The sequence below is a fragment of the Lissotriton vulgaris genome, chromosome 5, assembly GCF_964263255.1.
Source record: "Lissotriton vulgaris chromosome 5, aLisVul1.2, whole genome shotgun sequence".
NCBI lineage: Eukaryota > Metazoa > Chordata > Amphibia > Caudata > Salamandridae > Lissotriton > Lissotriton vulgaris.
This window is the reverse complement of record NC_141693.1, coordinates 700912148-700984236: the sequence shown is the minus strand read 5'-3', so window position 1 is coordinate 700984236 and position 72089 is coordinate 700912148. Positions and strand designations below refer to the sequence as shown.

At 49.4% G+C, this 72089-nt stretch overlaps 1 protein-coding gene across 1 annotated transcript; it reads left to right on the top strand.

The window, feature by feature from the left end:
* Window positions 1-34683: 34683 nt before the first annotated feature.
* Window positions 34684-36837, top strand: LOC147711414 (neurogenin-3-like). Its single transcript, XM_086920164.1, has 2 exons — window positions 34684-34810; window positions 35848-36837. Exon 2 carries the CDS (start codon window positions 35849-35851, stop codon window positions 36428-36430), a length of 582 nt encoding a protein of 193 aa, XP_086776290.1. The 5' UTR covers window positions 34684-34810; window position 35848; the 3' UTR covers window positions 36431-36837.
* The last annotated feature ends 35252 nt before the right edge of the window (window positions 36838-72089 follow it).

Genomic DNA, 72089 nt, shown 5'->3' with positions numbered 1-72089 from the left:
GAAGTTCTACACGACAGGATGGACAAATTTGAGGTCGCATGGCTTCCTTTCTGTACATTTATGAAGTGGGATAGGCTATTGGAAACATACCCCAGCCAATACCCAGAGCTGATTCAAAAAGCTGGGCTTCACATCATTGAATCCAGTTCAAACAATACATTGAATGTAGGAAAATCCCTCATGAACATATGACTATTTTGAAGTCAATGTGTTTGTACATATTGTATAAACAGTGACTATGAAGTGTGCCAGTTTGTGAATGACAAGGTTTTCTTCCGATATTATTGTTTTTCAAAAAATAAAAATAAAGTGGGGGCACAAAATTGCATCTCCAGAGATAGCTTGGTGTCCAAAGAAATGCCCAAACTTTGCACTGACTTGACCAAAAGGGGAGACATTCAGGCATATGTGTCTCCTGTGGCAAAGAGCAGCTTCGTTTTAAGCACAGGTACCTTTAAAAGGTTTTTGACCAACCACAGCTGTGTAAATGTTAGTCAACTGGCTCCTGGCAAATTTCTATTACCAAAAACGAGCTGGGCTCCACTTGCATATATCTAACAACCAACACGCTCAAAATGGGGAACGTCCTTTACAACGGAACTTTTACAACGAAGTACCGTTACTACGCAGGTTTAACAACGAAAGACATTACAACGACTTTTGCTGGAGGGCGCTCTAGGATGGGTAATAGTTTAATTTACTATCCAACACCTTTCCTATTATCCACGGGGACTGGAGTTGGATTAGTAAATTAAACTATTCACTATCTAGCGCCCCCCAACGCAAGTTGTTGTAATGACTTGCGTTTAAAAAACTTGCGTCGTAACGGTACAGGTTGTAAAAGCATGCGTTGTACCGTCATACATCCCTCAAAATATACATCTCTGGAAATAAAACATGCAGTTAGAACTAGATAAGCAGTGGCCGTTGAGTTTCTGAATGGACTTAGAGAGAGCTGCTTGCTCGACCTCCAAAATGTCTAGAAAGTCAATCCTAGAAAACTGGTAAGTGAACATCTATTTGCACACTTGCTATCTCACAGTCAAGTCAAGTCAAGTCAGCGAATTTGTATAGCGCACTACATACCCAGAGGGTCTCAAGGCGCTTAGGGAGGGGAGAAGGATTACTTGCCAAATATCCAAGTTTTAAGTTGCTTTCTAAATGCTAGGTGGTTCTGGGTAAGACGAAGGTAGGTGGGGAGTGAGTTCCAAGTTTTAGCTGCCAGGTATGAGAAGGATCTGCCTCCCATGGTGGTCTTGTTGATGCGGGGTACAGTGGCGAGGGCTTGGCTGGAAGAACGTAGTTGGCGGGAGGGGGTGTAGAAGGACAGTCGTGAGTTGAGGCATTCTGGTCCGATGTCGTAGAGAGATTTGTGTGCGTGGGTTAGCAGTCGGAAAGTGATCCTCTTGTTGACGGGTAGCCAGTGGAGGTCTTTCAGGTGGCTAGAGATGTGTTCGTTACGCGGGATGTCTAATATGATCCTGGCTGAGGCGTTTTGGATTCGTTGGAGTTTCTTCAGGAGTTTAGCGGTAGTACCTGCGTAGAGGGTGTTTCCGTAGTCCAGTCGGCTCGTGATCAGAGCATGGGTGACTGTTTTTCTGGTTTCGGTGGGGATCCAGCGAAATGTTTTTTTGAGCATGCGAAGAATGTTGAAGCAGGATGAGGATACGGCGTTGACTTGTCTGTTCATTGAGAGTGAAGAGTCCAGGATAACGCCTAGGTTCCGTGCGTGGTCTGTCGGGGTGGGTGCTTTTCCAAGGGCTTCCGGCCACCATGAGTCGTCCCATGCGGAGGGGGATGTACCTAAGATGAGGACTTCTGTTTTATCTGAGTTCAGTTTCAGACGGCTTTGTTTCATCCATTCGGCAACTTCTTTCATTCCTTCGTGTAGGTTTGTTTTGGCGGTGCTGGGGTCATTGGTGAGGGAAAGGATCAGTTGAGTGTCATCCGCGTAGGAGATGATGTTGAGGTTGTGTTGGCGAGCGATGGCCGCAAGGGGGCTCATGTATACGTTGAAGAGGGTGGGACTGAGTGAGGATCCTTGTGGTACGCCACAGATGACTTCAGTGGCCTCGGACTTGAATGGTGGAAGGCGGACTCTCTGGGTTCTTCCGGTGAGGAACGAGGTGATCCATTCAAGTGCTTTTCCTTGAATTCCGATGTTTCTGAGGCGTTGTAAAAGGGTGCTGTGGCAGACTGTGTCGAAGGCTGCAGAGAGGTCGAGGAGGATGAGGGCGACTGTGTCTCCATTGTCCAGTAGAGTTCGAATGTCGTCTGTTGCTGCGATGAGGGCGGTCTCAGTGCTGTGTTTCGCACGGAAGCCAGATTGTGAGGGGTCGAGGGATTTGTTGGCTTCGAGGAAAGCGGCGAGTTGGTTGTTGACAGCTTTCTCGATGACTTTGGCTGGGAAAGGAAGGAGCGATATGGGGCGGTAATTTTTGAGTTCGGTGGGGTCCGCTGTGGGTTTTTTCAGAAGGGCGGTGAGTTCAGCGTGTTTCCAGCTTTCCGGGAAGGTGGCGGAGTTGAAGGAGCAGTTGATGACGTCTCGGAGGTGCGGTGCTATGATGGAGTCTGCTTTGTTGAAGATGTGGTGAGGACATGGGTCTGTGGGGGATCCTGAGTTGATAGAGTTCATCAGGCGGATGGTGTCCTCAGTGGAGATTGGGTTCCAGTCGTTAAGGGTGTTCGAGGGGGGAGAATGTTCAGTATATGGTCAGGTGGGTTGGTCTCCGGGTTGGTTGTCGAAGCTGTTGTGGATGTCCGCAATTTTGTTGTGGAAGAATAAAGCCAGGGAGTCGCAGAGGGCTTGAGAAGGGGTGATGTCGTTGGAGTTGGCTGTGGGGTTGGTGAATTCCTTGACGATGTTGAAAAGTTCCTTGCTGTTGTGGGCGTTGTTGTCTAGTCGATCTTTGAATGCTGTTTTCTTGGCCCTTCGGATTAGTTGGTGGTGTATGCGAGTGGCGTTTTTGAAGGCGTCCTTGGTGCTAGTGGTTGGGTCTTTCTTCCAGGCCTTTTCAAGGGAGCGGCAGAGTTTCTTGGACTTCTTAAGATCGTCGTTGAACCATGAGGCTTTCTTGCTGCCATGTTTGCGTTGACGATTTTTCAGTGGTGCTAGGATGTCGGCGGTGTTGGATAACCATAGGGTGAAGTTGGCGGCGGCTTGGTTTGGGTTAGAAGAGTGGGCTGGGGTGTTTAGAAGGAGCGATGAGGAGATCTGGTCGATGGTGATTTTGTTCCAGTTTCTTTGCAGAGTTGGTTGGAGGTGGTTGGTGGGTTTCGGCTTGTTGTAGGTGAAGTGAACGCAGCTGTGGTCAGTCCAGAGGAGATCCGTAGTGTGGCTGAAGGAGACATGATTGCTGGAGGTGAAGATGGGGTCGAGTGTGTGACCTGCGATGTGGGTGGGGGAAGTGACCAGTTGTTTAAGTCCGAGGTTGGTGAGGTTGTCCAAGAGGGTGGTGGTGTTGCGGTCGTTGTTCTTTTCAAGGTGAAAGTTGAGGTCTCCCAGGAGGATGTAATCTTTGGAGGGGAGCGCGTGTGGGGTGATGAAGTCCGTGATGTCTTCACTGAATTTAGCGCGGGGTCCTGGTGGTCTGTAAAGGAGGGTGCCTCTAAGTGTGGTCTTGGGGTCGATGTGGATCTGGAAGTGAAGGTGTTCAGAGTTGGCGAGGTTGACGTCAGAGCTGGTTGAGATGTGGATTGATTTTTTATGGACGATAGCGATTCCTCCTCCTGTGTGGCCGGTACGGTCCTTGCGTATGATCTTATAGTCTTCAGGGATGGCAATGGTGATGTCTGGGGTGGAGGAAGCGTTCATCCATGTTTCTGTAAGGAAGGCGATGTCTGGAGAGATGGTGTCTAGTAGATTCCAGAGGTCAATGGCATGCCTGTGGACCGAGCGGGTGTTGAGCAGGATGCATTGTAGGTGGTTGGGGTCGGGAATCTGTGGTGTGGTCATAGCGGAGAAGTTGTCGGTGCCGATGAATTTGCAGGAGTAGCACGAGAAAGGTCCATGGGTGTGACCGGGGGCGGCTTGGACGCAGTTGGGGGCGCGACCGGGGTTAAGGGCTAGGAGGGTGGCGGCATCGTAGGTAATGCGGGAGGGCTGGGCAGCGCGAGGAGCAGGGGGTCTGGCGCTGGGCGCGGTCCAGGCGCAGACGGGCGTAGACGGGCTTACCTTTGGCGCACCTTCGGCGCAGATTGGGCGCGGTCGCTGCGCGTGAACGCTGCGCGCGGGAGCAACTGTCATATATGGATAGTGGAGGGGGAGGGGCGAGGGCGTCTCAGCTGGGAGGCGGGTCGGGCACACGAGGAGCACAACAACAAACAAAATGGAGGCGGAGGGGGGAGCAGGGCGGAGCGCTATTGGCTAACGCGCAAACTATGTGATAAACAGCAAGCACAATGAAATACTTCGAGCGCTAAGGAGGCAAAGCGTTACACAGCAGGCGAAATAAAATGCAGCTTAAAAGTCAATGTGAGCAAAGCAGCGCTACGATACCACGTGTCTGCCAGGGACACTGGGAGCGACCACTCGGACCGTGAGGAGGAGCGAGTCACAGCGTCTAGAGGGCGAGGAGCGCTATATGAAGTCAGTGGGAGGGCGTCTCAGCTGGGAGGCGGGTCAGGCACACGAGGAGCACAACAACAAACAAAATGGAGGCGGAGGGGGGAGCAGGGCGTAGCGCTATTGGCTAACGCGCAAACTATGTGATAAACAGCAAGCACAATGAAATACTTCGAGCGCTAAGGAGGCAAAGCGTTACACAGCAGGCGAAATAAAATGCAGCTTAAAAGTCAATGTGAGCAAAGCAGCGCTACGATACCACGTGTCTGCCAGGGACACTGGGAGCGACCACTCGGACCGTGAGGAGGAGCGAGGGTGTATTCTTGCACTATTAACAGCCACCGTTCAAATAAAAAGTCTGTCAAGTCACAGTTGTGTGATCTCCAAATTCTTCTTGATTCAATTATTCAGTGTCCAACAAGTTACTAGCTTCCTCTTTTTTTATTCTAGTAGGGTAGCCTCGGAACTTCATCAGGGCTAGGAGCAATAGAGACCTCTTTGTAACCTCGGTATGTTTACTGACACTGATCTAGAATAACACCACCACCCTAACCGAAAAAGTGTGTGTGAGGGGAAAAAATACAGCGATTGACAGGTGTGTGCAAAGTCCATGAGAATGTACACCATGGAGAACATGAATAGCCATTTTTATAAATTAAAGTAAAAAACAAAGGATGCAAGTAAATGGCAGGCGTGCATGTAAGAACTGTGCCTACCTTAGATACGTCATATTTGTAGTGTCCATAAAAGTTTGTAGTTACAATGCTGTCATCGGCATTCTGCAATGGATAAAAAACATTCTCAATTCAAGCGATAAACTGGGTAATTTAGAGCAGTTTTTATTAGGAGAGCAAGGGATCTTTCCTATCCTAAGGACACATGGGAAACCAATTTCAGAACAATCCATGAAGTGAGTTTTGCTACTATCGGGTAGGCTAAGGTGAGTTTAAAGCAAATCCGAACCCAGAGTGAGGCCCTTGGAAAACACAAGAGAAGCCTACACAGCAGGTGGAAAACAGGGCAACAAAAGTGACCATTCTGTGACGTGTGGGTTATTTAGTGTAGGAATACAGTGATAACCGTAGTGAAGGCATTAAAATGTGAAAGAGCGCTCATTATGACAATGACAATTTAACATCAGTACATCTAATCTAAGCAAGACTGTGATGCCCTAATAGTACAGGACTGGCCTGTATGTACCATGTCAACTATGATTACAATGACATAATATCACCATTATCTGATAAGCCAGGCTACACTTCTAAAACAAATGAATCAGTGTGGTATCTAAATGCCCTACCAGAAAATCACTCGTAATTGCCCAGTGTGTGCCAGTTATCACATGCTCCAGCACTTAGAAGGAATATGGTGCGTCATCATTTCTGCAACTTCTTTATTGAGTTCCTGCAAGGGCTTGAGGTAGAGCTTGCCCCCTGTTCAAGAGGTCTCAGAAACCAGCAAAGACTTCAAGTTCTTCAGCCATCAATACTGGGGACTATGTGTTTTGTGTTGCAACAGAAGAAAAAGAAACCCAACGCCATCTATGATCCAGTTGCCGACTCCGTGCTCTTAAGGCACTACAGAGGGTACCGCCGCATGCCTCACCGCAACCCTGGTTTCACCGACGATGCCTCCCGACGCTGCCATCCAGCCGCTGCTTGCACCACAACCTGTGGCAAAGCACTTTGCACCACCTTGCTTCACACCGCCACCTTGGAATCGCAGATGACGATGCTTCACGTTGACATTGACGCTGCTACATGCACCGTGGTTCAAGGGCACACTCGTAAGTTACATGACGCACCGTCCTCATCCCGCACCGCAGCCTTGGCCTACCAACGCCGGCGCCATCGACTCCCGTTTGTCAGTCGACTACAGCGCTTCAGCAACAACTACACCGCTGCTTCCACCGTGACCTGCCGGCAGTGCAACAAGCACGGCATCACCTCGCATCGCAGGCCTGGTCTCACTGATGCAGCTGGACGACTGTCACAAGCCGCTGCTGCACCACACGCCGCACTGCTACACTGCAGCCCCGACGCCTGCCAACGCTGGTGCTCCGGACTTCAACCGCAAGGAATTTGATCTGCAACGCATGTAACTTCAAGGCCCGACAACTCCTCCACGACCTCCGGAACTGACGCCTGTGGATGCCGGCCCTTTGGGGCTCATCCAAAGGTCGCCGATGCCCTACATTTTTTAAGGTCCTATTTTGCGAGTCCGCGACGCCGCGGTCAGCCAGAACTGTTTGGATTTGTTGTTCACGATGCCGTGATAGCCTCAGACTGAGCTACGAAATTTGAGGAACTGAATTTCAAGTCTTTTATGGTTACTGAAGATTTCTAAGAACTGTATGGTAGATTTTTATTGTTTATGGTCTTGTTTTGGATATATACAAATATTGGATATTTTTCTAAACTGGTTTGCTGTACTTTTGTGGTATATTCACTGCATTACTGTTGGTTATGATAGAGCGCTTACAGCACTATAAATTGTATGGGTGCACTATACTCATGGTTTAAACGCACTCAAATTAAATAAATTGTGTGTCTTGTAAAGCGCACTGCTACCCGCACCGCAGGCCTCGTAGCGCTATAGACCGCTGGGGAACAGGTCCTGGCTTTCCCTGTGAGATAGTCCCTCCTGGGACTCTCCCAGGTGAAACCAGGCATCCCGGCGTTTGTGAGGGGCCGTTGTGGAGATGAAGCAAGCTTAATGCCCAGAGTTGCCGAGTGTGATCCCTGATTAGAGTAAAGACCCTAGTTATTTAGGATCATGGAAATGATAGACATATACTGAATAGTATATAACCTCTGTCCAGCCGGACAGGAATTTATTATTTAAATTTTTTAGTAGTTCAGGTGTTTCAACATTTATACAAAAGTGGGCACAGCCTGTGACCCACAGGAGACACGACAAAACACGTGACAAGAATTTATGTAAAAAGCGCACAAGGGGGTCTGTACTATTATTCAGTATAACAGACTAAGATTCATTTTAAGCAACCCACTGTTAAAGACATTTCTATTATTTCATAGCAACATATGGTGCTTCTAGAGTCGACGGCGTTTCGATGCAATTCAGAGATACATGCATCATCTTCAGGACAAAACCATTAAGTCATGTTTGTCTTGAAATTATATACATTGTCACATAACCACTGGTGGGGTTGAGCAAGATAGCAGTATTACAGTCAAAGGGCCGCGAGAAAAATAATTTGTATTTGGGGTCGGCCAGTACGGGAAAACTACTGGGTATCGGTAACGTTGTTTCCTAGGTCCGGAGTGCGGCGCTGCAGGGCTTCCACATGGGATATGTGGGAGGTCTTGCTCGATGGCAGGACGGATGGGGTTCTGGCGTTCTGGTGAGCGATCACCGCCAGAACGCCATCCGTCCTGCCATCGAGCAAGACCTCTCACATATCCCATGTGGAAGCCCTGCAGCGCCGCGCTCCCGACCTAGGAACCAACATTACCGATACCCGGTAGTTTTCCCGTACTGGCCGATGATGTTGAGGTTGTGTTGGCCTGCGATGGATGCGAGGGGGCACATGTAGATGTTGAAGAGGGTGGGGCTGAGCGATGATCCTTGTGGAACGCCGCATATGACTTCGGTGGCCTCTGATCTGAAAGGGGGGAGGCGGACTCGCTGTGTTCTTCCGGCGAGGAACGAGATGATCCAAGCTAATGCCTTATCCTGTATCCCGACGTCCCTGAGATGTTGTACAAGGGTGCGGTGGCAGACCGTGTGAAACGCTGCGGAGAGGTCCAGGAGGATGAGGGCCGCTGTTTCTCCGTTGTCGAGCAGGGTCCGGATGTCATCTGTGGCTGCAATGAGGGCGGTCTCGGTGCTGTGGTTGGCTCTGAAGCCGGATTGTGAGGGGTCGAGGGAATTGTTTGATTCAAGGAAGGCGGCGAGCTGACTGTTAACGGTCTTCTCTATGACTTTGGCGGGGAACGGAAGGAGTGAGATGGGGCGGTAGTTTTTAAGTTCGGTGGGGTCTGCTGTAGGTTTCTTCAGGAGGGCGCAGAGTTCGGCATGTTTCCAGCTTTCCGGGAAGGTAGGGGTGTCGAATGAGCAGTTGATGATGTCCCGAAGTTGGGGTGCGATGACGGAGTCGGCCTTGTTGAAGATGTAATGAGGACATGGGTCGGTTGGAGATCCGGAGTGGATGGAGTTCATCATGCGGATGGTGTCTTCAGTGCTGATCGGGGTCCAGGCGTGGAGGGTGTTGGTGGGGGGCTTCGGTTCGGTGGTGGGGGGAGTGGACTGGTCGCCGAAGCTGTTGTTTATGTCTGCTATCTTGCTGTGGAAGAATGAGGCTAGAGAGTCGCAGAGGTCTTGAGAGGGAGTGATGTAGTTGTTGCCGGCATTGGGATTGGTGAGCTCTTTGACAATGCTAAAGAGTTCCTTGCTGTTATGAGCGTTGTTGTCTAGTCGATCCTTGAACGCTGATTTCTTGGTGGTGCGGATTAGCTGGAGGTGTTTGCGGGTGGCGTTCTTGAGGGCGGTCATGTTGTCTGTGGTGGGGTTTCTTCGCCAGGTTTTCTCAGGGGTGCGGCAGTTCTTTTTGGAGTTCTTGAGGTCGTCGTTGAATCAGGAGGCTTTTTTGCTTTCTGTCTTGTTGGGATGGTTTTTCAAGGGTGCTAGTTCATCAGCGCAGTGGGTGATCCACTTTGCAAGATTGATGGCTGCTTGATTTGGGTCCGATGATGAGGCAAGGGGTTTTTGGTTCAGAGATGTGGTGAGCTGGTCGGTGGTAGTTTTGTTCCAGTTTCGGCGGGGGATTCCTTGTGGTTGGTGGTGGGTCGTGGTCTTTCTGAAGCTAAAGTGGACGCAGCTGTGGTCTGTCCAGTGGAGTCCCGTGACGTAATTAAAGGTGATGTGCTTGCTGGAGGAGAAGATTGGGTCAAGCGTGTGACCGGCGTAGTGGGTGGGGGTGTTCACCAGTTGTCTGAGTCCAAGATTGGCGAGGTTGTCCAGCAGGGTGGTGGTGTTGTTGTCATTGTTATTTTCCTGGTGGAAGTTGAGGTCCCCAAGGAGAATGTAGTCCTCGGAGGGGAGGGCGTGTGGGCTGACAAAGTCAGCAAAGTCTTCGCTGAATTGTGTGCGGGGTCCTGGGGGTCTGTATATGAGGGTGCCTCTGAGTGTGGTCTTGGGGTCGGTTTGGATTTGGAAGTGGAGGTGTTCAGTGGCTTTGGGGGTGTCGTCGGAGTTGGTCGAGATGCGGATGGTGTTCTTGTGGATAATGGCGATGCCGCCTCCTGTTTTGTTGATGCGGTCTCTTCGGATGATCTTGTATCCATCCGGGATGGCTGTGGCAATGTCGGGTGCTGATGAGGCGTTCATCCAGGTTTCCGTGAGAAAGGCGACGTCCGGCGCTGTGGTGTCGAGTAGGCTCCATAGTTCAATGGTGTATCTGTGGACCGAGCGGGTGTTGAGCAGGATGAACTTTAGGTGGTTGTTGTTGGAGTTCAGTTTGGTGTTTTTGATTTCAGCGTGGGTCCTGATGCAGCAAAACTTCCAGGAATGGCAAGTGAAGGGTCCATGGGTACTTCCTGGGGCGGCTCGGTGACAATCGATAAGGCGTCCGTGTTGAGTGCAGTGAGGGTTGCGGCGTCGTAAGTTCGGCGGGTGGGATGGTCTCTGGGTGGGCCAGGGGCTCTGGCGCCTGGCGCGGTCCAGGCGCGGACGGGTGTAGACGGGCTTGCCTTTGGCGCGCCATCGGCACGCATAGGGCGCGTCCGCTGTGCGTGAATGCTGTGCGTAAGTTCATCTGTCATAAGTGGAAAGTGGGGGGGCGGAGCGAGGGAGGAGCAGCTGGGAGGCGGGTGCGGGGTGGCGAGTGGGGAGGGGATCGGTGATGCTGGAGGGAGCGTGAGTGGGGCCGCAGGGGAGCAGCGGCAGGGATTGCGATGTACACAAAACTCAATTAAGCACAATAATAAAGCAGGCACAACAGTATCAGCAGGGGCACGGAGGATGATGAAAAAAATTCAGTGCAGCAGCAATACCAAATGAATGCAGCCTCACAACACAACAGTACAGCAGGGGCACGGAGGACGATAAAATAAAATCAATGCAGCAACAATACCAAATGAATGCAGCCTCAGAACTTATCTCCGGAGGGCAGCAGCAGCGATGGGGCGTGAGGAGCGACAGACACTGACCAGGTCAGGTCGGATCACAGCTCCCGGCTTATCGGACCTCTCCTTTTGGTTCCAGTGGGAGGGAGGAGCAGCTGGGAGGCGGGTGCGGGGTGGCGAGTGGGGAGGGGATCGGTGATGCTGGAGGGAGCGGGGGTGGGGCCGCGAAGGATGGTAGGACTTCGAAGGATAGGACTTGGGCTGCTACATTTAATAATGGGCATAGCAAAAGTAGAATTGATTATGTCCTTTGTAGCCTGAAATTCTGGCACACGATTGTTGACATGGTGGTTACCGACCGCATGGAAAGTGACCATAATCCCCTGTGTGTCACCCACGACTGGTGGGAGTGGGACTTACCTCATGCAGATTGGGTTGTGCTTTGGCCCCCAACTATTGTTCCTACCAATGATATGAGGCCTCTTAATTGGATAAACGTAGCCTCCAACCCAGAGGTTTTGAATAAAATAGCTGAGGAGGTTGATAGTGCTCTACTGGCCCTAGAAGATGTTAATGTTAATACTGATTTGAACTGTGTAACTCCAATTCATGAGAGCCTGTTTAAGTGTGTTAGAGCCCATTTTTTAGCGCATGTCAAAACTAAGAAATTACCTACCCCAAAATCACTAAGGTGGTATAATGAGGATTGTAGAAAAGCTAGTGCCGACTTGGGCAATGCTATTAGGGCTGGCCATCTGGATGCTGTCCGCCGTGGCAGACAGATGTATAAAAGAGCTATCCTTAAGGCCAAGAGACTACGGGATGAGCGTTGATGGCAGGAGCTTAAAGAAGCAAGCGACAAAAAGAATTCCAGATTATTATGTAATATTATTAAGTGGGGCAGAGGGGGCAAGTCTGAACAGCCTGAAAATTATGTCTCTCAAGAAGGGTGGATTGATTATTTCAGACCACACTATGCATGTAACCCTGTAGGAAATCAAGTGGAAGATTTAAGATTTGTTCTTTTTAAAGATGATGCTTTTAATAGTAATGATGTTTTAATTGTCCTTAATGCTGTGGCAGGAGGTAGGGCTCTGGGGCCCGATGGCGTCCCAGCTGATGTCTTTCGGTACGATAAGGCTCGTTGGGGTAGATACATACTATTGTTGGCAAATACTACAGCACAAGGTACCCCAGTCCCGGCCTCCTGGAAAGGGGCGGTGATAATTCCTGTGTACAAAAAGGGTGATAAGACACAACCTGGAAATTACAGACCTATCAGTCTGATAGATACAATTCAAAAAATAATTGGGAGGATGACCCTGATAAAGATTTTGGACTGGATCGAAGAGAAAAATGTACAGTCCCCCTTTCAAGCGGGTTCTCGTAAATACAACAGTACTATCAATCAAGTCTTTCGTTTTACTCTCCTCCATTGGAAGACTGTGACCCTGGGCAAAGGCAGTCTCTATGCTGCCTTTGTGGACCTGCGTGCAGCCTTTGACCTTGTTCCCCGCTCACATTTATAGATGATATTAAAGCAATTAGGTCTCTCTGCGGAGATTTTAACTATGTGGCTGCACAAGGCCAATTATGCAAAATATCCAATGGGGAGGCCATGGCAGGGTCACCGCCCAATTTCCGGTTGAGCGTGGTGTGAGGCAAGGCTGCACCATGGCCCCAGCTCTGTTCTCTTTGTACATTAATGGTATAGTTGTTTGTTTGTCACCAGTAAACACAGATGTCCCTTCGTTAGCTGAGGTTAAGGTTCCGATTTGAATGTTCGCAGATGACACGCTAATTACTTCCAAAACCCTAAGTGGCCTCCAGCGCGCCTTAGTAATTCATGAAGAGTTTTGTTCCGCGCGGGGCCTAGAAGTTAACGTGGCCAAAACTAAAATGTTGACTTTTAATCCGCATCCTACTTTTTAAGGGGAAAGTTTTTATGAACGGGAAACCGCTCGAACTGGTCAAGGCTTTTACCTACTTGGGTGTTCATTTGGGTAAGGATCTTAAATGGGAACACCATATATACACATCTGCTCTCAAACATCGCTAAATTGCAGGAGCTCTCAACTTGGAGCATAAAAAGTCATTGACTAAACCAATCCAGCCTGTTTTACAAGTCTACGAATCCAAAGCTGTTTGCTCCGTGCTCTATGGTGCAGAATTATGGGGCTTTGAGAAGTTGGCACCATTGGCACTCTCCCAAAAACACGTTTTTTCGTAACATTATTAGTCTCCCTCAGAGCACACCCCTAGTGCCACTAAGATATGATTTGGGCAGGAAAGCTATTGTTGATATCGCCAGGCTACGCCCTATTTTATATTGGCGTAGGCGCTGGTCGAAACCTGAGCTCTCCACATATGCCGCACGGTTTATAGATGTTATAAAATCAGACTCTTTCTATAAGATTCGCTGGCTTGGTCACCTAAGAAATAGTCTGGTAGCTCTGGGCATGCAAATGCTCTGGGATAGCCCTACGGAAGTCTCATTCCCGTCTAAGAAAATCTTGAAGGAAAAATATTGGGAACAGATTGCGTACCAGGCATGGAGCGACACTGATTCATCCACTATGGTGAGGGTCTTTTTAGGGGCAAAACTTGCGCCCAAATTTGAATCTTATTGGGACACTATTACTAATCCTGGGGTTAGGAAGCTCTATTTTCAACTTAGAGCTGGTTCTCTGCCCCTGAAGGCACTGACCTCTAGATGGTCTGATGCAAGTACTAACATCTGCCCGGCCTGGGGAACCATACAGGAAACTCTTGCACATCTTCTTTTTGTCAGCCCAGTCTATGCAACCCCGAGGTGTGTTTGGCTTACACCAATGTGCAAGTTACTGGGTACCAACAGAAGTTCTGTAGCTGAAAGGCTGATATGTACCAGCACCATGCCATTTATTTCAATGGCAGGAGCCAAATACTTGGGACGGGTATGGGTGCTAAGGCAGAATTCAATTTGAGGCCAATTGATTGTTTCTGAATAATGTATATAATTGATGTCTTTGGCCATGTATCGAATACCTGTAAATTGATTTTACTATTTTTTTGACTTTATATCAAATGATTCTATTTATTGAATTATATGAAATTGGATTTTCACTTCTTCCATTTGCTGCTTGCTTTTACATTTTTTATTCACTATTTAAATGATGCCATTTTTTAACCCGATTTTTAAAACGATTAGAACGTCTCTGGCGTCGGACCTACGACCCAGCTGCTAAAACTACTTACAGAATGGCATTAAAAAATTTCCATAATATTAAACAAAAAACCATGAGGGAATATTTTGCATGCAAAATTAAGGATGCGGACAACTCATCTAAGACGCTCTTTCAAATTGTGAAAGACTTCACTGACCCCGCTGCCCTCATGCACAAACCAGAGCATAGCCAAGTTCTATGCGATAACCTCTCTAATTTCTTCTATGATAAGATCAACCTTATCTATGCTTCTTTTAGGACAGTTTACAGCTCTGACGCTGAGGCTACATCCATGCCACAGACTATTCCTAAGGACATACGGTTAAATGTGTTTAAACCTATCACCCCGGACACCGCTCTTAATAAACTTAAGCTTTGCAAATCAGGCTCTCCCCTTGATCCCATGCCCGCTCACGTATTCTCCGCAGTGGCCCCAGCGATTCTCCCCCCGCTCCTATTGATCTGGAACTCTTCCCTCCTCTCAGGCCAGTTCCCGGAGACCTGGAAGCAGGCCATTCTTATCCCCCTTCTGAAAAAAACGGGGGCAGACCCTGCTGTTCTGAGCAATTTTCGCCCGATATCATTGCTACCCAAACCAGCAAAAATCCTGGAAAAAATAGTCCAAGAACAACTCACAGACTATTTTGAAAGCAATAATCTCCTGCATGACTCGCAATCCGGCTTTAGGACCCAGTATAGTACAGAGACAGCACTTTTGGAGGTGTCGGAGACCGTGCGGGAGGCGGTGGACAGGGGTCAGACAGCCATGCTAGTGCTTCTCGACCTGTCTGCGGCCTTCGACACGGTCTCCCACGACATCCTCCTGACAAGACTCCGCGAGTTGGGAATCTGTGACACCCCATTAGCCTGGATCACCTCGTTCCTAACGGATCGGACACAACAAGTATGGTGTCGCCCATTTTGGTCTAAAGAGAAAAAAACGCTGGGTTGCGGGGTGCCCCAAGGATCTACCCTCAGCCCTCTGTTTTTTAACGTGTACGTTGCCCCTCTCGCGAAACTGATTGAGTCATCCGGGGTGAGAGTGCTCTCTTACGCTGACGCTTACCGCTGATTTTCTCTTTTAAAGATCACTCGCCCACTGGTTTCACAAATTTTAGAACTTGTCTGGCCAATATCGTAGCCTGGATGACCCACAATACGTTAAAACTTAATACGGACAAAACCGAGGTGCTGTTTTTTAACCAAATGAATCCCATGTCGTCGACCACTTGGTGGCCGTCTGAACTCAACCCAGCACGATCCCCAGTCACAGTAGCCGGCAACTTGGGAGTTCAATTCGACACCGAACTCTCTTTTAAACCGCAGATCCAGAAAGTTACCTCAGCATGTTTTGGTAAGCTCCATATGTTAAAAAAAATTGCTCCCTTTCTCCCTACGGAATCATTGAAGACGGTGACACACGCTTTGATCACTTCGCACCTGGACTATGCGAACAGCCTATAAGTGGGACTTCCGGCCTATCTCCTGCTTCAACTGCAGATCGTGCAGAATGCTGCGGCTAGACTGATTTGTAAAGTCCCCTTTCGCCACTCCATCTCACCCTCCCTGAGGAAACTGCATTGGCTTCCGATCTCCCCTTGCGTCAAATTCAAGGCCCTGGTACTTGTTTTCAGGGCTCTGAATTGAAAGGGGCCTGGATATCTCAGACACAGACTGAAACTGGTCCACTCCTCCCTCAATCTCAGATCCAACCACCTCCGCCTCCTACTCCCCCCCAGATTCCGCTGGGTAAGAAAAGGTGGCAGAGCCTTTGCTGTAAATGCTTCAAAATTATGGAATACCCTCCCTATCAGCCTTCGTCTCATCGACTCTGAATCCCAGTTCAGGGGTAAACTAAAGACCCTCTTATTTTCCGACTGTTAGCTTTCTCATGCTGACTCTCTTGCATATCTGCAATCTCAGCGCCGTGACAACCCCGTTGGGGGTAGCCGTGCGCTTAACAAATGTCAATAAATAAATAAATAAATAAATAAACCCAGATTCATGTAATCTTGTCTGAACTATGGATAATTTGTCTTGCTTTTATGAGTTTTATCTCGAATAAAACTACTTTAACTGACTGAGGTACAATTCACATTGCCCTTAAATAGGCATAGAAACCCAGTCCTTATTACATCCGTTCATCTACGTCACAACGAGTTCTAGGAAAACCAGACTCTTAAGCTTCTGGGAATTTCCCCTTGCGTGAATATTGATTTCTCCATGAACTCATTTATTATGCATGAACATCTATTCCTTAGGGGTTCATTCATGACGTTCATATGCCCAACTTTTACGTCAATACCGGCATTCCTAAACATCTTCAAGGTATAAATATACCTTCACTTGCTATGGCAAGGCATGGTGCGGTTCGACTGCCGACTTGCACGACGCGGCTCGCCATAGCAAGTCCAGAAGGAAGTCATCTCCCCAACTAATGCACTGATCAGACGCTGTCATCCTCCTCATTGAGAATCCAGCTCCAGTGTTTCTGACTCCCCTTGCGGGGTGTTAGAAAATTGAGTCCTGAGAAAGAGATACTAACCTCTCTCATTCTAAGGTATGGAGCTGATTAGAACCTAGAGAAACCTTTGGCAATCCTTGGCAAAATTAAACTTATGCTAAGACAGCACCAACTTCTTCCCTCGTACCAGACTTAGGTTAGGTACACTGGGGTAGAAATATTTTGAATATTTTAGCCTGCATTATTTATTTATGTATTTTTATATATGTCATATCAACAGACCATGCTATTACAGTATTATTTTATATTACTGTTAACGCTGTACGCATTATACTTCGCATTCTGTATTACGATTTCAGCAGTTCATATCTCTTGCATGAGAAAGAAGACTGTTCAATAAATCCTTTTTATTGAAACAGATGTCTCTCTCTTTTTCTGTGCAAACTCTGTAGAAACGAAGCATGCACGATTGACTGAGTGAAACGGTTATCTATTGTTTCCACGATTCTGAAAATATTGTTCTGACTCAAAGGGAAACAAAGTTGTTATTTTTATGCGGTTGTCAGAGACTAATCCCTTCTTGTTCATTCAAGAAAGTTTCTAGTGACCTCTGAGTTAGCTGGCACACACAAGTAATTAGGTTTAATGTACTCGATAGAGACATACTGACCTCAGTCCTATGTCAGATCTATAGTGTATATTAGTCCAATGCTCAGAGCCTATTAGGGATATAGGAACTACACTACAATACATTCCCCCCAGTACAGAGATATGGGCAGAAATCCATCGTTTTTTTGCTCACCATGCCATTCCAGTTTAAACCCAGCTATATGCAAATCAGTCTTGACCCTGTACCCCATGGGAACAGTCCAGACCGAACTGCCAAGCCAGGTCCTCCCTGGACTCGAAACAAGCCTCCTAGGACCGGTTTCGGGTTTTCAGCCCTCATCAGCCAGGATAGCTTGATTCCAGAGGCATGGAGAGTGCGGGACTCACATCCGAGCATATCCTCCCACTCGGGGTGACAAATGCAAAAACAACAGTTGATGGACAGAATGCAGAACAATGTCATATATTCACCCCAGTACAGAGATCTGGGCCTAAATCCATCCTTTTCATGCTCACCATGCCATTCCAGTTTGAACCCAGCCATATGCAAATCAGTCTTGACCCTGTGCCCAATGGGAACAGTCCAGCCCGAACTGCCAAGCCAGGTCCTCCCTGGACTGGAAACAAGCATCCTAGGACCGGTTTCGGAAAAGCACGAAAAATCGAAGAGCACGCCATTGGAGCCCGGCCACCTGGGATTCCAGCCCCGCCTCCTAGGTTGTTGGGGTAGCCCGATTGGCGACCAGCAACAGGGGGGAGTCCTTCCGGGTTGCGCAATGACAGAGTTCCCGCCTGGACCGGTGCTATTGGGAGGGGAGGAGCTGGAGTCCTATTTATGCTGATGGTCCCCAGACTCCATCCTCTTTCTTCCCGGCGCCAGCCCCGGGCATCCAACCTCGACCGACGAATCTACGGAGCGGATACCTCCACGTGGGCATATTGTTTGTTTTTGTTCTATCCCCAAACAACAGGTCCTTGCTAGCGGAATTGGCGGGACGACGCAGTGGGGCCAGAGTGCATCAGAAGACAGGATTTGACCCAGAGAGCAGCGAGGCAACCAGGATTGCAGTGAGACAGCGGGCATTAGCATTGGACAGCCGGCAAAGGAATTCGACATCCAGACTGCAGCGGAGGAGTTCTGGGCAGAATTAGAGAGAGAGACCAGTGGCCTGTATCCAGCGAGTGAAGAGCGGGTGGTCAGGAACAAAGGTACTCGCGGTACAAAGAGGTGAGGTGTTTGGGGCGTGGGGGCGGTTGCAGGGTGCGGTGGTATTCTGGGGCTTTGGAGACTGTTATTTTTGTGACCCTGAGTTCTCCTCTTGTATAATCCTTGTGTCTGCTTTTCGTGCCCCCAAATTCAACACGCGCAGCTGAGAGTGCGCGCACGGCAGGCAACACCTTTCCTCTTGGAGCCACGAGTTGGGGGTTAGGCTTATGAGTGAAGGACACAGTGCGAGCGGGGCATATTAGTGGCATAATTGTGGCTCAAGGGTTTAACTGTCCACCTTAGATCCCTCATAATGCAAGTGGACAGTCAGAGTTCAGGTGCATGAGGAAAGTGCATGTGCACCTCGACTGCGAGTGCAGCGGTCTAGTAACAGGGGCCATAGTAGAACTGTAGCCCATTGTTGCAGGGGACAGGGGGGGTCAGGGCAGCACTAAGGTAAAGAAAGGAGCTTTCCCACCAAGGTCTAATAATGCCATCTAAGGGATGTAACCCTAAGAGAAAGGACAGCGACCCCAATCTGTTACAGCTATTAAAACTAGTCCTGTCAAAATTAAATAGAGATGAGGTGAGTGAGTGAGGGTGAGCAATTAGGGGACGAGCTTGAAAATTGTTATCCTTGTGCACTCGACTTACTTTGAAGATTTAAACACAATGTACTTAAGTGAACTGTTGGCGCGACTCATGTCACAAGGCGTCCTGCCCTTGTCTTGCAAAACACAGTCTATGGCGTGGAAGGAGACTCCCTCCTACAGATGAGTGCGCTCAATTTTCAATGAAACACTCGGGTTTCTTCACCACATTTTTTAATTTCATCTGAATTTATTTCCAATGTTTTCAAATCAACAATCCATTTGGTAACCCATTAACTTCTTATTTTATAACACAGTAAGTATCACAGCACCCAGAAGCTTGCATGGAGCGCCCTGCATGGAGTCCACCTCAGCGCCCAGAAGTATCCCCTGACGAAGGGTCTATTCCTTTGGACCCGAAATGCATTGGGTGCAAAAAATGTATTGACTATTGGCAAGATAACCTACAATGAACTGTGTTATAAAATAAGAAGTTAATGGATTACCAAATGGATTGTTGATTTGAAAACATTGGAAATAAATTCAAATGAAATTAAAAAATGTGGTGAAGAAACCCGAGTGTTTCATTGAAAATTGAACGCACTCATCTGTAGGAGGGAGTCTCCTTCCACGCCATAGACTGCAATTAGGGGACCAGGTCATTGAGCAGGCGCCAGAGAAGGAAGGGGGGGATCGCCACTGTCGAACTCATGTACCTCCCAGGGCAGCTCCCCCCACCTTGAAAAAAGACCCAGGACTCGCCCAAAGAAGGATAAAAGTAAAGGTAGGGGAGGGGCAAGAAAGAATGATGCAAGACAGGGCGAGCATGAGCCTAGGGAGCAGATTTCACCCCAGGTGGTAGCCTCGTGCAGTATCAGCACAGGAAGTGCAGAAAGGGGGAGAGTAGGATACAGTGGAGGCAATATTAGCTGAGATTCAGAGGGCATTACAGGTGTTAGCGCCCGCACCCCAACTCCCCAGTGCTGTGACCCCGTTGCCAACACAAGGGCCTGCCCCAATACCACAGGTTATTTAGGGAGGGGATCTGCCAGTGGCAGGTAGCACTCCTGGGGGTGTAGCTCCCCCAGCACCAGGCAATTCTGAGTGGCCAGTGGGAGTAGCACAGGGGACAGCGGCTAATGTGTTAGCCTCCATGTCAGACTTGCTGGTGCAATTAGAAGCACCTGGAGCGGGGAGTCAAGGCCGCGGGACACCGGTGGCGCCATGGGCACCTTCATCTGCTCTGGGGACCACAGTCAGCGAGATCAATAGACAGGTAGCCCTCTTTGGGGGGCACAGGTCAAAGATGTGAACACAGCCCCTTCAGCGGTGGGTCAAGCGGCCCTCGTACAACCCGGTGCAGTGATCACAACAGGTAAGTCTGTTGAGAGCACAGGCAAGAGCAGCGAGACTAAGGAGACTGGGTGGCAGGATACATTAATGTCAAAACCAGGAAAAATGGTGGTGCATGTTACTCTGGATATGAGGGAAAAGATTTGGAAGGGGGAGTACATTGACATATTCTCCCTAATAAGACCAAAAAGGAGGGAAGTAGAATCTAAAGAAAAGGAGGGGAGAGAGGGCTCTTTCAAAGATAAGAAACCAAGGGGGGGGGAGGAGTCCATTACTAATTAGTTGTTTGGTTTTAATGTTTTTTCAATGGTAATGTTGGAAAGAAAGCCTGAACTGGCGGTGCCATTGATATGTTATGCTAACAAAATTCTGGAAGCACACGCAATGAATGGTGGGGTGGCATGGCTGAATTACAACAGGGATTTCAGGTGGGCAAAAGTGGAGGACCCAGACATGGGTTGGGATCAGACTGAGGTAAATGTTTGGTTGGAGAACATGAACAACAAAGCACCAATGAAACAGCCCTTTCGGACGTCTCAAGGGAGGGGAGGCGGTCGAGAAAAAAGGGACTTGCTGGGCGTTCAACCGAAAAACATGTACTTGGCCAGCAGGGACTTGTAAGTTTAAACAAGCCTGTGCATTCTGTGAACACCCATCCCACCCAGAATTTAAGTGCATCAAGAGATCAAAGGATAGAGGTAGGGAGCATAAGGCCCCCGCACAATAGGTTACCCACCCCAGTGGAGATTGAAACGGATACTGCCAGATCATCAGAGAAGTTGCACTGGAACTGGGATGGAGCTGGCCTGTTAACCCATTGCGTAATAACCGTAACAGAGCTTTGCACACCAAGCATAAAGCATTTTTGCACACCCAAACCTCAAGGAAAACCATCAACAGGCTAAGCTCGGACATTTTTGTAATAAGCAATTAATATTGAGGCTGCACTGTGCATTTTAAACGTGCACCTATTCGCCTGCCCTCATTCTGTAGCCAAGACTCTGATAAGGGGGGTAATTCTATCACATGAACTGCTGCTAATCTCCGCAAACAAAAATTAAGAAACAGGACTATGGGTCACCAAGGTCGGGGGAGTGGATCTCTTCTGAAATGTTAATGTGTGCTCTTAACTGTGGCTATCAGCCTTTTAAATTGATGTTTTACTGATTATAGGAGACGGCCAACTTTTGTAAAGGTTTTAATTAACTGTACAATAAACACATTACATTACTTACAGTGGAGATTGGGAAACTGATTTTTTGGGCTGAATCAGTATCCCAACAAGAATGCTGCCAATGTGTTGTACCAAGGGTTTTCTGCAGGCTTTCGCATTCCTTCACAAGGGGTGCCTCCAGAGGGTTATTGCAATAATCTGCTGTGTGCACGTACCCATGCCAGGGTAGTGTCTCAAAAGGTTAGTAAAGAAAGCATGTTAGGGCGAATCAGTGGCCCATTCCCCGTTCCTCCTCTGCCAGATTATGTGTGTTCACCGCTAGGGGTGATGCCTAAGAAGGAGAAGGCCAGTTTAGGATGATACATAACTTATCTGCTCCAAAGAGGGCGTCAGTGAATGAGGCAATAGATCCATCTTTATGCTCAGTGACATACTAGTCCTTCGATATGGATCTACAAAAACTGCGCGACTTGGGCCCTAATGCCTTCATGGCAAAAACAGACATTGAGTCAGCCTTCCGCCTCATGCCTGTGCACCCAGAGGACTATCACTTGTTGGGGTTCCAGTTGAATCACCAGTATTACTATGACAAATGCATGCCAGTGGAATGTGCGGTGTCATGTAAATACTTTGAGATGTTTAGCAGCATGCTCCAGTGGCTTTTTACTTTTAGTACAGGGCACAGGGACATTGTAAATTACTTGGATGACTTCATGGTCATGGGCCAGCCTGCGTCTGGGGCATGTGGTCAGGTCTTGCAGGAGCTTGTTGTCATGTTTGAGGAATTTGGGGTGCCATTGGCCCCTGGGAAGACAGTTGGCCCTGCAACATGCATGTCTTTTCTTTGGATTGAAGTGGACACAGTGGTGGGTGAGTGCAGGTTACCAGAAGACATGGTTCAGGCATTCTCCCAAGCGGTGGAGACAGCTTTGGCAGGTGACAAAGTGTCTTTACACCAACTCCAGGTATTGGTGGTCCAGTTGAACTTTGCTCTAAGGATCATCCCCATGGGGTGCCCCTTCTCGAGGTCAATTGCTAGGGCCATGGTAGGGTTGACACAGAAGCGTCATCATGTAAGGCTAAGGTCTGAAGTAAAGCAGGACTTGAGGGTATGATGCAGTTTCTTGCAGGATTTTAACGGAAAAGTAGTGTGGCCCGCGCCGGCGGGCACCAGTGTGGCCTTGGGCTTGCTTTCGAATTCAGCCAGTAGTGTAGACTTTGGGGCAGTATTGGGCCCCCGCTGGTGCCAGGAACTCTGGCCTGGAGCTTGACATGAGAGCGAGTTAACCATGAGCATTCTAGAATTATCCCCAATTGTAGTAGCAGTCACTGTGTGGGCTGAGGTCTTTAGGAATAAATCTGTGTTTTTTTGATCTGACAACATGGCGGTGGTTGAAGCCATTTACAGGCAGGGGGCTACCTGTACGCATGTTCTGAGATTGTTGAAGCATTTGGTATCGGCAAGCTTGAGGCTGAATCTCCTATTCAGGGCAGTTCATATCCCAGGCATAGATAATCTGCCTGCTGACGCTTTATCTTGCTCCAAGTTGCAGGAATTCCAAATGTACCATCCACAAGCAGAGGACCAGATGACAGAGTTCCCAACATCTCTGTGGAAGATTGGAGCCCCGCATTAGCGGGGTTGGTGGGTGCCTCATTGATTGAGCGCACCCGGAAGGCCTATCAACAGCATTTCAAGTCTTACAGGGCGTTTGTGCAGCGCACAGGGGTAACTGGCCTTTTTTCATTGGAATCGATATGTGGGTTCTTGCAGGATGTAAGGGAACAAGGCAGGCCAGTGTCCTACGCTAGGGTGCACGTAAGAGCAGTTGACTTATTTGCTAGGTTAGCAGGGGCTCAGGACCAAGGGAACACATTCCTAGTCAGAAAAGCGCTCGCAGGCAGGGCCAGGTTGGAGGGAAGCACAAAGGATTGAAGGAGGCCTCTAGATTTAAACATGCTAGGCGATATTTTGGACACATTACAGGCCATATCTCTTCGGTTTATGAAGGCATCCCGTTTGAGGCGGCTTTCTCTCTAGCCTTCTACGGGGCATTCAGAGTAGGCGAGTTAGTGGGGGCCTCCAAGACAGATCAGAGTGGGATCTAAAACTGATTTTTTAAGCGGGGTCAGTCCTGCACCCGGTGCAAGAGTATGTCCGATTGCCAGGATGCCGGCATACCTGGCAGTGTGCCCACTGGGGAGAGAGCAAGCCCTGTTCATACATGGGCAGGAGGGGTGCCTGTCAAAATATCAGTTCACGCTGGTGTTTATGAGCACTCTGAAGGGTCAGGGTTTGGATCCTAGGGGGTATTCTTCACACTCATTCAGGATTGGGGCAGCAACGCTAGCAGCATGGGGGTGCCTATCAGCGGAAGAGGTGAAGCGAGTAGGGCGCTGGTCATCCGCATGTTACAAGAGCTATGTATGGCAAGAATTATGTAGGATGGTGCATGATTCCATTACTTTGACCATGCTGACTTTTCCATTTCTTTTCCTGCTATTAGTATGCCCGCTAAGGTGATATGGGTGCTGGACACTCGTTTGTGCGTCTCTCTATGGGACAATTACAGCAGCAGCGGGTAGTGAAACCGGCTGGTTTGAAGGAGATGGCATTCCTTTGCGAGGTGTCAAAGGCTTGCGAATTGGACAACTGCGACGGCTGGTGGATGAGACAAGAACACATGAGGGACAGCAGTCCCCGGATTTGATTCTTTTACATTTGGGCGGGAATTACATGGTGGACCTTGGATGCCAGGCGGTCAGAGAAACATTGCTGATGGAGTTTGCATGGTTGGTGCGTGAATTTCCACAGCCAAGGATCACCTGGTCATGTATGATACCGCGCCGGACATGGATCGACGGAGTAAGATCAAGGGCACTGAATGTGTCAGTAAGGTGACTCAACGGGGAGCTGGCCAAGCTGTGCACTCACTGATCAAAGGGGACCGAATGTTTCACCATGATGGCATGCATTTGTCGGACATTGGGACAGACGCGTGGACCATTGGCATCTAGTTGTTTGTGCCGAATTTGTTTGGTGGTAGGGAGGATGAAGGACCTGTGGACCATGGTCACCATTGTGGCGGTAAAGAGGCAACAGCAAGATTGAATTGCGCGGTTAACTGGAGTCCTCCTACATACTCCATAGGCCAGCACTGAGAGGAAAAGACAGTAAGCTCCCTGCACAGAGAATGGGGACACCGGCTGGAGAGGCAAGGGCACCAGGTCAATAGCTAGTGCGGGGCCAGCAGCCCCTGGTTATTCCCTACGAGCCTCCTTGGCAGCCTGGTGGTGGAGGGGTGGGCCCAAAAATGGCGGACATGGACCAGAGGGCTGGGGCTCACCTCTCAAGAATGCAGGAGGGTTGCACCTTGCGTCGTTTTTCAATTGGGGGATGCGAGCCGGAGGGCCCCTTGGTGCTGGAGTGGTGGAAGGTCTTAGAATGACAGTTGGTTAGACTGATCGTTTTATGATTGCCAGTATTAAAAGCGTAAATATTGAATTGGACAATGTATAACTGTGTAAATAAGTAATTTGAATTTGTCATGTTTATATTTGTTGATGTTGATAAATAGACATGGCCGTTTTTACCCACAGTTATAGTATTAAGTCTTGATTGTAAGAGTTGTGGGGTGCGGGCCGGGAGCATCCTAGGGGATCTGGGCTCTGTAAAATAAGCCTGACTGCTCATGCCAAGCTACCCAGGGGGTGAGCAGGGGGTGTTTTAGGAGCGTAACACCCACATCCTAACTAGAAAGAAGGGTCCCTACTTGGACAATGGTACCTACCTCTGCCAACTAGAGACTCCCATTTCTAACAATACTCTCCCAATCTTCTGAATATAGTTTCTCATTTGACCTTAGAATAGGTCAGATGCATGCCTCTGCTAACAACGACTACTCTAGAGTACCCTGTTTACCGCTTCAATTAAGGGTGTTTTTTTCCATTCCAGGATACTGATTTCTGTGTTGTAAATACACACATTCATGGATGCTACTAATACCACCTAAGGTAGACCCAATTTTTACTGGCCTGTTGTTTAAGTGCATCCTTTTTGTTGGATTTAATCTATGAAACAGCGCGTAATACGTCTGAAATGGCGGTGAACTTTTCTCATAAGGATCTACAGATCCCTCCTACATTGGTATCCTTTGGATGAACGGACACCCATTGTTGTACATGCACTTTGCACACACACGTGCGCGCACGCACGCGCGCGCACACACACCTCTGCTAATGGTTACATTTATATTCCTTCACACGCATTGTTTCGATAGGGTGGTGGTATTGTTCTAGATTAGTGTCAGTAAACGCACCGACGTTACAAAGATGTTTTGTTGCTTCTAGCCCTGATTAACTTCCCAGGACACCCTACTAGTGGAATGAAGCACCTGTTGGTCGGAAGTTTGTAATTACGTGGATAACAAATGAAAAGAGAGAACGCTTGTAATAAGTTATTGGACAATGAAAAAGGATTAAGAAGAGTTGGTGATGAATCGACTGTGAATTGATAGACTCTCTCTTTTTTTTTTACTGTGGCTCTCTATAACGGAAGGATAAACCCTGTGCCATATAGCATGTGCGTGAATGGACACTCACTGATCAACTGCACGTGCGCTTTGATTGCAGAGAATCATGGGTCATATAGATCCCTAGGGACAACTCAGCTAGATTTCAGGGGCTGAAAAGCAAAATGGGGTATTGTGACCACCTTAAATCTTTCCTACAAAAATTGCTTCTGCTAGTTCAGTACTGTCCCTGAGAAACATGTGTTAAAAAGTCTACTAGTCTGGTGGCGTCATTTATAGCGCCGAAGGCTGCTGAAAGGCCGGTTGATATTAAGGTCTCGATGAGACACTTTGAGTAACCCCTCTATTCTGACAGCACCACTAACTCCGTGATGAGACCTGCTGCAATGCCTGCCTAGAGTAGCTTCAAATGTGCTTTTATGGTCGCACAAGATTGCAAAAAGCTGGGTAACATCCATTTTTCCAAACGTTTACCAAAATAAGGTAGCAGTTATATCGGGTGGACATTGCTCAAATTAACGTTCCCAGAGAAGTCTTTTGGGGTCTGGCATTAACCACCACCTTGTGATTTTAGTAAAATGATATGTACATAATAAACGTACTTCCATGCGCTTTCAGCCGGCCCTCTTTATCGGTTGGTCTGCCGTTGCATTGTTCACATTTCCTTCCGCCCGTTAGAGCATGCAGCAGGGGGCAACAGGGCAGCCCACTCAGGCCTTTGGCCGTCGTCACTCTGACTAATGGCATTTTGCCTTTTCACAAAGTTGCACGTCTGCGCACAACGTAGCGCATCATCAGTGCCTGTGACTTCTCTGGAAATGTGTGCTTTTGGCAGCAAAAAAAATCTTGCTTTTCGCTAATTTGTTAAAATATTGGCAATAAACCCGCCACCTTTCACAACGATGGTTTATAAAAACCATGGCAAAACATTTATAACGCCCAAAGGATTTCAGCCACCGCCAGGCCAACTGGCTTTGAAAATGCTTATTTAATAACGGGGAATTCGAGGGTGATTTCCAAGCTCGTGAACTGTTCCAGTGCTGAAAGCGTTCGTAAATGCCTGCAACAGCTCATGGCTTGAACGAGTCAGAGTGAATTTGAAGGTTCCTGGACAGCAGTCATTAGTGAAGCGAGGCCACTCTGTATCCCAGCCCTGAGCTGGGCGCGTGCTGTGTGTAGTTGGTGGCTCGGGTGCCGCAGCTTGAGCCCTAGTGCTTATTTATTTATAATCAGTATGTGAGGTGTGTTAATGATTCTGACAAAAGTTGTATTCTGTTTTTCAACGTTTTTATATCTGTAGGGACTGGTGTATTTGGTATTCCTCTGCTGCGATTATGCATACTGTGTTTATGATGGCACTTTGCACGGTGGTATTTTTTCGCCATTATTGAAAGGAATGTTCTACAGTTTGTTGAACTGTTGTAAGCTTTAATTACGATTGTTCTTTGTAGTTTTTATAATATGTTATGTGGCCCTACATCGGAGTTCCGAATCATAAAATATAAATTGATTGATCCAAATTTCTGCCTTACGTCATTTGTGCCAGCATATTATCCGCACGAATCTTTTCGTCAAAGAGGTAAATTCTACAGAAAAAAAAGTCTTTCTTGGACAGAGTTTATTCTAGGATAAAAAACAGAGGAATAAATCTCACACGAGTCTCATGTAGCATCACTGGATGAACAAGATCATATGAAGTAGCATTTCAGGCTGCCCTCTGCGCCAGTGGGTTACTAGCAACAACCATCAAGTGGTTCTTCGAGCGTTGTTTAACCCTAGCCCTAAGTGACAAGAAGTCCATGTCATGTAAGCGTTCTGGAGGCGTAGACCTTTTAATTACTACTGATTACCCCTAAATTAAGATTTGTTTTTTCTTTCAAAATCTGAGAAAACAGGCACTCGAGCAGAATTTGCTGCTGGAACAGGCAGACTTGGAAACCGAGATATGCCCTGGCTAAAGGGTATGTCGTGCAGAATTCATTCCAAAAAGAGCCCACGGTGTCCAGAGGAGCGACCTCGCTGCCCCTTGGCACGGAAAGGGAGACGGGATATGGGTAGCTTATCCGTGCCAGATCTCGGAGGGCACTAGAGTGCTTTGGCATTTTCGTGTGATTAACGCGCAGCCAGTGGTATTTTTTCGATCAAAAGCGTCCCCTCCAGTCTCCCTGCTTTGTTCGAGCCCTGCATAATAGCCTTGGTAAGATCGGGGCTCCCTCCGGGTTCACAAAAGAAGAAAGATATATAGTTAAGGTTATGTTCAAAATACATCCGACGTTGTCTGCTTCTGCTGAGACAACACAATATTGTTTGGATTGGCTGGCCTGCACAAAGGGGGCCCATATGTGCACCTTCCGGCTGGCATATGGGGTTCCTTGTTTTCCAACTGCGTTTCTGTGTGTGGAGTGGGGGCAGGAGGGCTCTGCATATTCAGAACAAACGTACATCTGTGTGAACTTGACAATAAATTAAGCAAGATCGATGGGTCTGGCACCCTAGAGGAGGGGACGCAGGAGATTATGGCCACCAGGTATTATATTATGTGTAGGTAGGGCGAGCAACAGCAGCTGCTGTCGGAAGAGTAGACACGCAGCATATGTCACCACAAATCACAGTGTCCTTTTAAAAGTGGCCCAACCTAGTCCTCGGCTTGGGAACGTTCTGAGTGCAGACAGGCACTAGAACAGGTGTCGAGTGGGATGCGCAACGCACCTTCCACCCCCTGGTTTCCACTTGGCAGAACAAACCAAAGAAGTACCTTTGTTCCGACCGCCCCCTGGGTCTGGCGTTGGGAGACGTACTATAAAGGCCCCTGTCCTCTCTGGAGAGTCTCCACAACTCGACCCCCTCTGCCTCCCACTCCTGGTGTGCGCCCTGGCCACCTCCCCGGGGAGCATCTGGTGCCCTCTCACCTATCCAAAACAAAGAGGTAACCAGGGCGCACGAAGGCTGCTGCCTCTCCCATAGACGCTGGTGTTTTTTCTCTGCTTAATTATTATTTTACAGTCAAAACGAGTGCAACAGAGCAGCCCAGTGTTATCTACAATGCTCCTCTCCTCCCCCCAAACTAAACAGTGCCATGTGGCCCCGGCAGCCCGTGAGCTGGCTCCTAATTGCTAGCCTTGCCCAATGTTAACAGCCGAAGTATGGGGTTCCGCCGAGCTGGTCTACCATATGTTTTCAATAAAATAAGACAAACAGGCCAGTGAGATAGGAATTGCTGTAAAGCTGTTATAAAGCTGCTCTCGGGACTCCAATGTAAACGGCGTGTGCCCCCCTCCCTGCGGGGACATGAAGTGCCAGCTCGGTGTGTAAGCTGCCCAGACAGGTGTGAGTGTGAATTTGACACAGTCCACCCCCCAGACTCTTTTTATCAGGTTTGTGGTAGTGTTGTGCTTGTTATGCTAACTATGAGTAAACACAGGAATCCAGTGCATTGTAGGAATAGAAGGGAGTTATCAGAAACTGGTAGTCGAAAGGTGATTTAACAATATATGTGCCTTGTTTTCGGAGCAGGTGATACCTGCCCTCTGCTCCGGTGATTAATGCTTCCCAAAGCACTCCACTTTGCAATCTCTTGTAATTATTTATTAAACGAAATCTATTTATTATTATTTTAGCAAACAGTGGTGCCAGGTGGGGCTTTCTCTTCTCCTACTGCCTTTGTCTGAAGGGCGTTTGAAGTGGGTCATCTAGGCTTTGGGAACTCGCTCGCCAGATTTCTGCCATCCATTTGTGCGAGGGGGAAACTGCTATTCACGTTTTTGTGTTTCACTTGTTGCGAATCTAAAGGGACACACACAGGGCAGCGATGACGAGGGAGAGAGAGAGGGAGGAAAGCACCCGAAGGGCTTTCAGACCCTTGTGCCTTTTCTCTGCTGCAGAAGCCAGCAGAATACCAGCATATGCCCCGACGCTGTGGAGCCAGCGGGGAACTGCAGCTTGGGAAACGCACGGTGCGCAATAAGGCACCTGCGCCGGGGAGCACAGACGGCCTACAAAAGGCTGACTAGGAGCAAAGGGACCTGCGAGTCAGTCTTTACACTCGTAACGGGAGCTGTTTCAGCACCACCGCTCTGAACATGGATATCAGTTACAGGTGCCTTTCTAATTCAATGCAGCAAAACGCATCTAAAATCTGATTGTGGATGATCCAAATAGGACACCCTACATTTACACTGTATGTCAGGGCAGAGATCGCACTCATTTGACTCTGTTCCCCACCTAGGAGAGGCTTCAGGTCTTGGTAAAATGTAAACCTGATGTTTCTGGGTCTATGGAACAATTAACAAAAGGGGAGAGCGGAGACCGGGCAAGCCAACAGATTTTTACGCAAATGCCCGGTGGCACTTTTTGCGCATTGGAGAAATCCCGGAGACTAGCGTGCCGTTGGTAATTTCTTCGCATTTAAATGTTCTATACTTCGCGGGCTCACATGCAACGCTTCCTTAATGGATACTGAACCCCGATGTGACTGCTAAATGAGAGTTTAAGGGGAAAGAAGCCGCTCCAAACATGGGTCATCCATCCTAAAAGGGCACCTGCCGTGCGCCCCCTTGAGCAAGGCTCCATATGCCAGCCTGACGGCCAGGTCGTTTCAAGTTCAACATGAATGGATGTGGCACGGGGTTACGTGGCTGGAATGACCCACTGGTTATCCGTCCTAACATATCTCTGCTCTGAACAACTACGCGCCGAGGCAGCGCTAATTTATAGCCGTGCCCGTCTATTTGCCTTTCCCATCTTCTGCCTGCTAAACGAATCTGGCATTGTGCGGCTGTCTGGGCGTTCTATTCACGGACTATCAAGATCCATGGCATTCCTTCTCTATACCTATGGGCGGATCGTGCTTAGGCCTCCACACTCAAACCCGCCCCCACGCATGTTTTCCGTGTTTCAGAATCCCTATTCAAGGCAATATAGGAACATTTGTACCATTAGGTGCATGGTGGAATAATGCGGCCCCAGACCCTGTAGTTGTAGGTTCTTAGACTTGAAGGCACTCATTTTAAAACTAGCTGCAAGGAACCCGTTCTCGACAGACTCACAGTTTTATTAGCCCCACTCCCCTTGACATGCCAACCCATCTTCCCTGTGTGTGTGAGGAACTAGCGCTTGCTGTCCAAACTATGATGCACAAGAAAGTTTGAATTCTCTGCGCAAAATGTTCCCCTCTAAATTACCTGGGCCTCATTTATGAGGCCCCTTGCGCCTCTGGAATGCCACGTTTTGTGTCGCTCGGTGGCGCAGGAGCCTGCACCATATTTACGAGGCAGCACTAAGCCACTTTTTTGGCTCAATGCTGGCTCAGAAATATCGTTCCCTCTAAGGCCGTTTCCTGCGGTACAGTGGCATGCAATGAGTGATGCGGTGGGCGTTCCTAGCAACATCCATGGCTTTTTGACACTGCCCCAGAAATACCAGGCATCGTAAACCTGTGGCAGAACCAAACACCTATGGGGAGGAGGCGTAAGGGAGGCACAATGAGGAGAAATATCTTTATTTCTCATTCGTCCTTTTTCTATGTGTGCTATATTCTGCAGCACACATACAAAGAGGAAAAACCACTTGTGATTGTTTTTGTACAGGAATCAAAAAAGAATTATCCCGCAACGCACGCACCTTTGCACCACAGCAGCCCATTGTGCATCGGCACAGGGGAAAAGGACAGGAATGTGTTGTAATTGATAGATTTGGCATGTTCATGCCCTTTTCTTGTGCCGCAGGGCAGCTCAGCAAGAAGGCCTGTGGCGCTGCCTTATGGCAAAACCTCATAAATGAGGCCCTCAGTGTGCACTCCACGAACTTCTGGCCGAATGTACAGTTACAGCATGTCTTTACTAAGCATGGATGTAACGCCCCCCAACCTTCATTGTTCCATCACAGAGAGCAGACAGGGGCTCATTCTCTCTCTCTGTTGATTTGTTGGCTCACTCCCCTCTATAGCTCCTGTTGTATGTAAAACAAAATAGGGCAACCGTCTAACCCCAAGAAGCCTGGGTATTCAGGTATTATCAAAGAATATGGCTCTAGGGATAGCACTTTGGAATGATATGCCATCAAACCATAATGCATGCATCAAAATATAATGGAATAAATACAATTAGCGGCTAGTAAAGTAGAATCATATGTATATATATATATATATATATATATATATATATATATATATGTTTACAGCAAACACTCTCCAGATCACGGTAGTTTTGTTACCGTGATCAGGGACAGTTTGATGTCCGAAACGCGTAGGTGGGGAACCTACAGAAAATAAACCACTAATTCAACTATCGAAGTAGTGTGCTGCGTTTTCTCTTCTGGAGAGTGTTTGCTGTAAACATTAACTGCGAGGGTGTCCTGAACCTTGCCGCCAGCACCAGCTACTGTTGCTCCTCTCATCTTGGGACATTTGCTCGTTAATATATATATATATATATATATATATATATATATATATATATATATATATGTATATATATATATATATATATATATATATATATATATATATATATATATATATATATAGAGAGAGAGAGAGAGAGAGAGAGAGATGCTGTTTTATTATTGTATAGAAAATCAAAAGATCATATAAAAAGATTGTTTATATACAAAGCAAAGTGCATCGACAATGGGAAATAAGCCAAAAAGGTATGTTGAAAAAAATTGCATGTTTCACAATATAAGTGCGAATATTTACAGACTGAACAAGTAATGAGGATACACGAGGTAAAAAAAATGTTTCGGTTCACTCTGCACTACTTTATGGGCCATCATCAGGAAGTGTGAACTCCAAAAAGTGTGTTCCTCAACCTCTTGTAGTGAAGTGCAAAAGCAGCTAATTTCTGTGCATTGATTAAAGATGCCAGTTTTCAAAATCATATGATTCCACCAGAATTCTTGTCTTTTACTCGGTATCTGAAAGCAGTTGTGGAGGTGTTAGAAGCGGATGTAAACCGCAATGCACTGCACTAACATAAACTAGTCAAAACTAGCAAAAGACAACAAAATCGACTAAAGGCAATCTATCTGGTGAAAATATATTACTTGGTAAACAGGCGTCTTCAATCCACGTACAGCAATAAACTATTTTTGCGCTTGCTACAATAGCCTTGAGGAACGCTCCTGCCCTGAAGATGGTGCAGTAAATTATTGTGAACCAGACCGAAACATCAACTCCTTTTGACGGTTCATTTAAGTTGCCTTTATTTTTTAATATGGAATAGGTCTATGAAGGTCTGAGGTAGTCTGCATATTTGCTTGTTTACATAGAGGAGTCTGTGTTGTGTTTTTTTCCCCTGAAAAATTGTGGGGCCTGCATTTTCGATAAATGTTGTTGTGTATATAAAAATCTTTTATACGATAATTGATTTTTTTATGAAATATTAATAAACTATATACACTAGTTATGGTTGATAACCCCTTATTTGGCTTTTCCGCATTACAATTGTATGTATGTATTCACTGCTATAGTATTACCAAGTGCTCGACATGTCATTTTGTAACTGAAAGCGCGGACAACGGTGCTCTTGCAGTCGCGCGCTCTGGGCTCTGAGGGATCCATCTCCAAATTAACTGCGTCACTGCGTGGCATGCTTGTTGCGCGCCGGTGTACTGATTGACACAATCATACCTTATGTGAAACCTGAACAAATGTAAGCCTGGGTGGAGAAGTTGATGTGCAATGTGTGAAGGTGTGTTGCTCGCTCGAGGCCGTCGTGCATCCTCCCCCAATTCACCCTCCAACCCGAGTGGAGCAGGGGACTCCACGTGGCTGTCCAGACTGGTGCCTCGATTGGGGTCTTCTGGCGGGGTTTGGGGCTGCTGTCTGTGGCTCCCGTCAGAACAATAGAGAACTTCAAACTGTTCGACCTCATCCCAAGCTGCTGCGCACCTACCCGCCAAAAATCGACACCTGAAAGTGTGGGACCTGAATCTGATCTACTACATAGACTTTTGGGCAATTTGCAGTTTTTTTTATAGCTTGAGAACATTGTTTCGGCACTGCATTCCCTGTAAGATGTAGGATTGCGCCTTCCCACGCTCGCGAGGAGCAGCAGCTCAATTGAATTCATTTGGGGTTGGTTCAGGGTGTTTTGTAAAGCGGGAGCGTGCTGTGTTGTTGGACTCAGAGGCATAAATGAAGTTCCTCTCTGTTGAATTTAAGACTACGGGCTGGAAGAGAGCTATGTTGTTCTTCATTATTTACCCTTCCCTCGTACTTCACGTCTCTTCACCCCTTGCCCTTTGTCGGGATTCCAGCTGTGTGGGAGGCTCCTTGCGCTTCCGAGAGGAGTGTTGGGGAGGGGGAGGACTGAGGCTCGTGCGCCTCATCTTCCGAGCGGCCTCTCTGATTGGTCCCCGCTCTGACACTATGGGGGACAGGCACGCTCCTGGCAGGGCTGATAAGATAAAATGTGGTAAGAGGGGTGGGAGTTGGAGCAGGGGCGGGGAAAGCACGCTTTTTATTGATTTCTAAACCCCAATTGTTCTCCGGTCCCTAAACCTATAGGTATATATAGGGCTAAATGCAGTCGTGTGCCGGACGTACGGTCATTCACAAGCCTGCCTTTCAGCCAGTAGCCTGTCTCTCCGCTGGGAACCGTTCTTGGATGCAGCCTTGTCAGTAGTTCACACCTGAACTACCACAGCCTTTCCAGGCATACCCGGGAGAGCGCAAAAACTCCCCAAGTCCACCAACCTGCGAGAGCACTGGGCAGATCACCTTAAAACAACCCAAGCCGAGCCAAGCACCCCCGCGAGGGCACCAAGAATCCGCACCACCTTTGGTAAATGTCAGTGCACCTGAGCACCTACCTTCGAACCATCACAGCTGAGCCAGGGATCCCCGAGAAAGAGAGAAGGAACCTGCCCACTCCGAGAGAGATAGTAGGTTAGGAAGCCCCTGGGCACCTCACCGGCTGGCGTCATAGCCACACCAAGGACTCCGGAAGAAGCAGTAGCAGAGCCTGGTGCCTACTGGGCTCCGTCATTGGCCGGACTCAGGCACGGAGCCTTCTTCAGATACTAGGTAAGGGGTCACTTCAAAGGCTTGGAATCTCATTTCCCAAATATAATAATTGATATGAACTCACAATACCCTATCTTCTACATCCACGTTTTAAAATGGTGATGTAAATTGCACAGGTGAATATCGTTCGGAATATTATTTTCTGGTTTTGTTTTTTAAAAAAGCTTTAAAGTGTTACCTTATAAAATCCTGAAACAATAATATCAATTATGATATTGATTATGCGGGTTTGGAGGTGCGTAAAATAGCCCGGAACCACATTTAAAACAACACAGGGAATTGCTCACCCCTTGTCACCAGACATCATTTTGCCTTTTTGCCAGAGCTGCCCCTCCCTCTTCATTTATGTCTAATCGTTTTCTACTTGTACATGTTTGTTTTAACTGTAAGCTGTAGTATAAGATGCGCGCCTTTTATTCTGTATCAGTGCATGCAGACATGTCAGTTTAGTATGACCCGTGTGTAGTACTTTGTGATGTATCTGACGGAGTTGTCGGTAACTTTAAAGTCATGTTTTACCCAGGGTATTAGTAGAAGTATATAGGGGTCTAGAAAACTAAGGGGGTTGGACGTGTAGGTTTCGAAAACGTCACACGTAGCACGTGTCTTTGACTAAATGCCATGAGTGAGAGATGCAAGTATGTTATTTATTGTTCGTTCTGCTCTCCGCCTAAGTTTAACAAGGGGAGCACAACAGTCCGCAGCAGCGAAAGTGCGAGAGTGTGTGTGAGTAGGGGAGGGGGGGGGGGGGGGGCAGATCCTCATTTAACCTAAGGCCCACCAATATCGGTAACATATGGATGACTCACGGACCCCTTGTCATATTCTTTACGGGAGCAAAACATTTTTACTTTACCCGTCTGTTTTTAACTCCTGGAGGAGAGGCCAGGGTCTTTTCCCTATTGACATTTTGTTATTATGCCACAACCTGTAATAGTGGTGGGAGGGATGAGGTGGAGAGGCTTAGACGAACTAAGTCAAACTTTGTGGGCTGATTGAATGTATACTGACGCGGTGCTCTGTTTCCTTCCGCGCAGGATGTCCCCAAAGAGTGTCTGCTCACCTGTCCAGGCGGGGCAGTATTATGGGCTCTCTGAAGACGACGGCGGTTCTTCTCCCTCCTGCACTTACTCCTCCACACCCTCCTCCCCCAGCGCCACGAAGGACCGCTGCGCGTGCCATCCTCCTCAGAAGAAGCAGAGGGCGCGCAGGGGTTGTCCGCCCGAGGGCCTGCCCAGTGGGCAGAAGAAGCACAGACGAGTGAAGGCCAACGACCGGGAGCGCAACAGAATGCACAACCTGAATTCGGCGCTGGACGCTCTTCGCGGGGTGCTGCCTGCCCTCCCCGACGACGCCAAGCTCACCAAGATCGAGACCTTGAGGCTGGCTCACAACTACATATGGGCGCTGACCGAGACCCTGCAGATGGCCGACCAAAGCCTGCAGGGGGAGCCCCGTGCTCCGCGTTTGCTCATGGAGCTGGTCAGCCCGGACAGCTTCCCCACCAGCGACTGTGACTCCTTCTACTCGCCTATGTCACAGGGTAGCAGTATGAGCCCCTCGGACTCCGTGTTCCCCCCTGCCTGCATGAGGCATCCCATACCCTTCCAGCTTGCCTGAGCTCTTCCAGAATCCGCCTGGGCCTTTTTGGCTGCTAGGAGAAAGGTGGCCTCATGGCGATGCTGCTGCTGGTGGAACTAGCTATAAAGGAGCCACAATAGTCAGCCACGCCACAGAAACAGTTTGCCAGTTTGCCGCAAGAACCTCAACTGTCTTACTTGATCTAATTGTTAGCGTTCTGAAAGCTACCAACAAGGCAACAACCTAGCGAGAAACTCATCTCAACGATCTGGACATTTACCAAGCACAAGCAGAACGTTCCCACAGTACCATGGGACAGCCAGGTCCAGTGGCAGCAAGCAGGATGGGAACTGAGAAGTGTGCTTTTGAACAAGTCTTCGTTTTGTCTTGGTTTTCCTCAAAGAAGATCATGTTCGCGGTTTTTCTAACTGTTCTCTTTGTGTTGATGTGCCAAGTGCTTAATTTGAAAAACAATGAGTGCAGTTGCCCAAAGTGCTGCTTAGAAGCCCGATCGGCTCTGTTAAGTGTCAGAGAGTGGAATGTCAAGGCTGTGTAAACCTAAGTCCACCTCAATGCTTTAATCCACTCCCTATGACTGGTTTTCAGTATTTCGCTTCTTCATTCTTCCCCGTTGGTGTGTGTTTCCTTCTGTTCCCCTTAGTAGAATGCCTGCTAAGAAAAAATTAAGTGCCTGTCCCCCAAAACACTGGTTCAAATTAAGCACTGGAAGCTGGTATTCTTTTTGCACTTTCTAAGTCTCCTAGCGCAAAATACAATATGCTCTCAAGTCGCCCGAGGGATGCATCCCGAGGCTTGGCACACCCACTGACCCTTTTGACACTATTTCTTGCGTTCTTTTTCATATTTATGGCAGAGGGCTTCTCTTTCGAGGCACCATTAAGCCTTTTTCTAATCATTGTATTCATTTTTTTTAACGAATTAATAATTATATTAAATTGCTTCTTTGACCTGTATTTATTGCCACAGCACGATGCATTTATAAATAACTATCTTTTGTACCTGAAAATATCAGCTATTTTTGCACAATGTCGAGTGATTCTATTGGGGAAGACATTTGGGGCGATCCCATAAATGTGTGAGTATGGTGGAAAGGAAATAAAGTAAGTGTTTTTTAATCAATAGCAGCCTTTTCAATCTTTTGTACCGGCAGAGAGAAGCATATCCATCCCTCGCAATAATAAGGTATGTTATAGAGCACTTGTGCTTTGCCTGCGAATGCCGTTGACAGCCTTACCCGAGCTCAGTTATACTCATTTCATCTACCTCGGCATGGAAGGATGTGACGCAGAGCAGGTGGTACTTGCTAACTTCCATGTTAATCGCTCAGTTCTGCAGCGTTCGCACTAACTCACGAAGCGGATGAATTCACAGGTTGTTGAAACAAAAACAAACACAGCCAACAGTGGGTATCGAAGGCAGCCTAAGCAGCTGAATGCCGACTAACTGAGCATAACTGACACACTTATCCTATCAAGGTGGCAAGTTTTCGCTTAATGTTGACCCCGCCCCCACCTGCGATGCAGTGTCACTTTCCGAGGATTTACAACTGTATCAAAAACAGTTAAATCATAGGAACTAGGTCCAGAATGGGGCGAGCCAGAGAGCAAACGAGTGTGTTGTTTAATTCCTGCAGATATAATCTTTTGGAAGAAGATTAATGGGTTCTTGGTGGAGTCCCACGTGGCTCAAGTGTGAAGAGGAAAGCACGCTAGTTTGCACCTGGCTGTGGAGCAATACAAGGGTGATGGAGGGCGGGGGTGAGGGTGTCGTGAGAAGGGTGGGGCTTCAGTAAGAAACGGAGGCCAATAAACAGTAGAAAGGAGACAATGGACAACGCCAAGAACTTGGGGAGTAGCGGAGCGAGAAAGGGAGACTGCGAAAACTGACAAAATCCAGAGAAGATGGAGAGAGAAGAGAAAGAAATGGTAGAGAAGAAACAATAAACTAGTTTAGAAGGAGAGCGTAAGCAAGCTCGCGAGAGGAAGGTAACTGAGTGAACAGAGACGTTAAATTAACAGAAAGTAGGAGGAGCAAAACAACGGGCCGAGAGATAAAAATAATAGGGCCAAATGATCGAGAAGAAAAGTAGGAACACACTAGAAGAGAAGGAAAGAATAATAGATTCAGCAGAAAAAGGGAGAAGAAGAAATAGCGCGGGAAAGAGAGAGTCAGCGGAAACACGAAAGAATGAGAGAGAAAAGAAGATGACAGAGAAAGTGCACAAGGGTAAAATATAGAAAAAAAAAGATAATGGCAAGAAAGTGAACGGCTGAGAAAGACAGCGAAAGTAAAACAGTGAGATAAAGAAATAGAAGGGGAGTGAGGGATAACAAAAGAGGAACAAGTGGGGTGGGCGATTGGTAGACGCTTGACACCGTGGGTCACTCACCAGCCTTCCTTCGGCCTTCTGATACAGGCATTCCTGGCCGAGTCCTTCTTTATACATCTTCAATCCTTCCGCTCCACCGCAGGGTCCCACAGTCATAAGTCAAGTCATAACATTTATATAGCGCACTACATACCCAGAGGGTTTCAAGGCGCTTAGGAAGGGGAGGAGGATTATTTGTCAAAAATCCACGTTTTAAGCTGCTTTCTGAACGCTAGGTGATTCTGGGTGAGGCGAAGGTAAGCGGGGAGTGAGTTCCATGTTTTGGCAGCCAGGTATGAGAAGGATCTGCCTCCCATGGTGGTCTTGTTGATGCGAGGTACAGTGGCGAAGGCTTGGCTGGAAGAGCGAAGTTGGCGGGAGGGGGTATAAAAGGACAGTCGAGAGTTGAGGCACTCTGGTCCGATGTCGTAGAGTGATTTGTGTGCGTGGGTAAGCAGTCGGAAAGTAATCCTCTTATTGACGGGTAGCCAGTGAAGGTCTTTAAGGTGACCAGAGATGTGTTCGTTGCGTGGGATGTCTAATATGAGCCTGGCTGAGGCGTTTTGGATTCGTTGTAGTTTCTTCTGTAGTTTTGTGGTAGTACCTGCGTAGAGGGTGTTTCCGTAGTCCAGTCGGCTCGTGACCAGAGCGTGGGTGACTGTTTTCCTTGTTTCGGAGGGGATCCAGCGAAATGTTTTTCTGAGCATGCGAAGAATGTTAAAGCAGGAAGAGGATACGGCGCTGACTTGTCTGTTCATTGAGAGTGAAGAATCCAGGATGACGCCTAGGTTCCGTGCGTGGTCTGTCGGGATGGGTGCTTTTCCGAGGGCTTCCGGCCACCAAGAGTCGTCCCATGCAGAGGGGGATTTACCTAAGATGAGGACTTCTGTTTTGTCTGAGTTCAGTTTCAGTCGGCTTTGTTTCATCCATTCGGCGACTTCTTTCATTCCCTCGTGTAGGTTAGTTTTGGCGGTGCTGGGGTCCTTGGTGAGAGATAGGATCAGTTGAGTGTCATCCGCGTAAGAGATGATGTTGAGGTTGTGTTGGCGGGCGATGGCCGCGAGGGGGCTCATGTATACGTTGAAGAGGGTGGGACTGAGTGAGGATCCTTGTGGTACGCCGCAGATGATTTCAGAGGCCTCGGACTTGAATGGTGGGAGGCGGACTCTCTGGGTTCTTCCGGTGAGGAACGAGGTGATCCATTCCAGTGCCTTTCCTTGGATTCCGATGTTTCTGAGGCGTTGTAAAAGGGTGCTGTGGCAGACTGTGTCGAAGGCTGCAGAGAGGTCGAGGAGGATGAGGGCGACTGTGTCTCCATTGTCCAGTAGAGTTCGAATGTCGTCTGTAGCTGCGATGAGGGCGGTCTCAGTGCTGTGTTTGGCTCGGAAGCCAGATTGTGAGGGGTCGAGTGATTTGTTGGCTTCGAGGAAGGCGGCGAGCTGGTTGTTGACAGCTTTCTCGATGACTTTGGCCGGGAATGGAAGAAGCGAGATGGGGCGGTAGTTTTTGAGTTCGGTGGGGTCTGCTGTTGGTTTTTTCAGAAGGGCGGTGAGTTCAGCGTGTTTCCAGTCTTCTGGGAAGGTAGCGGAGTTGAATGAGCAGTTGATGACGTCTCGGAGGTGCGGAGCTATGACGGAGTCTGCTTTGTTGAAGATGTGGTGAGGGCATGGGTCTGTGGGGGATCCAGAGTGGATGGAATTCATCAGGCGGATGGTGTCCTCAGTGGAGATTGGGTTCCAGGCGTTAAGGGTGTTAACGGGGGGAAGATGGTCAGCTGATGGTAGGGTGGGTTGGTTTCCGGGTTGGTTGTCGAAGCTGTTGTGGATGTCAGCAATCTTGTTGTGGAAAAAAGAGGCTAGGGAATCGCAGAGGGTTTGAGAGGGGGTGATGTCGTTGGAGTTGGCCGAGGGGTTGGAAAATTCCTTGACGATGTTGAAAAGTTCCTTGCTGTTGTGGGCGTTGTTGTCAAGTCGATCTTTGAATGCTGTTTTCTTGGCTTTTCGGATCAGTTGGTGGTGAGTACGGATGGCGCTTTTGAAGGCGTCCTTCTTGCTGGTGGATGGGTCTTTTTTCCAGGCCTTTTCAAGGGAGCGGCACAGTTTCTTGGACTTCTTGAGGTCGTCGTTGAACCATGAGGCCTTCTTGATGCCAAGTTTGTGTTGACGTTTTTTCAGTGGTGCTAAGTTGTCGGCGGTGTTGGATAACCAAAGGGTGAGGTTGGAGGCGGCTTCGTTGGCGTTAGAAGAGAGGGCTGGGGAGGTTTGAAGGAGCGATGTGGAGATCTGCTCTGTGGTGATTTTGTTCCAGTTTCTTTGTAGAGTTGGTTGGAGGTGGATGATGGGTTTCGGCTTGTTGTAGGTGAAGTGAACGCAGCTGTGGTCAGTCCAGAGGAGATCCGTAGTGTGGCTGAAGGAGACATGGTTGCTGGAGGTGAAGATGGGGTCGAGAGTGTGACCTGCGATGTGGGTGGGGGAAGTGACCAGTTGTTTAAGTCCGAGGTTGGCTAGGTTGTCCAAGAGGGTGGCGGTGTTGCGGTCGTTGATCTTTTCAAGGTGGAAGTTGTGGTCTCCCAGAAGGATGTAGTCTTTGGAGGGGAGCGCGTGTGGGGTGATGAAGTCCGTGATGTCTTCACTGAATTTTGCACGTGGTCCTGGTGGTCTGTAGAGGAGGGTGCCTCTGAGTGTGGTCTTGGGGTCGATGTGGATCTGGAAGTGAAGGTGTTCGGAGTTGGCGAGGTTGGCATCTGAGCTGGTTGAGATGCGGATTGTTTTCTTATGGACGATAGCGATTCCACCTCCTGTATGGTCGGTGCGGTCCTTGCGTGTGATCTTATAGTCATCAGGGATAGCGATGGCGATGTCAGGGGCGGAGGAAGCGTTCATCCATGTTTCCGTTAGGAAGGCGACGTCAGGAGAGATGGTGTCTAGTAGGTTCCAAAGGTCAATGGCGTGCCTGTGGACCGAGCGGGTGTTGAGAAGGATGCATTCTAGGTGGTTGGGGTCGGGAATCTGTGTTGTGGTCGTAGCGGAGATGTTGTCGGTGCCGCTAAATTTGCAGGAGAAGCAGGAGAACGGTCCATGGGTGCGTCCAGGAGCGGCTTGGACGCAGTTGGGGGCGCGACCGGGGTTAAGGGCTAGGAGGGTGGCGGCATCGTAGGTAATGCGACACAACACACAGTAGCTGGGAGGAGAATTGTGGGCCACCGCCTTACCTTTAATGTTGGAAGGCTGACCACGAAGACGGGGAAGTCGATTACGGTAACTCCAGACCCTCGTTTAATTAGTAAAATACTGTTCCACACACCTGGCCCCTCCCTTGTCCGTACATTATAAAAAAAGGTGCTTAAAATTCACAGCATTCAAAGTATTGTTGAACAAAACATCCAAGGCTGGCTTAGGGTGTCACACATGACATGTGGTCGCTCGGCTGCTATGAACCCCCCTTCAAATAGTTCTTAAAATCATATCCCCCTCTCGCCAATTTTACTGGCCTTACACTGTTTAAATAACACCATTTATAACAAGATTTCACATACTCACGTGAGATTCCTATACCATATTAAAGTGGCTTTAAACCAGATCCATTTCAGCACAATGTCAGTGAACCATGTGTTATGAACTGCACAAAATACATGTCGCCAAATTTATTGGGGAAGATATCCTCAATCCGCTTGCAAAAGGACATTTAAACTATACGGTATTTACCTCTCATCGAGTATTTTTTTGTGATGTGGCATTAATCAGACTAGTTGTTAAAAATGTCTTTAGGACACCTGTAAAGAGGCATATGTGCACACTTTCCCAACAAGTAATCTAGAAATCTTACCTAGTCCTGGTTAATGTTACACTGTGGATAGTGACTTAAATGAAATACCCTCATAACTCCCAAATAATTCCTTCCTATGGAACCCCAAAACACCCTATAAAGTGCACTTTGAATCGTATACAGTTCTGACCATTATGCTTTAAAATTTTTACCAAGAGACTCAGCATTCTCCACTGCTATAGAAGTTAGTTGTGCTGCAGAAAAATTACCCTTATTTAGTTTTGAAAATTGACAGCTATCCAGTTTTACGTCCTGGATTCTGGGAGGGGCATTGCAAAATGGTGAACATGGCCAATTGGGTAGTTTGGCTCCAGGCAACCAGGCACACAAACCCACAGTGACACATACAGCACCCCCGAGTTGGGAGTGCTTCCGGTTCTAGGAAATAGTAGTGTCATAAAGCGTGGCTTGACAATCCGCTGGGACAGTCTCATCATCTTCTTTTCCATCAAATCTGCTGTGTCACAATCCCCTACAACGTTGCTGATGTAATTTTTACATTTCTATAACGTGCTGAATATCAGTGGTGACTCCTCAACAGGGGCTTCAGGGCGCAACCAACCACGTGAGCAGCCACACACTACTCCTTGCCTCTCCCCATACTGCTCACTATTTAATTTACCAGTGTTCTTGAAAAACACAACTTTCGTGTTTTCATGATCACTGTCAGTCGGTCAGGCAGCCTCCTGATGAAACGAGAGGTGGGGGCTGAGCGACTATCCACCTAGAGTGCTGTTTCAATACACAGCTTAACATAGGTGAACATCTAGATTGTGCATGTGAAGACAATAATTCAACTGTGATCCCCTCACACAGGCGCAATCAATATACATTTTTTTTTAAACTTTATTTTCCAAATTTTCTCACATATCAGCAATATACAATTGGTGGTACACTGTCTCATAACGTAGCATAAAAATAGGTATCCTGATTGCACATTTAAGTATTGTACATATATTATAGCAGTAGGTATGTAAATATCAACATCTGCACTTTCTTAACACCTTGACCGTGGCGCGAATTCTGCTGCGGTGCTGGTTATTTATTGAGTGAGCGGGGTCCTCCGCACACACCCACTGTGACGTCAGACGGCCTGGGGTCGTCCGACGCATAGAAGGGGTTAAGATTGCATTACCCTCTGCTTGTCCCAACCCTGTGTTTTTTTTTCAAACCATAGCACGCAATGGCCTCTGTGTCTAAGTCAACGTGAGTTTATATATACATACTATCAATGTAAGGATGGTAAAGGAGACATGAATTGATGTCTTGTGTGGAAGCAGCAGCAAACCTGCGGGATATGCTCCGTCACCCCACTCCCTCTGGGACTATGCCATTCTCTAGTTGTGAATTGGATGTCTGACGCAATATTTCAACATATGCCCAATATGGGCACCAGATGTCCTTGGGTCATGACGAACTAGGCATGATGCTGGCATAGATCTCACTATTTACATTACAGTATGCCAATCAGCGTAACCATCCCTGCAGGGTGGGGGCAATCCTACGGCCCCACAATAGAGCTATCTCCCTTTTGGCCAGTAGTAATCAAAGGGATGCAAATTGTCACACTTTTTTAGGAAAATTAACTGTGTATTCCTATAGTGCTACTTCTGGATTAGGAACAATAGTCAGTGTATTCATGACACCCAGTGTATTATGTATTTGCTCCCAGTATGATTGCAATTTGAGACAGGTCCATGTGAGGTGCGCAAAGTCCGTATATGGTGCGGTGCATTTTCGGCAAGTGTGGGGTCTGGACGGGTCTATTCTTTGTGCTTTGGCGGGAGTGCAATAAATATTGCGTAGGAGTTTGAAGTGCAGGAGCTTATGCCTACTGTTAAAGGAGACTTTCCTTGTCACCACGCAGCACTTTGCCCATTGTTCGTCTGTAATGGAACAGCCTAGATCTTGTTCTCATGCGTTGCGAACCTTGTCATACCTCACATGCCTCGCACAAGCGCAAGCTTTTCATAGCTTGGAGATGAGATGAGTACCCGTCTCACTTTCAATGATCAATGTAAGTGGAGCAAAAGAGTCGGGTTCAACTGGGTAAGTAGTCAGTGTGGCACATAGAGCTGAACGGATTCGCCCCAATGCAAAGTGATCCATAAAGGTGATAGATTGAAACCTGGTGTCTTCAGACACCAAGAAAATATGTTCAGCCGGGTATAGATCCCCCATTTTTGTGATAGTGAATTTGACTAAGGTGTGTTGCACCAACTTTTCCCCGGTTATTGGCAGCCAGGTGGGGTTGGGGAGGGGTAGGGCTGAAGAATATAATGTGGTGGCGCCAACTAGCCTCTGTAGTTTATCCCATGCCCAACTGGTGGTGGAGACAGTCTGTATGTCATGTGGGTCTCTAGGAACGCCATTCAGTAGCACAGTGGCCAATCGTTCGGGTATGACAAAATCTTCTTCCGCTCATAAAAATGGGATCCTCACATCAGGATGAAAGCAGGTATGTGCATAGCAGCACTGGGCTACTAAATATAACAGATGGAGATCTGGGACACCAACCCCCCCCCCCCGTAGCAAGGAAGGGTAAGCACCTGCCAGCAGATGCTCGCCCTTTCCTCCCCATACCACCCGGATGTGGTGTGTATGTAAACTCAAAAAGAAACCATTGGTGGGGGGTACGGGGATAGTATGAAAGAGATACAAACATTTGGTGAATACTACCATTTAAAGTATCGCAACTCTGTCTGCTATTGATAGAGGCAGGTGCAGCTAGCGTTCCATTTGGGTTTCTAAGGCACAGACTGCACGCCCATAGTTCAAACTGAGGATTTGCGCAGTGTCCAGGTGAACATGGATGCCTAAATACTTTTCCGAATCACATCACCATTCAAGGGGGAATCCACGGTTCCACGGAACCGTACTTGTTGTCAATGGGATAATCAATGACTTGTGCCAGTTAATGCCCAATCCAGAAAAACAGCCAAATCTGAGTATTTCTCTGATAAGTTGTTCTAAGTTTTCCTGGGGGATCTCAAACATAGAGGATAGTGTTGTCTGCATATAGCAAAACTAATAAGGGGCCAGTTTTGTATTGTAAGCCTCTGTGTAGATGACATTCTTGAAAATAGCGAATCAAAGGATCCATGGCAAAAATAAACAAAAGGGGAGACAGCCCTGTCGGGTGCCACAAGACAACAAAACGGGTCGGGATGGAGTGCCATTCAACCGGAGTCTCGCCAAAGGTCGACAGTATAATAGTGCTGTGGTGCTTATAAAGCTCACAGGCATTCCCATGCGGCGCATAACCGAAAGAAAGAAAGGCCATTCCAAGGAATCAAAAGCTTTTTCTGCATCCAAAATGTTAGACGGGGACCTGGAGGGTCGGCCGAGTACATGGGGAGAGGCCTCCGGTGAGGGCTGTCTCCGGCGATCGTACAGACAAGTAACTTCCCCCCCCACAGATGGACACCACACAAGGATGAGTTCAACACACTTTATATAAGATTCTTGAGGCAAGGTGATAAACGATACAGTGGGGTCAGGACACGAGGATCCTCCCAATTCTAGTCTCTGTAGGGGAAAGGGGTAGCGGGACAGTCTTAGTACCGGTCCGGTACCGGTGCGGCAAGAGGGAAGCTCACAATCCTCGAGCTTGGGGGTCCGCAAAGATGGGCCGCGGCAGCGCCAGCAGGCTAGGATGGTGGTTCACAGCGAGGAGGGCCGCGGCAGCGCCAGCAGGCTAGGACGATGGTTCACAACGAGGAGGGCCGCGGCAGCGCCAGCAGGCTAGGACGATGGTTCACAACGAGGAGGGCCGCGGCAGCGCCAGCAGGCTAGGACGATGGTTCACATCGAGGAGGGCCGCGGCAGCGCCAGCAGGCTACGAAGATGGTGCTCCACGAGAAAGGCCGCGGCAGCGCCAGCAGGCCAAGACGATGGTTCACGTTGAAGAGGGCCGCGGCAGCGCCAGCAGGCTTCAGAGATGGTTCACAAGAAAGGGCCGCGGCAGCGCCAGCAGGCCTCCAAGGATGAGTTCCTCACGGTGTCTCTCGACTCCAAGATACAACTGCCTTCCTGCTCTGGAGCTGCCCCAGTTATAGGTCTGGTCTCCTTTGATGTCCGGACCCTCGCCCTTGGAGGTCGGGAGGTCCGGGATGAGGGAGTCCAGACACCCAGCAGGGGGGTGGAGCCAGCGCCCGGGGAGGCCGGGGGCGATCGACACCTGGCGGAGGGGAGCCATTGACACTCCTTCTCCCATTGACCTGCCAAGTGGTCTCTTCACCCCCTAGGTGGATGGTGGTGCCTTGATGTCGGGGCCTGGCCAGGCCCAGGGTTGGGGTCGAGCCGAGGCCACGCGGCCTTGTTCTGTAGTGTCCAAAGATGGCGGCTGGGCCGGGGCAGTGGTGATGACGGGAGCCTGGACCAGCCGATACTGGGGTGTTCGGGGGCTGGAGTTCCGTTGTGGACGGGTCGTGGGTTGCCCCAGCGGGTTGCCGGGATGGTTCTTGTCGGGGATACAGGGAGAGCAGAGGTCCGGGCCCCGCCATGCGGGGAGGGAGCGGGCCGTCCACGAGGCCTGTCCAACATGCGTCCCCCCCAGCTGAAGGCAGGGAGAGTCACCCATCCTCTTGGGTACTCTCCTCGCCGAGGCGGAAGAAGCGTGACAGGCCGTCTGCGTTGGCGTGGTCCTGGCCTGGACGATGCTCCACAGTGAAATCCATCCCCTGCAGGGAGATGGACCATCGCAACAGTTTTGGGTTCTCTCCCGCATCTGCATCAGCCATTGCAGGGGTCGGTGATCTGTTTGCACCCGGAAGTGGGTACCGAAGAGATAGGGCCGGAGCTTCTTGAGGGCCCACACTACGGCGAAGGCCTCCCGCTCGATGGTGCTCCAGCGCTGTTCTCGGGCCAGCAGGCGTCGGCTGATGAAGGCCACTGGCTGATCGACTCCCTCGGTGTTAAGTTGGGAGAGGACGGCCCCAATGCCATGATCTGAGGCGTCCGTCTGCACTATGAATTCCCGGCTGTAGTCGGGGGCCTGGAGCACGGGGGCGGTGCACATGGCGGCCTTCAATTTCTCAAAGGCCGTTTGACAGTCCAGAGTCCAGTTGACTGTTTTGGGGTTTTTCTTGGATGTGAGTTCTGTGAGGGGCCCCACAATGCTGCCATAGTCCTTTACAAACCGCCGGTAGTACCCGGTGAGCCCCAGGAAGGCTCGGACCTCGGTTTGGGTGACAGGGGGTTGCCAGGCCTGGATTGCAGCGATCTTGAGCTGGAGGGGGGCCACCAGCCCGCTCCCCACTTGGTGTCCCAGGTAGGTCACGGACCCTTGGCCAATCTGGCATTTGCTGGCTTTGATGGTGAGCCCGGCCTGCCGGAGGGCGTGCAGGACCTCCCGGAGGTGGTGGAGGTGGTCTGCCCAGTGGCGACTGTATACAGCAATGTCGTCCAGGTAGGCGGCGCTGAATTCTTCGAGGCCCGCCAGTACCTGGTTCACGAGTCTCTGGAAGGTAGCTGGGGCGTTTTTCATGCCGAATGGCATCACCTTGAAGTGGTAGTGGCCATCCGGGGTAGAGAAGGCGGATCGCTCTTGGGCCCCGGGGGTGAGGCCGATCTGCCAGTAGCCCGCTGTTAGATCGAAGATGCTCAGGTAGCGGGCGACCCCCATGCGGTCAATCAGCTCATCCGCCCGGGGGATGGGGTGAGCGTCGGTTCTGGTAATGGCGTTCAGGCCCCGATAGTCCACACAGAACCGGAGCTCGGGGCAGCCTTGGGGACCAGCACGACTGGGCTGGCCCAGGGGCTGTCAGACGGCTCGATCACTCCTAGAGCCAGCATTTTGGAGACTTCGTTCAGGATGCAGGTGCGCACTCGATCCGGCACTCGGTACGCCCTGTATCGAATAGGGGGCTATCCCCGGTGTCCACGTCGTAAAGGCACCATGGGGTGACCCCGGGGATGAGGGAAAACAGGTCTGCGAATTGTAGCAGGAGATCTCGACAGTCTTGGCGTTGCTCTGGGGATAAGGCATCGGAGAGTCTGACCCCTTCCACTGAGCCGTCCTGCTCGAGCGTCCTCAGCAGGTCAGGAAGGGGCTCTGAGTCTTCTTCCGTCCCACTATCGGTAGCCATCAGGAGGCTGAGTTCTGAACGTACGAAGTGGGGTTTGAGTCTGTTGGCGTGGAGGACCCGTAGGGGGTTCCGGGGGGACTCCATGTCGATCAGGTAGGTGACGGGACCCTTGCGCTCTATCACCTTGAAGGGTCCCGTCCATTTGTCCTGTAGGGCGCAGGGTTCAACCGGGGACATCACCCAGACTTGTTGTCCCGGTTCAAACTCGATGGAGGAGGCATGCTGATCATACCATCTCTTCATGTCCTCCTGACTGGCTTCAAGGTTGGCCTTGGCGAGTTCCCTGAATCGCCGGGTCTGGTTGCGGAGGGTCAGGAGATACTTGTATACATCCGGAGGAGTCTTCTGGGGGGCCACCTCCCACCCTTCTTTGACCAGGCTGAGGGGACCCCGGACGGGGTGTCCGTACAGGAGTTCGAATGGGCTGAAGCCCAGGGATTTCTGGGGGACTTCTCGGTAGGCGAACAGGAGGCACGGGAGCAGCACATCCCATTGGCGATGTAGGGGTTCTTCTAGGCCCATGATCATCCCCTTGAGGGTGCGGTTAAACCGCTCGACCAGTCCATTTCCTTGCGGGTGATAGGGGGTCGTGAATTTGTAGGTGACCCCGCACTGTTGCCAGAGAGACTTCATGTATTTAGAGATAAAGTTCGTGCCCCTGTCACTGACGACTTCCCGGGGGAAGCCCACCCGCGAGAAGATCCCCATCAGGGCTCGGCCTACCACGGGCGCCGTCACGGTCCGAAGAGGGATGGCCTCAGGATAGCGGGTGGCGTGGTCCACCAGGACTAGAATGAAGCGGTGCCCTTGTGCTGTTCGGGGGTCCAGGGGCCCCACAATGTCTATTCCCCCCCACGTTCAAACAGGGTGGTGACGATGGGAAAAGGCTGCAAGGGTGCTTTGATCTTGCGGCCGCTCTTCCCGCTGGCCTGGCAGGTGGGGCAGGCCCGGCAGTGGTTGGATACATCATTCCGCATTTTGGGCCAGTAGAAGTGGGTCACCAGGCGGCTGTACGTTTTGTCTTGCCCCAAGTGTCCGGCAAGGGGCACATCGTATGCTAGGTTCAAGAGGAAGTCGCTGAAGCGGAGGGGGACCACCAGCACCCAGCTGGCCCCCAGCTCAGCAATCTTTTGCTCACTGTAGAGCAGATCATTGTCCCAATAAATCCAGTGGGCCCCCGAGGTGTCTCCTGCGCTCTGGGCGAGGGCTTGCTGCCGGAGTCCCTCGACATAAGGACATGCTCTCTGCTCTTGTCGGAATTGTTCCTGGGTGGGGCCACCCTCTTGACGCCACTGGGCCAGTTCGGGAAGGTCCCGGAGCCGATCGAGTCCTTCTTCGCTGTGTTCCGGAGAACTGGCTTCCAGGGTGGCTCCCTCTTGGACGATCGGGGGAGGAGGTTCTGGCCATTCGGGTTCTTCGGGACTGGGGATGGCGCGGGCGGCCATGGACCGGGTTGTTACGCAGACCCATTCAGGGAGGCCCAGCATCCCCAGGTGCTCTCTTCTCTCGACGGCTGACCAGGGAGAACTTTCGAGATCGTTCCCCAGGAGGCAGTCCATGGGGGCATCATCGCGGACAGTCACTTTCAGCATTCCGGATACTCCTCCCCACTCGAAGGGGACGCAGGCCATCCGACATAGGCTTTCTGAATTGTCGGCCGACCGTACTGGGCAAAGGATATTTGGCAAGATCTGGTCCGGGGTCACCAGATGGCAGCGGACTGCGGTCACACTGGCCCCGGTGTCGCGGAGGGCTTCAGCCCGGTGCCCATTAATGTTGACCCACTGGCTGTACTTCTGTGTGTTGGCGGGAAGGGGGGCCCGCAGGATCAGGTCTCTTTCCCCTAGGCAGACCAGGAACATGGCGGCTGGTTCCCACTCGGGCTGGTCTGGCTCGTACTCTTCAGGGTCTTCTTGGGTTTGCTCTTCTCCCAGGGCGGCGGCAGCGACCTGGCGGGGCATAGGGCTCTGGTTCTTTGGGCAGTTGGGATCATTGGCGTAGTGGCCGGGTCGCTGGCATCGGTGGCAGGTAACGTTGGCGCGGAAACCTGGTCGCATCGGGAGGTTCCCCCTGCCGGCCGGGGGCGGGGTGGTGCTGGCGGGAGCCACCGGGACGGTGTCTCTGCCCCGACCCTGGCCTCCTCCTCCCCCTCGAGGGCGATGGAACCCTTGGGCGGCTCTGTTCTGTTCGCTGGGCCCGTTTCGGGAAACTCGGGTGCTTTCCCGAGTTGCCGAGGTTCAGTCAGTTTACTGTCAAGGAGATGCTGCCTGAGCTCGACGAAGCAGTTGTTAGAAAGGTGCTCCCATACAATAAGGTCAAAGAGTTGCTCGTAAGTGGTCACCTTGCTGCCCTTGATCCACCCCTCAAAGGCTCGGCTAAAGAAGTTCACGTACTCCACCCAAGTCGTACCCGGGATCCGTTTGCAGTCGCGGAACCTCTGGCGGTACATCTCGGGCGTGAGTCCGTATCGAGTGAGGAGGGCGGCTTTCATGTGGTCGTAGGACGTCATCTGATGGTCCGGGAGTTGCAGCAGGGCGTCTCGTCCTTCGTTGACAAACCTCCCCCATAACCCGGCTCCCCAGTCGCTCCCGGGAATCCGGTGGGAGGTCATGGCTACTTCGTAGGCTTTGAACCATTGCTGGATATCGTCGTTCCGGTAATATTCTCTGACGACATCCTTGGGGATGTGGACCTTGGGGTCCGTAGTCACAGGGGGGCTCGGGTGCCCGGGGACCCCGAGATCTTTGTTCTGCTTCAGAATCTCTAGTTCCTTCAAGTTGCGCTCATGCTCGTAGGCTAGCTTTTTCTCTTCTAACTCTCTCTTCCTTTGTTTCTCTTCTCGCTCCTCTCGGAGCCGTAAGTGTTCCAAAGTTATTTTTTGTTCCGCCAATTTGAGTTCTCCATCTAAGCGAAGTCGAGCCAGTTCCAATTCGTGGAGCCTGCTCTTCTCTCGTTCTCGGGCCTCCTCTGGTGAGAGACCCGGTCTTCTTTCTTCTGTCGGCGCGGTGCTTGTTTCGGTTGTCTCGAGGCTTTGGTTTTGGGGTACGGCCGTACCCGTCTCTGCCCAAGTTTCCAGGGCGTGTTTGAAGTCCTCTTTCGTGCTCAGTCCTGTGGTAGCAATGCCCAGTTCTATGCAGAATTGTTTTAGTTCTCTGTGGCTGTATTCCTCTAGTTTTTCCATCTGGAATTTTTCCGTTGTTCCGCTCTCTTTTGTTGTCATGGTGGTTGTGTGTCGTGGGGTGAGTTACTCTCTGTACGATTATGCGTTTGCTCGGATCGCGCCGCTGGCCACCAATGTTGGACGGGGACCCGGAGGGTCGGCCGAGTACAGGGGGGAGAGGCCTCCGGTGAGGGCCGTCTCCGGCGATCGTACAGACAAGTAACTTCCCCCCCACAGATGGACACCACACAAGGATGAGTTCAACACACTTTATATAAGATTCTTGAGGCAAGGTGATAAACGATACAGTGGGGTCAGGACACGAGGATCCTCCCAATTCTAGTCTCTGTAGGGGAAAGGGGTAGCGGGACAGTCTTAGCACCGGTCCGGTACCGGTGCGGCAAGAGGGAAGCTCACAATCCTCGAGCTTGGGGGTCCGCAAAGATGGGCCGCGGCAGCGCCAGCAGGCTAGGATGGTGGTTCACAGCGAGGAGGGCCGTGGCAGCGCCAGCAGGCTAGGACGATGGTTCACAACGAGGAGGGCCGCAGCAGCGCCAGCAGGCTAGGACGATGGTTCACAACGAGGAGGGCCGCGGCAGCGCCAGCAGGCTACGAAGATGGTGCTCAACGAGAAAGGCCGCGGCAGCACCAGCAGGCCAAGACGATGGTTCACGTTGAAGAGGGCCGTGGCAGCGCCAGCAGGCTTCGGAGATGGTTCACAAGAAAGGGCCGCGGCAGCGCCAGCAGGCCTCCAAGGATGAGTTCCTCACGGTGTCTCTCGACTCCAAGATACAACTGCCTTCCTGCTCTGGAGCTGCCCCAGTTATAGGTCTGGTCACCTTTGATGTCCGGACCCTCGCCCTTGGAGGTCGGGAGGTCCGGGATGAGGGAGTCCAGACACCCAGCAGGGGGGTGGAGCCAGCGCCCGGGGAGGCCGGGGGCGATCGACACCTGGCGGAGGGGAGCCATTGACACTCCTTCTCCCATTGACCTGCCAAGTGGTCTCTTCACCCCCTAGGTGGATGGTGGTGCCTCGATGTCGGGGCCTGGCCAGGCCCAGGGTTGGGGTCGAGCCGAGGCCACGCGGCCTTGTTCTGTAGTGTCCAAAGATGGCGGCTGGGCCGGGGCAGTGGTGCTGACGGGAGCCCGGGCCAGCCGATACTGGGGTGTTCGGGGGCTGGAGTTCCGTTGTGGACGGGTCGTGGGTTGCCCCAGCGGGTTGCCGGGATGGTTCTTGTCAGGGATACAGGGAGAGCAGAGGTCCGGGCCCCGCCAAGCGGGGAGGGAGCGGGCCGTCCACGAGGCCTGTCCAACACAAAAGGATAGCAGCAGCTGCTACTTTCTGGTCGATTCGATTTATTACAGCAAATAATGTTCTGAGATTTAAGGAAGTGGATGGATGGGGGACGAAGCCCGATTGGACTGGGGATATGATGAATTCCATTAATTGGGATAGACGATTAGAAATTATTTTAGCTAGTATTTTATAATCTAAGTTCAATAGAGAAAGGGGTCTGTAAGAGCTAAAAAGCATTTGCAATGCAATAGGTCTCGCATTAGGAAAGTTTGAGCTATTGGTATTGTAAATGACCATTTTTTTATTTATGTGTTGGTTTTGAAAATAGCGAAATTAATAGCTTTGTCATTTACAATGCCAATAGTTATCACTTTTGCAAACGTGACTCCTATAGCATTTGTAATGCAATATGTGTTGTATTTACGTGACTTAGATGTATTAATATTAAAAATAACAATGGCTTTTATTTTTTTTAATATAGATAGATAGAGTGAGGGTGATAGAAAGATAGAATGAGGGCGATAGATAGATAAATATATAGATAGAGTGAGGGCGTAAAATGAGGGCGATAGATAGAGTGAGGGCGATAATTAGAGTGAGGAGCGATAGATAGCGTGTGGGCGATAGATAGAGTGAGGGCGATAGATAGAGTAAGGGCGATAGATAGAGTAAGGGAGATAGATGGACAGATAGAGTGAGGGCGATAGATAGATAGATAGAGTGAGGGCAATAGATAGATAGATAGAGTGAGGGCAATAGATGGATAGAGTGAGGGCGATAGATAGATAGAGTGAGGGCGATAGGTAGATAGATAGATAGATAGATAGATAGATAGATAGATAGATAGATAGATAGATAGATAGATAGATAGATAGAGTGAGGGCGATAGATAGAGGGAGGGCGATAGAGTGAGGGCGATAGATAGAGTGAGACGATAGACAGAGTGAGTGCGATAGATAGATAGAGTGAGGGTGATAGAGTTAGGGCGATAGATAGAGTGAGGGCGATAGATAGAGTGAGGGCGATAGATAGAGTGAGAAGCTAGATAGAGTGAGGGCGATAAATAGATAGAGTGAGGGTGATAGATAGATAGAGTGAGGGCGATAGATAGTGTTAGGGCGATAGATAGATAGATAGAGTGATGGCGATAGATCGATAGATAGATAGATAGATAGATAGATAGATAGATAGATAGATAGATAGATAGATAGAGTGAGGACGATAGATAGAGTGAGGGCAATAGATAGAGTGAGGGCGATAGATAGAGTGAGAAGCTAGATAGAGTGAGGGCGATAAATAGATAGAGTGAGGGTGATAGATAGATAGAGTGAGGGCGATAGATAGAGTGAGGGCGATAGCTAGAGTGAGGGCGATAATTAGATAGATAGATAGATAGATAGATAGATAGATAGATAGATAGATAGATAGATAGATAGATAGATAGATAGATAGATAGATAGATAGATAGATAGATAGATAGATAGTGTTAGAACTGGCTATTTCTGGTAGGCTAAGGCTGATGCCAAAGCCAGGGAGAAACCACCATTCTAGTCAGGGCAAGGAAGTCACACGCCAAGATAACCCCTGCTCACCCCCTTAGTAGCTTGGCACAAGCAGTAAGGCTAAACTCGGAGGCAATGTGTAAAGCATTTGCGCCAGCGCACAACAGCAACAACATACTAGGCACACCACAAAAGAGACTCCACACAAGGTTATTATAAAAATAACTTTTGTATTGTAAAAAACACATCAGATAAGATCACACATATACATTGTGCCAACTGGCACGGGCAATATTCACATGGGATTATTCACAAGACAGGGCCACATGGGCCACTGTCATAATCAGCACTTAGTAGAGATGAAATACTGTCAGAAATTAGATATAGTACTTCTAGAATAAGATGTAGAATATAAAATCACTTCTAGAATAAAGAATAAATGTAACATAAAATAGTAATCAAAGATAACAACCAGTAACCACTGGTTACAGGAATCAGGACCTTACTAGGACCACCTGTACTAAAAAGGACAACCAGCTAAGAATAAACACCTTTAGGGGTATAAACCAGAACACCTTACCCATGATGCATAAAACACATTCAGGGGAGTAATAAAGAGAAACACATGATGCCATAAACATTCAGAGGTGTTAAGAATAAAGCACATGATGCAATAAAATACATTCAGGGGTGCAGCGCAAGAAGACACATGATGACTAAACATTCAGAGGTGTTAAGAATAAAGCACATGATGCAATAAAATACATTCAGGGGTGCAGCGCAAGAAGACACATGATGACTAAACATTCAGAGGTGTTAAGAATAAAGCACATGATGCAATAAAATACATTCAGGGGTGCAGCGCAAGAAGACACATGATGACTAAACATTCAGAGGAGTTAGGAATAAAGCACATGATGCAATAAAATACATTCAGGGGTGCAGCGCAAGAAGACACATGATGACTAAACATTCAGAGGTGCAGCGCATGGAAAGAAAGACACATAATGCATAAACCTACACATTCAGAGGTGCCAGAACATAAGTCAATAGCGCAAAAACACACAGTAGGCAATTGCTATTAAAAACATAGGAATCACATTGCGCATAACTTACATAAGCCACCACCTGTGGCAGTCCCTAGGCCAACTGGCCTTGTTGGGGCTAAGACGCCCTGAGTCTCAATGTCAGGGTGCGCTGCCATGCAGCGCCAGTCTCAAGAAAACAAAGCCTAAACGTAGCAGCAGGCACTAAGTGCTGCGCAGCTGTGAAGGCCTGGCACCACTGTGCCCTCTCTGTCCCACACAGGGACTCTCTCCTGAAATTGCGCCTAAACGGTGCAGCTGCCCACTAATTGCTGGGCAGCTGTGAATCCAAACTGCGACAGGGGCTGTCACTTGCCCCTACAACCAAAGCTGCGCCAAAATGTGGGAGCCCCACAGGCTCTGGGCAACACTACGCAGACGTTGGAGCCACACAGGCTCTTGACACAGCTGTGGGGCATTGGAGCCATCTGGCTCTATAAATACACATGCCCCAAACGTTGGAGCTCTCAGGCTCTGGCCACCAAAATGCGGCTTGGGCTCTCACTGGCCCTCTGTAAACAAATGCCCCTAACGTGGGAGTCATCTGGGGCCCTAGAAATAGACTTGCCCCCTCGGGGCACAGAAAACGAATATGGCCCGTAGTTCGAGCCACAGGACTCTGGAAATGCCCAGCATAGCGTGGGGGCGGCCCACTACCATCCGGGGCCGCCCTACATGACCCTCGCTACTGTGCACATCGTTGGAGTGGCCCGCTCAGCTCACGGGGCCACTCAGACTCAGTTACTGCCTTCACCGAGGCCTGGGCTTCTCTGGGCCGGGGGGTACCACACCCGGTGCCCTGATCAGGCACCATCCACATTCCCCACGGAGCCCCCCAGCCAATCACACGCCAGCACCAACTTACAAAAATATGCCAACTTCCAAAAGTAGTACTTCTAGACTAGACACAGTCATGCCGCATATATCATTTTGCAGCATTCATTCTCACGAGTTCATACATACCAAACTCGCCCCTGCACTCCACACACATCAGGAACTACTATGGGCATACATATTCCCTATTCATTCCTATGGGAGGGCAGGTCACTCACCACTCATTCACAGAGAGCTCAAGCACTTTACACTGTACCACAGTGAAAACGTGCGCAGAGGCCTAAAATCACCAACACCAGGTTCCATCAACAGGCTAGGAAAAAGCAAAAAGTCTAGGGGTGAACCTGCCCAACGGGCCGGGTCCAACACAACCCCCTTCCAGCCAAAACGCAGGGTTGACCAATCACTCCACTGATGGGCTTCCTTGCTTTGGGCGACAAAACACGGACACGGACCCGCACGGCAGGGACACCCTCTGGTTTTTCGCCACTCTGAACCTACATGGTTTCCTCCAAACAATAACTCTCTGACACAACTAGGATACCCCACTGGTACTCCCTAGTCATCCACAGCCAAGACCAGGCCATAGGCCATTCAAATCACAGGTCCTAACTAATCCACAGAGTGGGGGGTAGTAACCCCTGGCACACAATAGCCATTCTCCACTCTCTCTCAGTGTAGCTACAACTACCACTGATCCAACAACCTAGGGACCATACCCTCAGGCTGACCAGAGGTCACGGGCAAGAATGCCCCACCCTACCTCTACTTCTGAGTTTCCGCACCCTCACAGAGAAGCACTCACCAGAACACAATTCTCCTACCAGATCAGGACCTCACTCCATCACTGGTCTACCACCTGGAAACTATTTCACTTCTGAGGTACAAAGCACACAGCACAGTTCCTCTTCAAGCAGGTGGGGGGACACAGCACACAGCAAAGTCCCCTTTCCTCTATCTTAGTGGAAACAACAAACTGCAGGTGAGCCCCAGAACACACAGCAAGGGCAGGCCCCTCAGTCTCTTCAGCTGATCCACTTTGGTAGAGATTCCTCTTGACCTAGAAGTTTCCTAATCTCCCAACCTAAGATCTAAACCCTCAGGTTGCACCGGGGTCAGAAGTAAGGACACCGTCCCTCTGCACCCCCTTCCAGTATCAGTATGTCTCAGGCTAGACAGAGCACACGCCAGCGGCGTATCAGCGACACACTCTCCTCCAGTACTCCCTATCACAGGGTGATTCTCAGTATGTCCCAGGCTAGACAGAGCACACACCAGCGGTGTATCAGTGACACACTTTCCTTCAGTACTCCTTCCAGGTCAGGTCACAACCCCAACCCGGCTTTCCCCCCTCCTCGGGGAACGACTTCCAGAGGCCCCACAAATGGTCAAGCACTCTAGACGGTCAAATGCTCAGCGAGCCAGGACTTCTGCACCCTCCACTTAGGAGCGGTACTGCCCAACACTAGGACCGCCGGAGTTCGGGTTACAGACACTCCCCGTCCTCTAGACACAGGAAGATCCTCCTCAAATGACCTATGTACAGCTTAGGCCCCTGACCTGGCGCTCCCTTAGGGAACCCTCCAGGCCTTGAGATAGGGTTTCAGGCGAACGTGGGACACACCGTCCCACACTCACTCCACCTCCACTGAGACAGGGCGTGAGCCCCTACACCCCTACCATACTACTGTGACCTAGCTGGGTTACACAGTAACCTCTTCCCCTTCACAGGATCATCAGATACACAAGCCACTCCTTTTGGAACCACTTCCAAATGCCTCTGCAAGACATCTAGCACACCGCCAGACATCCACCTTCTTGTCCAGTGCCTCTGCAGGACCTCCTGCACACCACCAGAGGTACACCTCTCATGCAAGCTCTTTAATAAAAAGAAAACTCACACCAACTCCTCCAGTTCAGCACATCACTCATTCGCACACTTTCCCCCCTCGGACTGGTAAGGCAGTTTCTACCACCCCTGATCACTCAACCTGACCACACGTGACACAGGTACCAAACTCTGGGAGCGGGGAATGGGAATTAACACACTGGACACATTAAAGCTGCCACCCCTGGATCCTACCACACTGGGGAATCCAGACACACACACTACACTCAGGGAACAACCACCCTCCTGAGCTAGTCATTTCTCCTCACACTCCCTCTCTTCCATCTACCCACACAGGGACAGGATTTGGGATTGGACACTGGACCCAGCAAGGGATTCCTAATCTATGGGAACCTCCCCCTCTATTGGCGTCCTGCCCTGTCACTTTCTCTCATCTGCCACTAAACATAAAGCACAGGAACACATTTGAAAATGACACTCTTGAGGAAAAAAATCAAAAACAATAATCCCAAACATGTGACTATCTGAAAAAAACAATTGCAGAGTTTTGTAATGTAGCCAGTTGTCGCTATGGCACTGCGCAAACACAAGTCCAAATCCGCACCGCTGACCAACAATGTTAGAACTGGCTATTTCTGGTTGGCTAAGGCTGACGCCAAAGCCAGGCAGAAACCACCATTCTAGTCAGGGCAAGGAAGTCACACGCCAAGATAACCCCTGCTCACCCCCTTGGTAGCTTGGCACAAGCAGTAAGGCTAAACTCGGAGGCAATGTGTAAAGCATTTGCGCCAGCGCACAACAGCAACAACATACTAGGCACACCACAAAAGAGACTCCACACAAGGTTATTATAAAAATAACTTTTGTATTGTAAAAAACACATCAGATAAGATCACACATATACATTGTGCCAACTGGCACGGGCAATATTCACATGGGATTATTCACAAGACAGGGCCACATGGGCCACTGTCATAATCAGCACTTAGTAGAGATGAAATACTGTCAGAAATTAGATATAGTACTTCTAGAATAAGATGTAGAATATAAAATCACTTCTAGACTAAAGAATAAATGTAACATAAAATAGTAATCAAAGATAACAACCAGTAACCACTGGTAACAGGAATCAGGACCTTACTAGGACCACCTGTACTAAAAAGGACAACCACCTAAGAATAAACACCTTTAGGGGTATAAACCAGAACACCTTACCCATGATGCATAAAACACATTCAGAGGAGTAATAAAGAGAAACACATGATGCCATAAACATTCAGAGGTGTTAAGAATAAAGCACATGATGCAATAAAATACATTCAGGGGTGCAGCGCAAGAAGACACATGATGACTAAACATTCAGAGGTGTTAAGAATAAAGCACATGATGCAATAAAATACATTCAGGGGTGCAGCGCAAGAAGACACATGATGACTAAACATTCAGAGGTGTTAAGAATAAAGCACATGATGCAATAAAATACATTCAGGGGTGCAGCGCAAGAAGACACATGATGACTAAACATTCAGAGGTGCAGCACATGGAAAGAAAGACACATAATGCATAAACCTACACATTCAGAGGTGCCAGAACATAAGTCAATAGCGCAAAAACACACAGTAGGCAATTACTATTAAAAACATAGGAATCACATTGCGCATAACTTACATAAGCCACCACCTGTGGCAGTCCCTAGGCCAACTGGCCTTGTTGGGGCTAAGACGCCCTGAGTCTCAATGTCAGGGTGCGCTGCCATGCAGCGCCAGTCTCAAGAAAAGAAAGCCTAAACGTAGCAGCTGGCACTAAGTGCTGCGCAGCTGTGAAGGCCTGGCACCACTGTGCCCTCTCTGTCCCACATAGGGACTCTCTCCAGAAATTGCGCCTAAATGGTGCAGCTGCCCACTAATTGCTGGGCAGCTGTGAATCCAAACTGCGACAGGGGCTGCCACTAGCCCCTACAACCAAAGCTGCGCCAAAATGTAGGAGCCCCACAGGCTCTGGGCAACACTACGCAGACGTTGGAGCCACACAGGCTCTTGACACAGCTGTGGGGCATTGGAGCTATCTGGCTCTATAAATACACATGCCCCAAACGTTGGAGCTCTCAGGCTCTGGCCACCAAAATGCCGCTTGGGCTCTCACTGACCCTCTGTAAACAAATGCCCCTAACGTGGGAGTCATCTGGGGCCCTAGAAATAGACTTGCCCCCTCGGGGCACAGAAAACGAATATGGCCCGTAGTTCGAGCCACAGGACTCTGGAAATGCCCAGCATAGCGTGGGGGCGGCCCACTACCATCCGGGGCCGCCCTACATGATCCTCGCTCCTGTGCACATCGTTGGAGTGGCCCGCTCAGCTCACGAGGCCACTCAGACTCAGTTACTGCCTTCACCGAGGCCTGGGCTTCTCTGGCCGGGGGGTACCACACCCGGTGCCCTGATCAGGCACCATCCACATTCCCCACGGAGCCCCCAGCCAATCACACACCAGCACCAACTTACTCAAATATGCCAACTTCCAAAAGTAGTACTTCTAGACTAGACACAGTCATGCCGCATATATCATTTTGCAGCATTCATTCTCACGAGTTCATACATACCAAACTCGCCCCTGCACTCCCCACACATCAGGAACTACTATGGGCATACATATTCCCCATTCATTCCTATGGGAGGGCAGGTCACTCACCACTCATTCACAGAGAGCTCAAGCACTTTACACTGAACCACAGTGAAAAAGTGCGCAGAGGCCTAAAATCACCAACACCAGGTTCCATCAACAGGCTAGGAAAAAGCAAAAAGTCTAGGGGTGAACCTGCCCAACGGGCCGTGTCCAACAGATAGATAGATAGATAGATAGATAGATAGATAGATAGATAGATAGATAGATAGATAGATAGATAGATGGTTGTGTGTGGTTCTGGTTGTGTGTGTGGTTGTGGTTATGTGTGTGGTGGTGTGTGTGTGGTTGTGTGTGTGTTGGGTTGTGTGTGTGGTTGTGTGTGTTTTGTTTGGGGTTGTGTGTTGTGTTTGGGGTTGTGTGTGTGGTTGTGTTTGGGGTTGTGTGTGTGGTTGTGGGGTTGTGTGTGTGTGGTTGTGTGTGTGTGTGGTTGTGTGTGGTTGTGGTTGTATGTGTGTGGTTGTGTGTGTGGGGTTGAGTGTGGTTGTGTGTGTTGTGTTTGGGGTTGTGTGTGTGGTTTTGTGTGTTGTGTTTGGGGTTGTGTGTGTGGTTGTGTGTGTTGTGTTTGGGGTTGTGTTTGGTTGAGTGTGGTTGTGTGTGTGTGTGGTTGTGTGTGTGTGTCCTTGTGTGTGTGTGGGTGGGTTGTGTGTGTGAGTGGGTTGTGTGTGTGCGGGGTTGTATGGGTATGGGGGTTTGGGTGTGTGGGGGGGTGTTGTGTGTGTGGGGGGGTGTTGTGTGTGTGGGGGCTGTTGTGTATGTGCTTGTTTGTGTGTGCGCATTGGCTCAGCGAGATCTAAAAAAGTAGACACTACATGTAAATAGTTTTTTCCGTTTTTCAATCCGAGATAAAAAATCCAAACTCCAATTTGAGGGGTAATACTTGCTGGGTGAAAATAGAGTAACCTTTTCTCCCTGAAAAAAACGATGAATGGTAGGATTCCATCGTTAGATACAGTAAAATAATCAGAGTAACAGGAAGGATGACTTCCATAATAAAGCGAGAAGTCAGACGGATTCAGTGTTGACATGCAAGAAGGCTTTTGGCAGATGGTCAATGCCATAAAAAAAATCCAGGTCAAAGAACGAGATGGGCACTCACAATATGCGACAGGGTTGTATCTGAAGGGAGGCTCTCTTGGAGGGGGAGGGTAGGAATAGAGAAGATGTGAGCGGTAAAGCTCCAGAATTGATACGTTTTATTCTGGCATTGCAATAGAGTGCACATTCTTTCTGAAAGACATGCTTCAATATAAATCAAACTAAACTCGAGCATTATCTCAAACACGTAACTTCATTTACCAAGGAATAGTACTCAATGGGACCTCTTCTTCATTGAACATGGCTAAAAGGGCTAAGGCTACTGCATTTTCTAGGAAGCCTGCAGTTCAGAGGGGGCACAACAAAAACGGTTGTCTTCCAGTGTCTAGAAGACCATATCAGCAATTACAGACAGCCGATTCGTGGAAGGCAGCAAGGCTGACACCCCCACATGCACTTCTTCAAAACATCACACGCTCGACTGCCATTAAAGCAAAGTCTGCGCCATCGTTTGTCGTGGACAGTCAGATTCTACAATAAAATAACTATTAATGGAGGTGAGGCATTATATCTCCTAATGACAAGCTTTTTCTTTGTTTTTCCAATCAAAAGAGTTAACAAACAAAAAAAAAAGAAGGTGGTGGCACCACTGTTGTCTGGATAATAACGTTTGACGTGAAACAATATACAGGGGAAGCACAGATTTAACTATAGTGGAAGAATGGCATTGCTGCATAAACACGGCAGCTGTTGCAGGTGACAAATAGTCATGGCATGACCTGAGCCGTGAAATGTATTATCCCGCTCTATGCCTCGCTCAGTGTGTCACTTTATTCCCTTTTGTTTATCCTCTGAGGCGGAAGCCGGAGGACTGCTCTTCACAATTGATTTTAAAAATTGTCACTTTTCTCTGTGTTTGATTTTAAAAACCACTGAGCATACCTGCACTGAAGCGCCAGCTCTCACGCGCTAAAACAGCCCTCCCAGACCACCCCTGACACAGCGACTTCCAGCGCTGATACAGGGGAAACGCCCACACCGCCAGCGCGGTCCCAAGGCGGAAGCCACGCCCACTGCGAGGCCACGCCCACCAAAGACTACTACAAAACGCTGTCAGAAAGCGCGTCGCATTATCCTTTTGTTTATCCTCTGAGGCGGAAGCCGGAGGACTGCTCTTCACAATTGATTTTAAAAATTGTCACTTTTCTCTGTGTTTGATTTTAAAAACCACTGAGCATACCTGCACTGAAGCGCCGGCTCTCACGCGCTAAAACAGCCCTCCCAGACCACCCCTGACACAGCGACTTCCAGCGCTGATACAGGGGAAACGCCCACACCGCCAGCGCTGTCCCAAGGCGGAAGCCACGCCCACTGCGAGGCCACGCCCACCAAAGACTACTACAAAACGCTGTCAGAAAGCGCGTCGCATTATCCTTTTGTTTATCCTCTGAGGCGGAAGCCGGAGGACTGCTCTTCACAATTGATTTTAAAAATTGTCACTTTTCTCTGTGTTTGATTTTAAAAACCACTGAGCATACCTGCACTGAAGCGCCGGCTCTCACGCGCTAAAACAGCCCTCCCAGACCACCCCTGACACAGCGACTTCCAGCGCTGATACAGGGGAAACGCCCACACCGCCAGCGCGGTCCCAAGGCGGAAGCCACGCCCACTGCGAGGCCACGCCCACCAAAGACTACTACAAAACGCTGTCAGAAAGCGCGTCGCATTATCCTTTTGTTTATCCTCTGAGGCGGAAGCCGGAGGACTGCTCTTCACAATTGATTTTAAAAATTGTCACTTTTCTCTATGTTTGATTTTAAAAACCACTGAGCATACCTGCACTGAAGCGCCGGCTCTCACGCGCTAAAACAGCCCTCCCAGACCACCCCTGACACAGCGACTTCCAGCGCTGATACAGGGGAAACGCCCACACCGCCAGCGCGGTCCCAAGGCGGAAGCCACGCCCACTGCGAGGCCACGCCCACCAAAGACTTCTACAAAACGCTGTCAGAAAGTGCGTCGCATTATCCTTTTGTTTATCCTCTGAGGCGGAAGCCGGAGGACCGCTCTTCACAATTGATTTTAAAAATTGTCACTTTTCTCTGTGTTTGATTTTAAAAACCACTGAGCATACCTGCACTGAAGCGCCGGCTCTCACGCGCTAAAACAGCCCTCCCAGACCACCCCTGACACAGCGACTTCCAGCGCTGATACAGGGGAAACGCCCACACCGCCAGCGCGGTCCCAAGGCGGAAGCCACGCCCACTGCGAGGCCACGCCCACCAAAGACTACTACAAAACGCTGTCAGAAAGCGCGTCGCATTATCCTTTTGTTTATCCTCTGAGGCGGAAGCCGGAGGACTGCTCTTCACAATTGATTTTAAAAATTGTCACTTTTCTCTGTGTTTGATTTTAAAAACCACTGAGCATACCTGCACTGAAGCGCCGGCTCTCACGCGCTAAAACAGCCCTCCCAGACCACCCCTGACACAGCGACTTCCAGCGCTGATACAGGGGAAACGCCCACACCGCCAGCGTGGTCCCAAGGCGGAAGCCACGCCCATAATACTCACTACAAATGTGCCGGCCATAACAGCGCAGTGGGAGCGCCGTTTGCGCGCCGAAGGCGCGCCTAAGGCAAGCCTGTCTGCGCCCGTCCGCGCACGGCCGGGCCTAGGGCCAGAAACCCTGCTGGACAAAGCAGCCCCTAAGGTAAGCTACTCACGTCGGGACCTTTTAAGTCTCAGACCCCCCATCGCCTCCTCCTGTGAGTATGTTCATGACTTGAATGGACCTTACATCAGCTGTACTCACTGCCAGCCAGTCCAGCTCAAACTCCCTATACGACCCCACAAGCCCTCAGCCCTTAAACTCGCTTCGCTGAATTGTCGCTCTCTCCCCAAACACGCGATGCTGATCAATCACCTCATAGAAGACCATGAGATAGACGTCCTCTTCCTGACGGAAACGTGGCTCGCTCCACACTCGGAGTCAGATATGGTGCTAGCTACCCCACCGGGCTTCCTCATTCAGTCCCTACCTCGCCCCTCAGGTTGAGGTGGTGGTGTCGCCATTATTCACCGGGATTATCTCCCCTGCAAATCCAATGATGCGCAGATTCCCGACTCTGAAAACCTACAGTTTACAATCCAGCTAGACCCGACTAACTCACTCACAGGGATCCTAGTGTACCGCCCCCCCGGTCACCCAGGTCCTTTTGCCAGTACCCTCCTGGACACAGTAGCGACACAGGCCCACTCCATCACCAATTTTATGATACTAGGAGACCTGAATATCCATTTCGATGACCCTTTAGACTCTGGGGCAGCCGACCTGATCACCGATCTGGCGGCCCTCGACATCCGCCTCCTTAACTCTGGAGCTACTCACAACAAAGGTCACCTGTTGGACCCTGTGTTCACGAGCACCCCCTCGATGCAAGCTAGGGAGTCCCTTCCCCTCCCATGGACGGACCACTTTTTAGTCTCCTTCCAACTTCCAGGAACCTTTAGGAAACCTCAAAAACCGCCCACTTACACCAGGGACAGGACCTGGTCCAAACTTCCCACCGAAGAATGGGCCAGGACCCTAAAGTCAACTACCCCTGCTTACGCAGAAGACCCGGCTACCGCCGATAGTAAATTTAGAGAGTGGATTACGACCTCCCTGGACTCTGTACTCCCACTCAGAACTCGGGAGGACAAAAACGGGAAACCAGGCTCCGCCCCGTGGTACACCCCGGAACTTCGACTACTACGTAAAAACTGCAAGAGAGCCGAACGGCTATGGAGAAAAGACTGGCAGCACGCCAGCAAGGAAGTCTACCAAAACGCAGTAAGATTGTACAAAACTGCCATCAGACGCTCTAAAGCTTCCCACTACGATACTCGGATAAATGAATCCTCCAATTCAGCCAGGGAATCTTTCCTAATCGTAAAAGAGCTACTGAAAGTACCAACCACTCCTTCCTCCAACACCCCCCCTGTGGACCGAAGCAATGAATTAGCCACCTATTTCAATGACAAAATTGCCCGCATCTTAGCATCCCTCCACCCCCCCTGTCCCTCTAGTCACATGGACAATAACTCACCCCCTAGCCTGACTGAAAGCAGCATACGCCCCCAACTTGCGTCATTTATGCCAGTAACCCGCAACGAGGTAGAAGTAACCATGGCCAAAATGAAAAGCGGATCACCTCTGGACCCTGCTCCCATTAGATTCCTTAAAACCGTAGCCCCCGTTATCGTCCCCACGCTCACGGAGCTTATTAACAGCTCACTTGCCCAGGGATCTGTTCCCGCTAGCTGGAAGAGCGCGGTGGTGAAAGCACTCCTTAAAAAACCCCAGCTCGATCCAGCAGATATGGCAAACTACCGGCCAATCTCACTCCTCCCTGGCATTAGCAAGGTAGCCGAGAAATTGGTCAACGGACAATTGTCTCAATTTCTCGAGGCAAAAAACATCTTACGGCAATCCCAAACTGGGTTTCGCCCGGGTCACGGCACAGATACCGCCCTTCTTGCCATCATCGAGGAGGCAAGGCGCATCTTGGACTCAGGAGGGTCAGTGGCAGTGATCCTCCTGGATCTTAGCGCAGCCTTCGACACAGTCAACCATCGTGTCCTTCTCCATCGGCTGGCGGCAGCTGGGCTCACCGGGACGGCACTCAGTTGGATAGAGTCCTTCCTTGCCGGGCGCACGTTCCAGGTATGGGACGGCAATCACCACTCGTCCACCCTCCCCCTCACGAGCGGGGTCCCTCAGGGATCTTCCCTGAGCCCTACGCTTTTTAATGCATATATGGCCCCCCTTGATGGGGTGGTGACGCCATTCGGTATAAAAATAGTGAGCTACGCTGATGACACACAACTGGTCGTCTCCCTATCCCAACTAGACGACCACCCAGACAACCTGGCAAACTGCCTTACGGAAATCCACGGTTGGATGTGTGAATCATCACTAAAATTAAACGGGTCAAAGACCGAAGTGATCCTCCTGGGAAAGCAATGGGTGACCATCCCCCCAGCGGTATGGCCAGACGTGTTCGGGGAAATTCCCACCCCGAAACACGAAATTAAGACCCTTGGAGTCTGGCTAGAACCCGAGCTCTCAATGAAGACGCAAGCGGCCAAAACTGCAGGAACCTGTTTTGGGCTTATGCGCACTACCCGCAGGATTCTTCCCTTACTCCCACCCGTGTCCAGGAAACTACTAGTCCAAGGGCTCATACTGTCACGGTTGGACTACAGTAACATGGTCTACCTGGGAGCCCCTGAGGCCACCCTGGCGAGACTGCAACGAACACAGAATGCAGCAGCCCGTCTACTCATGAACCTTCCCTCTAGAGTGTCAGCTAAACCTGCCATCAAAGCCCTGCACTGGCTCCCTGTGCGCCAAAGGGTGGAATTCAAAGCCATGTGCACGGCATACAAACTGATCAATGGATCTGGCCCTGCGATCCTCAGCGGCCTGGTTACTCTTTACAAAGCACCCAGATCCCTACGGTCCGAGAATGAGCACCTAGCCAACATCCCCAAATTCAAGAGGACTCGCACTGGAGGCCGACGCTTCTCTGTAAAAGCTTCCACTGGATGGAACTCCCTCCCACGTACCCTTAGACTGGAACCCAGTTATTTGATTTTCAGAAAAAAACTGAAAACACTTCTATTCCCTAAATAATGTCCTTCCCTTCATCCTCCCTCTCATCTGGATAACAAATCTTAATAGCGCGGGGATGCCCTTGGGTCACCAGGCGCTTTACAAGTCGTTAAATAAATAAATAAATAAAATAAAAATAAACTGTGCGTGCGCTTCAGCGCCTGTGGCCATGAAGTTTGTATTTTGTCTCCTCAATGCACTTGCAAACAGAGAAATGGGCGCGCTTTAATTTCATGAGGACTGGGTGTCAGTCACCCAAGGCGTGAGCCTTATCAAGCTGATGTATTAAATAATTAACCAAAATAAGACCTCGAAAATCGCTCTTACAGGTAGAAACAAGCCACCGTAAGATAATTACCCACCTCTCCAAAGACGGTGGTCGTCCATGGAAGGAGGGGGGAGATGGGAAGGAAGGGCTGGTGGTGCCAAGCAGAAAGCGGGAGTGTGTCAGCGTCTCAGCAGCAGCTGTCCTGCATAAGCGACAGGGACTGATCATGAAGAACACGGAAGTGGCCCAAATGCTGTCCGACAGGCACCAGACCTGTGCGATCATGAAGCCACTGAACCGCATCAAGACGGGCAGGCAGCGCAGGGGTGGCGGCGGCTCAGGCGCAAGCGGAAAGTGCCAGTGATACACTTAATATAGATTAATGCTATAAAAGAGCCAATGTGAAAGATGAAAACATCCGCTGGAACTGATTTTACCACTACTTTCTCCCTTCAGCTTTTCTTTAAAACCTTAATTTAATATAAAGACCCTAAATGGAAGTCTTTAGCATAATCTGCGGTCATCCTGGAATGTGGTGTGGAATCAGTCCTCTCATACCACTTTGAACACCCCTTGTCAAAATAGTTTTTCAGGACAGTATGTGGCTTAACGGCAAGAGACGACTCTAAAGCAGGGGAAGCAGGTTCGAGTCTCGGCAGAGACGCTCAAATATACTGTGATTCTGGGCAAATCACTTAATTTCCCCTTGCCTTGAATGTATCAGGCTCTAATGCAACTGGTACTCATGTAAAGCGCTCTGATACCTTCAGCTCGAGTTCGCGCTATATAAAACTGCAAAATATAAAGAGAAGCCAGGACTTGAAATGCTGTGTCTATGATGACATACAGTGAGGTGACCATTCTATCAAAAAGAGGAGCATTATTGTATTTTAAGAGCACACGGTTCCCTTGGGAAAATGTAGCTGTTTTTAAGCGATAATGCACATTTGAGTAAAACCAACGTTATGCCGAGTGATAAATAATCTTAAGAAATACTGTTTCTCAAGAGCATGAAGCACAAGTTTAAAGATATCTGCATAAGATACATTTACCTACATTTACATGAAAATCATTTACATATCCTGCTGTCACTCAGAAAACCTGACGTGACCCAACCAATGCTGGACACCTTTGTTTTAGGCTATGAACTAAGGTGACCAGATTACTCCACGTAGTCACTACACAGTACTTCCGTTCTGTATTTTTAACAATCCAGTGTATTTGCGGAATTTCAGTCCTCGCTCACTTCAGCTGATTCCACTGACAGAACACACATGCTAGAATTGGGGGTCTCTGGTTGGCACAGATAGGTACTTGTGACAAGCAGGGACCCTCTCCTCTAGTCAGTACAAGGGAATTACCATCTTAAAATAACCCCTGCTCACCCTCTAGGTGGCGTGGCGTGAGCAGTCAAGGCTAGTTCAGAGGCGAAGTAAGTTTAAGCATTTGTGACCACATACAGTAACCCAGTGACAACACTACAAATGGACACCACACAAGGTTTTATATTAAAAAATAAGTATACTTTATATAGAATTATCACAAGACCAATAAACGACAAAAAGAATTCCAGTACTATTACATTTCAAGAGATCTGGTTAAAAAGGTGTAAATCAAAGTTATGTGCGAGTCGGTAGCCTTGTCCGGGTACGGCGTGCTGAAAGAACACAGAGTCTAAAAAATCCAGTGGACCACGACGGTCCGGGCCCACTCAAATGTCGACCGACTCAAACACAGTACCTTTTCCTTGAGGCGGCCGGCACGGATGTGCGAGCCGGTTCCGGGGATCATCGCGGTGTACAAAAAGAAAACGTTGCAGGTCACGGTGTCCCTTCCGTCGCGGTGCAGGCTATGGCTCGTTGACGGCGTCGGTGAGCTCAGAGCTGGCGTTGTTCGGGGCGGACATTGCTGGTTACGGTGCTTCCAGCTTTATGGTGTGGCATTCAAGCCAGAGTTCGGGAGCTGGCGTCGGCCAGTCCGGACAGCGGTGCGAGTCAGCGGGTGCGTCGCGAAGTGTGCGAGGCGGTGCCCAACTCCGATGCGTTCACAGGACTCGAAGTCAGCAGCAGTGAAGCGTCGGTCAGACTAGTTCGAGTTGGTGTACCAAGGCATTGCACGTTACTGTGTCCTTCCAGTCGCGGTGCAGGCTACGGCTCATTGACGGCATCGAGACGGAGTCGGTGAGCACAGAACTTGCGCTGTTCGAGGCGGTCATTGCTCAGTGCGGTGCCAACAGGACACTGGGCCGGTCGTGAGAGTCGGTCACAGCTCCCTGCCTTTGTAGTCACTGGAACAGCAGCAATTCACAAAGGCTGGTGAAGTCCACTGGTCCTGGGACTTCGTCAGGGGGCAAACTCTCTTCCATGCCCTTGGAGATCTTTTTAGCACAAGTTGAAAGCAAAGGTAAAATCCACAAAGTCCTTTCTCCTCTCTAGGCAGCCAGGCAACCACTGCAGGCCAATCCACCAAGCAGCACTTCAGCTTGGGAATAGTCTCTCCTCGGTTTCTTCAGGTTCCTTCTCCTCAACAGAGGTTTGTTCTTGTCAGTTCCAGGAGTGATCTAATTTCATGGGATCAGGATCCCAATACTTACACCCCAAAATCCTTTGTTCTCTGGGGGAGAGGGGCCTGTGACCAGTTCAAGACAGTTTGGAAGCACTCTGTTTACCAGACTTCTCCTTCCCTTTCACAGCATAGGGCAAGCACATCAGACACCCCACAAGAGGTGGAGCCAGCGTTGTGGAAGGCAAGGATAGTCCAGGAGCACTTTGTTGACAGTCTTCCTTTTCTTCTTTCAGTGTGCAGGGAAGAGACATCAGATGCACCACAGGTGGTGGAGGAAGCACTGTGGGGGGCGGGCACAGTCCTATTCAGGTCCCAGGTGCAACTCCTCCCTCCCATCTGGTTGCAGATCTCCCTATTCACCACCGGGCTTCCCCAGCCTGTCTCCTGGAATTCCCCAGTCCTGTCACACACAAACCCAGACAAGGAATACACAACCTAGCAGAGGCGGGCTCAAATGGTTAGGCAAGCAAATACCTACTTTCTAAAAGTGGTATTTGCAAACATAGAATATTAAAATAAACTTTACTAAAAGATGTATTTTATTATTCTGAGTCCAGGCATACTAAATTCGAATTTCTACCATGTTCTCTGAGTCTGCTAGGATTATAAACATGTAACAATCCAGCAGCCCATTCTAGCCTATGGAGAAAAGGTAGCCTTGCAATAGTGAAAAACGGAAATGGCTGTAATTCACTATTAGGACATGCCACACACATCAGGGCTTGTCCTACCTTCTACTTACAATGCACCCTGCCCTTGGGCCTACCATAGGGGTGACTAATATGAAGAAAAGGGAAGGTTTAGGGACTGGCAAGTGGGTGAACTTGCCCAGTCAGCATGACGTTACCAGACTTCACGCAGGCTCTGCAATGGCAGCCCTTAGACACGTTTTACAAGGCCGCTTCTGTGGGTGGCACAACCAGTGCTGCAAGCCCACTAGCAGCATTTGGATTTACACGCCCCGGGCACACTCAGTGCACTGTACTAGGGTCTGACAAGTAAACCAAATATCCAATCATGGAACCACTAATCAATACATCAATTTACAGTAGGGAGCACTCACACTCTGGCACTGGACAGCAGTGGCACAGTGCCCAAAGCATCTAACACCAGAAAAACACATGAGGCAACAGCAAAAGTGGAAGGGAGACCCACGCCAATGGTGCCAGGTCTAACAACAACTGAAAACGAAACTTTGTAAAAGGAAAGCCAGGAGAGGTGCATTGCGTCTTAAGTGACGTGGGGTCATCAACTGGTAACCTTGGGTGCTGAGGTCACAGAGAGGTCACCTTTGAGGAGTTAATATAGAGCCCTCCACCTGCCCAAAAAGCAACATACCTCTGATCATTTTAAACAACTGGCTAGGCTAGTAAAGATGACACAAATGCATCAATTTCCTTTGACGTCATGCATAAGGGGAGTTGACTTTTTAGTAGATGTCGGCTAGGACCAAGGGTTCCC

Coding starts and splice junctions, on each gene's coding strand:
- LOC147711414 (XM_086920164.1), top strand. CDS start 35,849: ATGTCCCCAAAGAGTGTCTGCTCACCTGTCCAGGCGGGGCAGTATTAT.